Genomic DNA, 69,288 nt, shown 5'->3' on the forward strand with positions numbered 1-69,288 from the left:
CAGCTAATACAACAACTGCAGACCTTGTTTTGTCATCCAGCCTGAGATACCTTGATGCACACACATGGTCTATCACAGCAAAGTGCTGTTTTGCTTCCTTGAGTGATCTCTGCCCATTGCAACACCCAGAAGAACCACAGAATCTCAGCACAGTGGGGACTGGAAGGGACCTCTGGAAATCATCCAGTCCAACCCCCTGCTAAAGCAGGGCTCCCACAGCAGGTTGCAAAGAATCCATTCTACACAGAGATGCCAAGCTGTCCACACCATGTCCTGCACTCAGATGAAACACCTGATCATCAAAGACAAACAACTCTGCGTCAAAAAAAAAAAAAACAAACTTGTAATGAGGCCATCTGCCACATCCCTGTCCTGCTGAAAAAGGATTACATCCCATTTACCACACAAACTCTCATTTAGGGGTCCTTTGAAGAAAGGGTTTTGTGGGGTTTTTTTCCAGAGACTTAAACCACTTCACCAGAAATTTATCTCCACAACAGAGCCCAAGGCAGCTGTCTTCAGGGGAAGTTCAAAGTCCTCTCTTTTAACAGCATCTTTCTGAAAAGCTCAGTTAGGGAGAATTGTTCTCTGCCTGGGAGGGTTGGCAGCACCTCACAGCTGTTCCAAGAAAATAATTTTATTCTGCTTGTTTTGAAGTATGTAAAATTCTACAGTCTAGGAATAAGGAGTCCACTGTTCTACAGCCCAGCTTCTCAGAGCTTTGCATTTCATATTGTCAAATATTAAATATCAATGGTCTTCTCAATGCTGATCAATAGCTGAAGGACACATGTGAAGAGGATGGTGCCAAACTCTTTTCAGTGGTGCCCAGGGATGGGACAAGGAGCAATGGGCACAAACCAGAACCCACGAGGTTCCACCTGAACAGGAGGAAAAAAATCATTGCTGTTAGGGTGTTGGAGGCCTGGAGAAGGCTGCCCAGAGAGGTGGTGGAGTCTCCTTGTTTGGACAGCCTCCAACCCCACCTTGCCATTGTGATGCTGGGCAAGCTTCTTTAGCAGGGGGTTTGGATGATCTGCAGAGGTCCCTTCCAACCCCACCATGCTGGGATTCAACTTGTGGTGATTGGATGACTGCCCAGTGGTGATTGCTCTGTCATGCACTAGGAGCTGATGTTAAGAAGATATGCACTCCACTGCTTTTTTAAACACAGAAACCCAGCATGGTGGGGGATTCCCCTCCCAGGCTGCTCTTCTCCAGGCTGAGCAGCCCCAGGTCTATCAGCCTTTCCTCACACAATCACACAATCATTCTGGTTGAAAGAGACCTTTAAGATCATTGAGTCCAACCATTAACCCAGCCCTGCCAGGGCACCACCAAACCATGGCCCTCAGCACCACAGCTACACAGCTCTGAAATCCCTGCAGGGATGGGGACTCCACCACTGCCCTGGGCAGTCTTTCCTTGAAGAATTTTTTCCTCAAGTCCAGGCTGCACCTTCCCTGGCCAAGCCTGAGGTCATTTCCTCTTGTCTTATTGCTTGCTACTTGGGAGAAGAAACCAACCCTCACCTGACTGACACCTGCTGACTTGACTTCCTGGCTTCATCTTGGACTTCATCACTACACACCTGTCCAGGCATTTGGACTGTTAGACAACCTCAGTTAGTGTCAGCAAATTTGTGCTGCGCTGTTTCTTCAAGTACAGGGAGACTCTGGTCAGGGACGACAACAGACTTGTCAGTCCTGCTCTCACTTTTGGCTCCTGGCTCACCCTCTCTCCTGGGAGCAGCACACCCTTGCTGCTTCCTCCCACTGCACTACCATGATGATTATACACAAGGCCTGGGGAGACCTTCTTGTGACCTTTCAGTACTTGAAGGGGCCTAGAAGAAAGCCAGAGACAGACATTTTCTCAGGGCCTGTTGTGACAGGACAAGGGGTGATGGTTTGAAAGTAAAAGAGGGAGATGGAGTGGACAGAAGGAAGAAATGTTTGACACTGAGGGTGGTGAGAGCCTGTCCCAGGCTGCCCAGAGAGGTGGGAGATGTCCCATCCCTGGAACCATTCCAGGTGAGGTTGTCTGGGGCTGTGAGCAGCCTGCTCTAGTTGAAGATGTCCCTGGTGACTGCAGGGGGTCTGGACTAGGTGACCTTTGAAGTTCCTTCCATCCCAAACCATTCAATGGATAGGGTCTGTGATCTGGTGTCACACATCACAGCAGGGACACAAGACTCAATAGCTACCCTGCAGGAAACTGGAAATCAGAAAACTGCAAAGATGTTTGGCAAAAGCATAGAAACATCTCCCACAAAGGCTCTGAGAGACGTTGGGTTCCCAAACCCTTCACAAGGCTGCTCTGCAAGATGTATTTTCCCTTTGTGAACAGGAACACATTTGCCACAGCTCTGGAAAAGAGGCTTAGCCCGACAGGACATTCTCAGATACTAATGGAATCAGTGAAGACACAGATAAGGTGTGGATTAATCTCAATGTCTAGTAAGCCTGTCATGAGAGGGCCTTACACACAGCCCTGGACTGGGAGGGACATGGACATTACCAGCAGTCGAGCCTCTTCCTCCTTCAGCTTCCTCTCCTCCTCTCTGTGCAGGCTGAGCTCTGCCACCTGGGCACTGAGCGCACTCAGCACTTCCTGGCTCTCCTCTGCTGACTTCTGCAGCTCAGCTGCCTCGTGCCTCTCCTTAGCCAGCCTGTCCTCTTCCCAGAGCTCTGCAAACATCTGCTCCTCCTTCTTCTGCTGCTTTCTCAGCTCCTCCTTCAGAGCTAACTGTGCCAGCTGGTCTTCACACACCTCCTTCTGATGCTTCTTCATCAACTCTATGCGGAGCTCCTCGCACTGCTCTCTGAAAGGCCACATGAAAAGACCTCAAAAGGAGAAGCAGCCCTGGAAGGCTGTGAGGGATGGAGGCTTCCAGCTCAGAAGACACAAATACAACAAGAAAAAAATGTTCAGGTTGGAAAACACCTTGAAGATCATCATGTCCAACCTTTAACCCAGCACTGCCAAGTCCACCAGGGTGATGGATACTACACTACCTGCAGACTCTGCTTCTATTTGTGCAGACAAAGCACCAATGAGATCAATCCGTGCTGTCAAACCAATATACAGCTTGGGTAATACACAGGGATTTCAATTCTGCTCCTAAGCAGGAGGATACAAATTTTCATACTATCCAAATGTGAAACTAGCAGAAAATGCTGAAGATCTACAAGTGTTAAGGATCTATAAACTCTTAGAATGTGTGATAGAAACATATGAATGCTCTGAAGTACAAAAACCCCTCACCACCTCATGTGGAGTGAAAGCCTTTTCTACAGATGACAACAATCCCAGCATGGTGAGGGGTTGTGAGGGACCCCTGGAGATCATCCAGTCCAAGCTCCTGCTCTAGCAGGGCACCCACAGCAGCTTGCCCAGCAGCACAAGGACCAGGGGGGGTTGGAAGCTCTCCACACAAGGACACTCCACAACCTCTCTGGGCAGCCTGCTCCAGCCCTCCACCACCCTCACCACAAAGAATTTTCTCCTCCTGTTCAGGTGGAACCTCCTGGGTTTCACTTTGTGCCCACTGTCCTGTGTGCCCTAGGCACCACTGACATGAGTCTGGTCCCAGCCTCTTGCCCCTCACCCCTTAGCTCTTGTTGGGCATTGCTCAGATGCCCTCTGGGGCTGCTCTTCTCCAGGCTCAACAGCCCCAGGGGCTCTCAGCCTTTGCTCCTCACAGAGATGCTCCAGGACCCTCAGCATCTTCAGAGCCTTCTTGGACTCTGTCCAGCAGTTCTCTGTCTCTCTTCAAGCAGAGCACAGAACTGGACCCAGTACTCCAGGTGTGGCTCATGTAGGACAGAGTAGAGGGTGAGGGAAATCTCCCCTTGACCTGCTGGCCACACTGTTCTGAATGCACCCCAGGAGACCATTGGCCTTCTTGGCCACCAGACCACACTGCTGGCTCATGGTGACCTCATCCACAACAGCTGACATCTCAATACATCACTGATTGACTCTGGAAGCAGTGCATGACACCTGCTGTTCCTTGTAATTGGTCACACACTACCCCTTTAGACCATGTTTAGCTGACAATTCTGCAGGGCACAAACATTAATTATTCATCAGCTGTCTCACAGCACTGTCAGTCTCCACAGCACCAGAATTATTTACTTTTCATAACTACAGCCACGACATGATCCAGAGCAGGCTCCTCTGGGTGGCCCTGCTTTAGCAGGGGGATTGGACTAGATGATCTCCTGAGGTGCCTTCCAACCCCCATCATGCTGGGATCCTGTGAACCTGACCCTTGATCACCTCCTGCTAACAAACAGAGAATAAGCACCACTCCAGATGTCATTAACCTGTGGCTGAAGTAACTGCCAGCATGTAATCACTATTCCTTGGCTTTAGATCTTACAACAAGGATCTGGAGGTTCTGGAAGGTGTCCAGAGAAGGGCCATGAGGATGAGCAGAGGGCTGGAGCTGCTCTGCTCTGGAGACAAACTGAGAGAGTTGGGGTTGTGCAGGCTGGAGAGGAGAAGGCTCTGAGGAGACATTCTGGTGGCCTTCCAGGATCTGAAGGGAGCTACAGGAAAGCTGGGGAGGGACTTTGTAGGGTGTCAGGGAGTGATAGGAGTGGGGGGATGGAGCAAAACCAGAAGTGGGGAGATTGAGATTGGATGTGAGGAAGAAATTCTTCCCAGGAGGGTGGTGAGAGACTGGCAGAGGTTGCCCAGGGAGGTGGTGGAAGCCTCATCCCTGGAGGTTTTTGCAGCCAGGCTGGAGGTGGCTGTGAGCAACCTGCTGTAGTGTGAGGTGTCCCTGCCCATGGCAGGGGGGTTGGGACTGGATGATCCTTGAGGTCCCTTCCAACCCTGACAATTCTGTGATTCTATGATCTTCTGAAGCTTTCCCAATAAAGCTCCATGCTGATCCAGCCCAAAAAAATGTCTCAGGGCTTATAAACCACAAAGAGCCTTTCCCCAAACAGCCCTCCTCTGGGGAAGGAGCAGCTGAACAAGCTGCTGACAGACAGAAAAAGGGACAGTGCCAAAAGCCATCCTGACCATACTCTTAGTGTCACAGTGAGAACTCCACACTGACAGTGCAGCAGAGCAAAATTGCAGCTCTGATAGTGGAGGGGAAGCACTGAGACACCTTGGTCTTCCCCAGTGCTGCAGGAGTGAGGCACAGCCAGAGAACACAATGCTCCACCTCTAATTCCATGCAGACGCAGAGATCTCATGTTTTAAAGGGTCTAGAGCACAAATCCTGTGAGGAGTGGCTGAGGGACCTGGGGTTGTTCAGCCTGGAGAAAAGGAGGCTGAGAGACCTTCTGGCTTTCTGCAACTCACTGAAAGGAGGTTGGAGCCGGGTGGAGGTCAGTCTCTTCCCCTGGGGAACAAGTGACAAGACAAGAGGAATTGGCCTCAAGTTGCACTAGAGGAGGTTTAGACTGGACATGAGAAACAATTTCTTCCCCTAAAGTGCTGTCAAAGCCTGTCCCAGGCTGCCCAGGGCAGTGGTGGAGTCCCCATCCCTGCAGCACTTTCAAAGCTGTGTAGCTGTGGTGCTGAGGGACCTGGCTTGGTGGTGACCTGGCAGTGCTGGGGTAATGGTTGGACTCAGAGATCTTAAAGGGTCTCTTCCAACCTAAACAATTCTATAATTCTATGATTTTCTTCCTGTGAGCATTCACTGTCCCATGCTTCACATTTCAGCTCTATGCTCCTGGGGTGAGGTGAAACATGCTGAGCATTACACATGAGTCATAAAATGGAGAGCATTGCCATCCCATCAAAATTCTCATTTTGCTCAATTTGATTGATATCTAAAAGGCCTTTCTAACCTCTTACTTCTTCTCAGCCAGGAACAGTTAACTGTGAACTGTTGAATCCTCTTTCATCAATATCAAGTCTGGAATGCTGCCAGGGATGGGGCATCTACAACCATCTCTGGGCAGCCTGGGACAGGCTCTCACCACTCTCAGTCTCAAACATTTCTCCCTCCTCTCCACTCTCAATCTCCCTCTCTTAGTTTCAAACCATCACCCCTTGGCCTGTCACAACAGGACCTCAGAAAAACTCTGTCCCCAGCTTTCTTCCAGCCCCCTTGAAGCACTGCAAGGCCACCAGAAGGTCTCCATGGAGCCTTCTCTCCTCCAGGCTGCCCAAGCCCAACTCTCTCAGCCTGGAGCCTCCCAGCAGAGCCCTTCCAGCCCTGCCAGCATTGCTGTGGCCTCCTCTGGCCCTGCTCCAGCAGGTCCCTGTCTGTGCTGTGCTGAGCACTCCAGAGCTGCCCCAGCACTGCAGGGGGGGTCTCAGCAGAGCACAGCAGAGGGGCAGAATCCCCTCCCTGCCCCTGCTGCCTACACCAGCACAGCTGTTTTACTTCCTTGTATGCGAGGGGAACCTTCTGAGTACAGATTGTCCCCACAACAGCAGAAAGCAGCACAATGAGGCACATGCCTGGAGCCACAGCACTCTCCAGGAGGTGCCTCTGCCTTCAAGCAAGGTGAATAAAACACTAAACCGTTGCCAGCTTTCCTGCTCCCAACCCGTGGGCAGGAGAGAGTGGTGATTACACCCCCCTGTTACAGTTAGTGTTGATGAAGAACATATTCCTCAGCTGTTCTGAGGGAAACACATTGTTATTAAGCCTTGAAATCATCTACCATTACAAAGGTTACCTTAACACAATGGGCTCAAAGTTCTCTCAGCAGTGAAGGAATAAAGAATTCAGGCTTCTTTCCCACCATGATCAACTAATCTGAATTCCAACTCAACTGAATTCCCAGAGGGGAAGAGAAGGTGAATAAAAGTTGGGCAGGGTTAGAATTTTAATAGAAAAATCACTTTGTAATTGCTTGATTTCATCAAAATAATTCCTTCAAAGCAGATTTTACAGCAACCTATAAACATCTGCTCCCCCAGATGGCTGTTTTGCTTCCTCACTTTGCTCTCCTAAGCTTCTTAACATCAAAATTGTGTCTGGATGCTGCTACTTCCCAAAGACAAACTACATTTATCCCCCTTCCCCCATTTTTTTAAAAAATTCATTTTATGGCTGCAGTACAAAGTTGCTGTGATAACAACATCCTCTGTGTGGATGCTTCTGATGTTATCACTAGAAAGAGGATGTAATTTTGGCTTTATGCTGATTTTAAGGTGTTGCAATTTGCTTTAAAGATCCCAATGATGAACATGCCCTTGGGCTGAAACTGGCTGAGTATCTTTCCAGACAAGTTGTAGCCCTTCATGAGAATAAAATCCATCAGGACTCAGTGGTCCAAGGACACTGTAACAAAGGAATCTTCCTGGCTAACATCAGGACTGAGAAGGATTAAATCTAAATCCTCAGGCTACAAAGGAAGCCACATGGGTGCTGAAGGAGCTGCCTTTAGTGCTCTGGAGTAAGGCACAGCTTGGCACATGGCTTGTAAATGTACATCACAACTGGTGGAGTGACACCAACATCACTGGTGCTGGGGAAGTCCCAGGCTGGGCTCAGCAGCAGATGGGAACTAGGAGCTGGATTTGGGAAGTACATCCAGGAACACACAGTTTAGGATCAAAGACAGAAGGGACAGAGTTCTCCTCTGCACTTTCTGCAGCCCAGGGCAGGTTGGCACAGCCAGGGGCTGCTCCCAGCAGTGACCACACTGATGGGGAGAGCTCCTGCCAAGGGCTGGCTGCAGAAAGGCTCTGCCTGAGACTTGCTCCTGGGTGCACCAAGGGCACTGCCACAGCTTGTGCCACACTTTAGGGGGCAGGAAGTCAGAGGTTACAGGTGTGGGGAGAAGCAGACAGGAGAGGTGACCCTCAACTGCCCAAGAAGGGATTGCAGCCCATGGATGGCATCTTCAGGAGCAAGCTGAGGGATCCCCAGGGTCAAGCCTCTTCTTCAATTGCCAGAGGAGGACTCTGTCCCTTCTGCCCTCAATCCTCATCCATGTGTTCCTGAATCCACCTCCTGAATCTGCTTCCCACCTGCTGCTGAGTCCAGTCTGGGACTTCCCCAGTGCCTGCTCCCAGCATCAGTGGTGCCAATGATGCCACCACTGCCATCAGGGGTTGGGTTCCTTGTCAGTTTGTGTCTCTCTATCTCCATTCCATGGCATTATTCCTCTTTCCATCCCAGCTGGGTTAGTTTCTTTCCCATCCCATCAGTCTCTCTCCCATCTTCCTTTTCTCTTCCCTTTGGGAAGGCAGAAGGCTCCATGGAGAGTCTTTGGCACTCATTTAGTTTATTACTGTCACCTTCACAGCTCATCCTCCAAGCTCATCCAGTCCTACCTTCGACCCAGCACTGCAGGGCCAACACTAAACCATGTCCCTAAGCACCACCTCCACAGGCTGCTAAAACAGCTCCAGGGAAGGTGACTGCACCACTGCCCTGGGCAGACCATTCCAGTGTTTGAGAGCCCTTCAAGTGAAGAAGTATTTCCTAACATCCAGTATGAACCTCCCCTGGTGCAGCTTGGAACCATTTCCTCTGGTCCTGACCCTTGCAACCAAGGAACAGAGGCTGCCCCCTCCTTGCTCCAACCTCCCTTCAAGCAGCTGTAGAGAGCAATGAGGTCTCCCCTCAGCCTCCTCTTCTCCAGACTGAACACCCCCAGCTCTCTCAGCCCCTCCAGGTGCTCCAGGCCCTTCTCCAGCCTCGTCGCCCTTTTCTGGGCACACTCCAGCCCCTCAATGTCCTTCCTGGAGTGAGGGGCCCAGCACTGAACATAGCACTCAAGGTGTGGCCTCCCCAGTGCTGAGCACAGGGGGATGATCACCTCCCTGTCCCTGCTGCCCACCCTGTTTCTAATGCCAGCCAGGATGCCATTGGCTTTCTTGGCCACCTGGGCACACTGCTGGCTCATGTTCAGTTGACTATCAACCAACAGCCCTAGGACCCTCTCCAACTTGCAGCTTCCCAACCACACACCCTCAGGTCTGTAACTTGCCATGGGGTGGTTGTCACCTAAGTCACAAATTGCCTCTTTGTTTTTACTTGACCCAAATTCTCCTTGAGAAGATACCTGAATTGCTGGTCTCGTTTCTCAGCCACCAGTTCTTGCCTTTCTTTTTCTTTCTTCTCTCTCAGGAATTTTGCTCTCTCCCTCATCTTCACTTTTTTCTCCTCTACTGTTTCCTCAAGTGCCTCCATCTCAGCAAAGAACCTACTTTCCTCTGCCTCCAGCAGCTCACGAAGCCTGTAATGAAAACATTAAAATCAAAGCTAAAACAATCCTAGTGTTGGATGAAAAAGAACTATTCTATCTGTTAGGAAGACAAAATGGGCAGTGTGCTCCCTTCAACACTTCTTGCCAATGCTGCAGAATGGAGCATTAAGTTTAACTCAGGGATTGTTCCTGGATCCCTGCCCATGGAGGGATCACATGAAGGTGATCCTGGCATATGACAATTTAAGGTCTTCCAAATCCATTTCCAGTGCTGCCTTACAACTCCAGCCCCCTGTTAAACGAAGCCTTCTGATTTCCAGGTTGATATAAATTTGATCTCATACTACTGTGTCATTCAGCACAATCCCTCCCTGGTATTTACCACTCTTCTCTATACATACAGAAGTGTAACTTCATTGAAACTCAGGAACCCAGAAACTCATGATTCCATCCCAAATGTCACAGCAGCTTCTAGGAAATTACTCTCACTTTTATGCTATGGGGTGTCCCTGCTACTGTACAAACAACAGTACTATGGATCTACTCTGGCACTGCTGGTGGAAGTCACAGCAGCAAAGCCAAAGACTGACCAAATCAGGGAGCTGAATCTCACTGTCTTTACCATGAACCAAGAACATAAGCCAGGGCTACAAAGATGCTGAGGGGCCTGCAGCATTTCTGTGAGGAGCAAAGGCTGAGAGCCCTGGGGGTGTTGAGCTTGCAGAAGAGCAGCCCCAGAGGGGATCTGAGCAATTCTCAGCAAGAGATAAAGGCTGGGGAGCACGAGGATGAGGCCAGTGGTGCCCAGCAAGTGAGAGGCCATGAAGATGATTAAGGGACTGGACTACTTCTCCTGTAAAAAGAATTTCTCCTAAAGCACCCTCTCTCTTGAGAGAGCTGGGACTGTCCAGCCTGGAGAAGAGAAGGCTGAGGGGGATCTTACCAATGCATGTAGATATCTGCAGGGCATGAATACAGAAAAGGGAGATGTCTTCTCAGAAGTGCCAAGTGATACAAAGAGGCAATGGGCACAAGTTAAAAAACGTGAAATTCCATCTGAACACAAGAAAGTATTTTTGTCCTGTAAAGCATTACTTGTAGGACCTAAAATTAATGTAATTTGCTTCACACAATTATGGAATCCTGCAATACTTGAGCTTGGGAAGGGACCTTTAAAAGTCATCTAGCCCAACCCCTACCTCCACTGAGCAGGGTCCTCTGCATCTAGAGGAGGTCGTTCAGAGCTCTGAACAACCTCACCTGGAATGCTGCCAGGGATAGGGCATCTCCTACCTTTCCTGGCAGCCTGGGACAGGCTCTCACCACCCTCAGTCTCAAACACTTCTTCCTTCTTTCTACTCTCAATCTCCCTCTTCCAGTTCAAACCATCACCCCTTGGCCTGTCACAACAGGACCTGACAAAAACTCTGTCCCCAGCTTTCTTCTAGGTCCTTTCAAGCACTGCAAGGCCACCAGAAGGTCTCCCTGGAGCCTTCTCTTCTGCAGGCTGCCCAAGCCCAACTCTCTCAGCCTGGAGCCTCCCAGCAGAGCCCTTCCAGCCCTGCCAGCATTGCTGTGGCCTCCTCTGGCCCTGCTCCACCAGCTCCCTGTCTGTGCTGTGCTGAGCACTCCAGAGCTGCCCCAGCACTGCAGGGGGGGTCTCAGCAGAGCACAGCAGAGGGGCAGAATCCCCTCCCTGCCCCTGCTGCCCACACTGCTGGGGATCAGCCCAGCACAGGGCTGGCTCTGGGCTGGCAGTGCTTGGTGCCAGCTCATGCCTAGCTCTGCACCCACCATTCTTTCCGTTACAAATGAATGCACCACTCCACAAGGCACAATGTAACGTACAGAGCTGAGCTTTTCCCACAGCACACAGTTCAGTGGAACACAGCAGGGCAGACATTGGTGTCAGCCAGTGGTTTGCTACCTCTTTCGTCTCTCCTCAGTCTCTGCCTGGTACTCCTGCATTGTGGCCTCCACCTTCCTCTGCACAGCACAGTGCAGCCATTTCTGCTGGGTCCGCTGGTGCCACTCCTGCACACTGCGACACTGGTGGTACAGCTTTAGCAGCTTAGCCTGTTCAAGAAGTTCATTGTCTTTCTCTCTCTGGGCTAAGAAAATATCTTCATTTCTTTGTTCTTTCAGAGGCTTGGCTCTCTGTCAGAGAAAGCACAGGTCAGCAGTGAAAACATCACCTGTTATTCTGGGCTGGTTCTCAGTGGAAAAATATGTACTTAACACCAAATGATGGGATTTGAGGGCACTTAGGGGTAAATCCTTGCACTGAAGAGCTTACCAGCACTACAAGAATATGAATTACCTTCATCTGCCAGCACCTGTCTGTTGCCCAGACTACAGCTTAGATCTTACCTTACATATCCAAGGGGGTAGTTACAGTCTGCTTACAGTCTGCTTGACACCATCCCTGGAGGTGTTTAAAAGAGGCAGAGATGTGGTGCCGAGGGACATGGTTTAGCACCAGACTTGGTAGATTTAGAGAATGGTTGGACTCTATGATCTTAAAGGGCTTTTCCAACCAAAACAAATGTTCTCCCCACCGGTAACCTCCAGCCACCTCCATGTCTAGCACAGCTCCCTGGAGGTCCTGACATACAGCCTCACTCCGCTGCACACACGCAGGACCCACGGACCCCCAAAGGGGTGACTTTGCCCCCACGGCCACAGTTAAATCAGTTCCTCTAGAGAGAATTCCTCCTCAGCCCGTCTGGCACCAGCATCGCCAGGGAAGTGCACGCCCTACTCCTTTCAGAGGGCCCTGCCCCAACCACCACCCATTGAGGCGCCAGCTAAAGGACCCCGCACCATCCTCTCTGGAGAGTCCTCTCACCACTGCAAAGGAGTGCGGGTAAGGCCCAGGCACCTCCCAGAACACCCGCCGCTGAGCCGCCATGGCCGCGGCCTGTACCAACGGGCAGGGTCAGCTGGACGCGCCACGCGTTACTAAGGCAACGCCGAGTGGCGGAAGTGACCTCATGACGCCGTGTCCGCGGCCTGTACGGGAGGGCAGGGCCTGTTGGACGCACAATGCGTTGAAAAGGCAACGCCGAGTGGCGGAAGTGACCTCATGACGCCACTGACGCATGCTCAGACAGGAAGTGCGATGCCCAAGCCGCTCAGGGCAGGTTGAGGGAGCCAGTGGCGCCTGCGCCTCCGCCTCGGTTCTGTCACTGCTCTCAGCCCTGCAGCGGTGTGGGCGCTGAGCACTGAGGATGCTGGTCCTCTGAGCGTGGTACAGCGCACAGGGTTCCGGCCCTGTCACGCATAAGTAAGGGCCCTCGGTGTCCCCTCGGTAAGTGTAGTGTTACCGTGGTGTGAGGTGCTGCTGTGAGAAAATAAGGGAAGGTCGGCGACGAAGTTTGTAAACACGCTGGAGTGACTTGCAGCTCGGCAAAACCACAGATAATGTCCTTGTATATCCTGTGACTGACAGATGAGGCATTCGTGTTCAGCTGGCACTGGTCTGTTACAGATTCAGAGACACCTTATCAAACGCTTGAGATTGCTGCCCTGTTCTAGGGACAGCTATATAATCCTTTCTTTAACACGATTAAGCCCAACTGTTAGCACTGCTAGGTCACCACTAAACCACATCCCTGAGCACCACATTGACACAAGCTTTGAAACCCAGGGATAGGGACTCCCACGGGCAGGCTGGGACCGGGCTTAGATGATCTTTCAGTTAATATATTCATCAAATCCAACTTAAATGTCTCCTGGTGCAACTTGAGGCTGTTCCCTCAGTGATGTCGTATCATTCTTTCCTTGGGAGAAAAGACGAGCCCCCACCTGGCTTGAGCCTCCTTTCTGGGAGTTGAGAGATGGTAGGTCTCCCCTCAGCCTCTCTTTCCCCAGGCTAAACAAACCCAGGTCCCTCAGCTGCACCTCACCAGGCTTTCACTCTAGACCCTTCACAGCTTGGTTGCCCTTCTGTGGACATGCTCCAGCCCTTCAATGCCTTTCTTGGAGTGAGGGACTCAAAGTGGAACTGAGGATTCAAGGTGTGGCCTCATCAGTGCCAAGTGGAGGGGGACAATCCTTGCTCTACTCCTGATGGCTACTGTACTGCTGAACCAAGCCAGGATACTGGTGGCCTTTATGGCCTCCTGGGCACATGCTGGTTCAGCTCCACCTGGCTGTCAACCAACACCCTGAAGCCCCTTTCCATGTCACAGTGGAAAAGTACACATGCAACAATCCCTGTTCCACCCAGAAAAGCAACACATTTGAAACCTTTTTTGCTGTCCAGCAAGTACCAAGCCCCACAGTTCCAGCATCCCCACTTGTGTGCCTCCACCCTGATGCTGCTGAGGAGATCTCCAGTCTGTAATGTAAGGAGAAGACAGTTACTCTCCATTTCCTCTATGGTTTTGTGTTTTCCCTTGTGTCAGCTCATGCAGCTGATGACATCTAGTGGGAGCAGAAGCTGGCACATATGGATACAAGACAGCAAGAGCTTTGAGTTTTGCTGGGACAGAATCCTAGGCCAGCCATGGTTTACAGGCAGTTTGGTGTCAGCCAGGGCAGCTGGCCCAGTTAGGCTCCCAGACCATAAATGTTATGCTTAGTGTAAAGGGGAGGTTTGCTGAAGATGGAGGTTTCTCCTTCTCCTCTTCCTCCTCCTCCTGTTCCTCCTCCTCCTCCTCCTCCCGTTCCTTCTCCTTCTCCTTCTCCTTCTCCTTCTCCTTCTCCTTCTCCTTCTCCTTCTCCTTCTCCTTCTCCTTCTCCTTCTCCTTCTCCTTCTCCTTCTCCTTCTCCTTCTCCTTCTCCTTCTCCTTCTCCTTCTCCTTCTCCTTCTCCTTCTCCTTCTCCTTCTCCTTCTCCTTCTCCTTCTCCTTCTCCTTGCCTGCAGGTTGATGGTCACTGTGTAAACCCCACAGCATCAGGTCCCTGGTTGGTCAGGATTAACAGGACCCTGGTAAAGGCCTCCAGAGCTACCCAGGGTGAAGAACAATGGGAAATGAAACATTGGACGTGGAGCAGTGATTGCTCTGAGTTGATTTTCCAGAGATGTCACAGGAACAAAGCTGCTGCTGAAGCTTTGAAGCCCAGGAGCATGGATACTGCTAAGAACTTGGCTTCCTGCAGATAACTGGGACTTGTCTAATAACAAGTTAAACAAATTATCCAGATAAAGAAAGGTCAATGTTTAGAGTTGAGTCACAGGCAAAGGCTGAGAGACCTGGTGCTGCTTAGCCTGAAGACCCACAACCTGAGAGGGGGTCTTCACAGTGGGGTTGGAAGGGATCTGTCATCAATAGCTCATCAGTAGCTAAAGGGCAGGGGTCGAGAGGATGGGGACAGATTCTTTTCAATGGTTCCTTGTGGCAGGACAAGGGGCAGTGGGCACAAACTGGAACCCAGGAGGTTCCATCTCAACAGCAGGATAGACTTCTTTGGTGTGAGGGTGCTGGAGGCCTGGAGCAGGCTGCCCAGAGAGGCTGTGGAATCTCCTTCTCTGGAGAGCTTGCAACCTCCCCTGGTCCTTGTGCTGCTGGGTAAGCTGCTGTGGGTGCCCTGCTGGAGCAGGGGGGTTGGGCTGGATGATCTCCAGGAGTCCTTTCTAAGTTTTCCTGTGATGTTTGGAAGAGAGAAATGACTTCACAGCCAGGAGCTGTGGGTTTTCCCTCTGAGAACTTTCATATTTAAGTGTTGGGTGGGATGAATGTCTTGGTATATTATAGTCTTACCTAATATTTTATGGGATGTTTGATGAGAATTGTTGCCTTGTCTTAACATTTACACAAAACCTCCACCTTTGAAACCATCTGCTCCTGAAAAAGCTCATTTGAGTCCAAAGGCCTGACAAGTGGCTTCTGACTTTGAGCTTATTTCACAGATTCTGCTTAACTTATGTGACAAAGAGGATCCTGGTGACTGCAATGTTCTCTTCATTTGGGGATATATGTTAGAGGATATATGTAGTGTATGGTCTCTCTTGACTTGGATTCTCCTTCCTGAATCCTCTCTCTAAAGAACAACCAAGGGACTTTAAAGGGAAAAACATCCATTTGACACTTGAGTGTCAACAACTGCACAAAAATCAGAGCTTTAGGTGTGGGCTGAGGTTTCAACCCACTTTAAGAAGCTAGAGTCATGTCCCCTTTCTCTCCCCACTCTGATGGATCAACTCTTGTAGCTAAACCCTAACAGTGAGATAAGGAGACTCCACAGGCTCCACTCTGCCTGGGCTCAGCTGTAAGAATGGTAAAGGTCAGCATGAGGGAAGGGCTGGGAGTGAGTCAGGAACAGGACAGCACCATGTGATAAGCAAGAGCACCTCAGCAAATCTGTGGTGGGAAAATCCAGCAAGGACAGTGGGACCTTTGAGCTCTTTGAGGAAGTGCAAGAAGTTGATTGATAGCGACAGAAGAAACGTTTTCTTCTTGCAGAATAAAAATTAACTCCAGTTAAGGGAACTGAAGTCATCCCCACCCCTCATAAAAGTGAAGCCTTTGACTACAGTGGCCATTTCTTTTGTCTGGGTTTGTGGTGGCTCCATGAGCCAGCACTTGGCCATGCCAGGACCCTTCTTCCTACAGGATCAAACATGTTTCTCTCCCTCAGCAGATGCCCTGGGTTTCCCAGGCTGGGGCTCTGAGAAGTTGCCAGTTCCTGTCTGGTTCTGAGTTCCCCTGGGGTTTCCTCACCAGTCACGCTCCAGACTCTATCAGGTTCCTCCAGTCATGCTGCCTTCTAATCCTTCCTGCCAGCACCTTCAAGCAATCTTCAAAATTGCTTAGGGAAATCATGACTGGTGGAGTTTATGTCTCTTGAATACAGCTATAATTTTTTTAAAGGCTTTTCTGTTTGCTCAGATGCACATGACTGGCTGATACAGTGGAGAGCTGGAATCCCCCTCCCACACTGACAACAACCAGGCTAACTCAGCCTGGAAGCAAATGAAGCTATATTTACAAGCAAATCTACAATCTATGATGAAATGCAATGAATATGTACAAATAGACACTAGTCACAACATTTAACATTTACAAATATGTACAATCAACAGAAAAGCACAACCAAGCCCCTTGGCCCCCCCTGAGGGGCCTAGCTTCTTCCCACCTGCTCCTTCCCCCTCCCTTCCCAAAGCTGGCATGCAAAGAGAGAGAAAAAAAAAAAAAGCAGCAGCAAGGCTGTTAGACTTAGCTTGTCAAGGTCAAGCTTGGGGGTGTGTGTTATCTTCAGCCAGGAGAGAGAAGAAGCAGGCAGACAGACTGACAGAAAAACTGCCAGACTGTTCAACTATGAGTACTGACTCTTAAACAATTCTCTCTCTCCAATGAAAGTGTTTAGAATAATCATTATTTGCTTTCTTACACCCAATTGTGATTTATTTACATTCTTTCACTTTTCTGTTCGAACTTTGTGAGAAGAAATTAAAAACATAGTCTTAAAACTATCAGACTGGCTGAGTCAAGAATAGGGACAGAACCACACAAACGTGCCTCCAGTACCTTGAATCCTGGGCTCAGTTTTGGGCCCCTCACTCCAAGAAAGACATTCAGGGGCTAGAGTGTGTTCAGAGAAGGGCAGCAAAGCTGGGGAAGGGTCTATGGCACAGGTGTGGTGAGCAGCAGCTGAGGGATGAGGAGAAGCATGGAGAAGAGGAGGCTGAGGGGAGACCTTTTGGCTCTCTACAGCTCCCTGAAAGGAGGTTGGAGCCAGGTGGGGGTTGGTCTCTTCTCCCAAGTAACAAGAGACAGGACCAGAGAAAATGTTCCAGAGAAAATGCCCCAGGGTAGCTTAGGTTGGACATTATGGAAAATTTAATCTTAGTATCTTCCTAATATTGAACAGCTGAAAAGAGATCTCTGAACTTTCTGAGCAAATAAGGAAGTAGCTGATGGACTGATCTGTTTGGCCTTGGCTGGTGGTGCCATGGGTCATGCCTGGTCACTGTGGTTTAAATGTTGAGGTGCAAAGACCAGAGAGCCCTTCCCCATGCACATCTGATCCAGGTGCCATCAGAAAAATGCTCTTTTTTTCACCCCTGCCTTGCAGAGCATAGGTGAGTGGGAGAAAATGTCAGCTGCTCCCCTCTCTCCACACCCATGGGCTAGAAGATGTTCTTCTCTTTCTCTATCAGCCTTGAAAGAGCAAAGAGTAACTACAAAAAAAGGGAAGGAAGGGGTGAATAATCTCATCATGAGAAGATCACCACAAACATGGACAGTGTATCTTGGGGCTTCCCCACCAGCTGATTTGCACCCTGTGATGGACCCAGCACTTCTATCTAAAAAGCTGCCTGTTGTCCTCTACCTCCCTGCCACAAGAGCTGACCTGCCAATGCTCTCCTCAACAGAACTCTCCTGCAGGTTTCACTGGGAAGACTCTGTCCTGCCTGGGCTTGCCACTGCTCAGTGCTGCCAGTATGCCTGTCCCTCCTGATCTACTGGTTTCAGTCCTGAGCTGGACACAGCCCCAGACCCTCACCTGGCTTTTAGGTGTCAACCTTTCACACTGAGATCCAGGGACCAAAATATCTTTGAGTGGCTTGAGCTCTATGTTGTAACTGTAATGAAATATGACAGAGGAACTAAGCAGGCATGTCTCAGGGTTTCATCACCTGGCTGTCCTGGATCAGCAAGTGGGGTAAGACTGATGGTCTGGTCCAAATACCCCACCCAGCACATCAGGGTGGATGGAGTGGAGTGTGAGGATTGAAACTGATGCTGTCACAGGGTTGCTGCAGTTGTTATCTGTAGAACCTACTCAGCCGAGTATGGAGTAATGGTTTAAACCAAAAGGGGGAGATTCAGACTGGAGAGAAGGAAGAAATTAAACACTGTGAGGGTGTTGAGACACTGGCCAAGGTTCTCCAGAGAGGTGGGAGATGCCCCATCCCTTGAAGCATTCCAGGTGAGGTTGTCTGGGGCTGTGAGCAACCTGCTCGAGCTGCAGATGTCCCTGCTGACTGCAGGGGGTTGGACTAGGTGTTTTAAAAGTCCCTTCTCACCTAAACCACTCTGATTCTATGGCTGAAATCCAAATTCCATGTCTTGTGCTATGGCAAGATCTAAGCTGCACATGGATGAATAGAGCTGCTGTGGCAGGCTCTCTGCTGCTGTGGGATGCAGACCCATGCTGAGCCCTTGCCTTCCTAATTAAATTCCACATGGGAACAACTTCCCCAGCGGAAAAATGAGAAAATGTGAATATTTGTTGCTGGATGTTCAGGTTTAAGCTGGAGCAGAGCTAGCTCTGGTCAGTGCTGTGACTTCCCAGCTCAGTCTCTGCTCAGTGGGGCTCCTTCTGCAGCTCAGGGCAGGTTGGCACAGCCAGGGGCTGCTCCAGGGGAGAGCTCCTGCCAAGGGCTGGCTGCAGAAAGGCTCTGCCTGAGACTTGTTCCTGTGCACACCAAGGGCACTGCCACAGCTTGTGCCACCCCATGGCAGGCAGGAAGGCAGAGTTGGCATCTGCAGGGAGGAGCAGACAGGAGAGGTGACCCTCAACTGCCCAAGAAGGGATTGCAGCCTATGGATGGCATCTTCAGGAGAAAGCTGAGGCATCCCCAGGGTCAGGCCTCTTCTTCAATGGTCCAGGAGGACTCTGTGCTTCTGTCTTCGATTCTGATCCATGCGTTCCAGAATCCAGCTCCTGAATCCTGTTCTCCTCTGCTGCTGAGTCCAGTCTGGGACTTCCCCAGTGCCTGTCCCCAGCACGAGTGGTACCAGTGGTGCCACCACTGCCATCAGGGGTTGGGTTCCATATTGGTTTGTGTCTCTTTGTCTCTATTCCATGACATTACTCTTCTTTCCATCCCAGCTGGGTTAGTTTCTCTCCTGCCCCATCAGTCTCTCTCCCATCTTCCTTTTCTCTTCCCTTTGGGAAGGCAGAGAGATTTGTGGAGCTTCTGTCAGTTATCTGGTGGCCAGCCCAACCATGACCCTTGCTACTGGGAAACACATTTCTTCACAACTGGGAGAAATGAGTCACCAGCTGGAGTATTTAAAGAGGAATTGAAAGTATTTGAAGTTCAAGTTGGTTAAACTTCACTCTTTGCTAATTTTGTGGTCTCCATAAAAGATGATTTCAATGTTTCTTAACTAAAAAGCCCTTTCTGCTGACTGCTGTTTCCTTTCTGTCATTTTTACACAAGTCTTATCAGAAGACCCAACTGATTTTGAGAAATAAGATCATCTACTATGAAAGCTGCTTCTGTGTCACCCTCACATGCCAGCCACAGGAGACAGATTCTCCTTCTCCGCTGCACCACTGATCATCAAAACGTCTGGCACAGTTGGCAGCTGGCACAGGAGGAAAGAGGGATAAAGGATTAGAGCCAAATAGGATGATGAGGATAAGGAAGGTCATGCTGAGGTTTTATGAACTGGTGGCTCTCAAATGAACTTTGGGTGATGGAGTTTATCCTGGAGGACTTTCGAAGTGTTTCCAATCATTGCAGAGCTGTTTGCAGGTGGAGTTTAGGGAGGGAGGTGAGGTGCTGGCAGGCTGAGACAGGTGGAATATAGGCTCAGTTTTAAACTGGGAATCAGAAGCTGGTTAACTTCAGCCCTTGAAAAAAAAAAAATCAGAAAGACTGTGGACTATTTGTAAAATCAGTCATAAGCAACTCAGAATACAGAGATGAAGGCCAACCAGCAGAGGTCGGTCAGGGACAAATGGTTTCACTTTAACCTCATTTCCTTCTGTGATGCATCACAGAGCTAGTGGGAACAGAAGCAGTAAATGTCATGTGATGGAGGCCTTTAGCAGCTCCCTGCACCACATGGCAGCTTCATGCCCTCTGCCTGTCAGGAGTGATGACCAGCCTAGGGACAGTCACCCGATGTTTGCTGTCACCTGTGCTTCTGCATCCACTTCTGGGGTTTAATTTCAGGAATGTTGGGCAGAGAGGAACCTCATGAATTTCAACAAGGGCAAGTGTAGGGTCCTGCCTTTGGGGAGGAACAACCTCCTGCACCAGTGCAGGTGAGGAGCTGACCTGCTGTAAAGCAGCTCTGTGGAGAAGGACCACAGAGTGACAATGGGCAACAAGTTCACCAAGAGCCAGCAATGTGCCCTTGAGACCAAGAAGGAGAGTAGGAAATCCTCTTCCTAATGAGCAACTTAAAATCCCTATGAAGTGGAAAAGTCCCCGAGATTTTGTTATAGCAGCAGCAGCAGTAGCATTTACAGCTCTTGATTCTTTAAAGAAATGTCACAGTTTTTTCATCAAGAAATTAGTGAAAAAGCAACTTTGGAGCTGAAGGCAGTGCTCATGCAGTCAGAACTTTCACTTCAAAGTTTGAAAATCTGCACGTTTCTGAAGACAACAGCGTGCGAACAACGAAAAGAAAAGGAAAAAAAAAGAAAAAAGTGTCTTGTCCACTGCTGTTTGCTACCCTGCTTGTCTCTCCCCCCGCTTCCTTCTCCCTCCTTATCTCACTCCCTTGGTTTGCAGCTGTTGGTCTGCAGAAAGCTGTGTTTTGGTCTTAAAGTAACAGTGTTAAGTTTTGTTAAGAAAGGTATTTCACCATTTTATGAATGCAACTGATATCTATGTATTGTTTTTATCATTAATTCTGATTGTAAGGCATTTTGGAAGTTTATTATTTTAGTGTTTGTAATTGTTGTGTTTTTTATAATAAGTATGATAATTATTGACTACCCAAAAAACAAATTTGGTACTTGTGATAAGGTATATTGAGTGTTATAGAGAATGATGTTTGTTTATAAGCTTTTAGTGATTATGTTAAAGTATGTTTTTTAATCAACAAGCATAATATCGTATAAGTGTTATTGGTTTTATGAGTTTATAGGTTAAGGTTTCTCTTTTTTTCCTTTTTCTGGTTCGAACCTCTCTTTTTTTTTGCGTCTGCCGGCAAAATTTTAAAAAGAGCTCTATATGGTAAATAAGTTTTTATTTTGAAAAGCGCGCATTATCTTTTTTTGTGTGTGTGTTTTTTTGTATATTATATTGATGGTTTAACTTTTGTGTAGTTTTTTAAGTTTTTAGGATCTTTTTTTTTTTATATTAGTAGGACATAAGATTATTTTAGGAACGTTATAGAGTGTTCTATTGTTTTTGTGCTTATAAAGGTTTTAAGATAAGGTTATAAGACTATGAAAAGCGACACAAACAAACAAGCAAAAAAATTCTTTTCCTTTTTGATACAGAGGTTTACCCTAGGGAAAACTCAGGGCTTGGAAAGGGATTCATCTTTTCCCACCTAGAGGTTTTTCTGATGCCAGCATGGCAAGGCCCAGCGCAAGACTCAAAGGATAGGACAAACAGCAGTGCCCATGAAGCTGACAATCAGCTGACCACTGAGTCTGACCACAGTGCCTGTTTAACTGAGATCAGAAGCACCCATCTGAAGCTGACTGCACGAGTGTCCCCGGAGGAAACATTTCATTCGGGACTGAATGCCTCAATGCCTTAATGTCATGTAATTAGAGAATATGTTTATGTAGATTTATATGTTAACTCACCAGAATGTTATAGTTAAACAGTGGTTACCCAGGAATAGACAAATAGCCCAGCCTATGTATCTGGTAAAATTAATTCATTCTTGCAATTGTGGGGTATCGCTCATGTTCCCTGTATTTTTTATTCCCTCACACAGTATACTGAAGTGACTTTTGCAAAAACTAAGGGGAATGGTAGGGGCCTCTTCAGAGTCCTGGTTAAACATATGTCTTACATTTTAAAATTTAAATTTTTTACAGCTTCCTAATGATTCCCAGGAAACCCCAATGACACGTCATTTTAATTCTTTGACTACCACCAGTGCATTAATAACCTCGGGTGGAGGATATGCTTGTATCTAAACAGGTTTTGGACCATATTGGGTCCCAGTGCTTTCATCATCCTTTGGATGCTGACTGCAGCAGCAGCCTTGCAGATCCCAAAGCAACCACAGCAAAATGTGTGGGTCATGCTTGCCAAGGCCATAGGACGAGACATGCTGTGCCTCTCTGTATCAACACCTGCCAATCCCTTCAGCATCTGTCTGGTGGGCATATCAGTGAATGGGTAAAGGGACATCACTGAAAAAATTGACCCACTGAACTTGAAAAGATCATTCTACATGTGCTTCCTGGCACACTTAAAAGCTTTCATAGTTTTGGGTGTAAAGGATTTGAAAAGACAAATCTGACTAGCCTCAAGAGATAAGTATGTTAGGATTGGTAAGAATGGATTACTGTGTTGTGTTTAATTCTACATCAGACAAGGCCACAGATATTCAGGATGTTACTCTAGCAGGGAAGAGGTACAGAAATTATACTGCATGGTGCAATCAAGCTGAATTTATAGAAATGAAGAGGCATTCCCATCCTCATTGTCTGCCTGCAGGTGTTTTCCTTATTTGTGGAGATAGAGCCTGGCCAGCTCTGCCCTCATGAATCAGAGGAGGACTTTGCAGTCTCGGTCCTTTAACCATTTTTGGCTAGCTTCGTAGTCTTGCTAAAACAATCATTTATGCTTTTGCTGTTTTGCTTCTTTTATTACCTTTTTATCCTGCATATTGTAATGTCTATAAGGCTTAATCAATTGATTTCTTAAGAGAAATTAGCTTGCTGGTCAGTTAAACAAGCTAATGTTATTACTGAAATTTTGAACCAATTGCTTTTAGATCAAAATAGCTTAAGACATGCATATTTGTAGAATAGAGCTGCTGTTGATTTTTTGCTTTTAGCTCATGGTCACAGCTGTAAAGATTTTGAAGGCATGTGTTGTTTTAATTTGTCTGATCACAGTCAATCAAAAGATTGCTTGGTTGGAAAACCATACCAAATCAATTGTTAAAAATGTAAATCCTTTTGATCAATGGTTTCAATCTTGGTTTGGGAATATGTCTCCTTGGTTAGTGGGCCTACTCAAAGAAGGTTTACGTTGGATTGGTATTGGTTTGTTGATTTTGATGGTTCTGCGTATTACATATGGATGTATCATGCGAAGTGTCAATGAGGTCACATCCTGAGCTTTTCTCGTACAAAAGAAAAGTGGGGGAATTGTTGGAGAATGGCTCGAATCTAAGGGACATGGATCTATGGAACAACTGTTTGAGCAAAATGTGTAGGCCGTACTCCATCTTTTTGCTTATTGCTCACAGATAGCTTTTAGGCTGACATGTTGCAGCTGTGTTATCGAACTACAGGATGTGCCAAGGTTACTATGGCCTTGTGGTTGTCCTTGCAGCTGTGTTTAACAGGATGAAAATAAATACCTAATGAGAGAGAAGTTTGTGGAACTGCACGTAGAATTAATTGCAAGTAGGCGTGACATTATAATCGAGCTTTTTACCTTAAACCAATTAAATGATGACACTTGGTATATTCAATTAAGATGTACCAATAGAATTATGCCATTTGTGCATATTTAGCCAAAGATGCTATATAAGCTGTGCTTTTGAACAATAAAGTTGAGACTTGCTTATCAATCATATTGATTGTGCGGGTCTTCCCTCGCTGCCCTCGCCATGGGTTCTCCCTGACAAGTTCCTGACAAGCAAGTTCCCCAACACCTTTGGATCTGCAGCAGGAGATGATCAGAGGCTGGTGATGACAAGGTGGTTACAGATGACTGCTTGTTTCACAATCAGGCATCTTTAAGGATTAGTTTGTTGGAGTGTGGAATATCATACCAGGGCTGTCTGAGATGGCTGGGATATGTCCCCACAGGCACATCATCCTTGTTCTGGCAAGCTATTTGCCTGGCCACCTTAATAAGAAATCAGCCACTGCTGATTTTAATATCATTTTACTTTAAAAGAACCATCTTCACCCCAGTTTCTGTGTGGGGATTTCTGCTATGGTGGCAGCTGGGGAAGGTCCTTCTGCTGCTTCTCAAAGCAGCTGTGGCTGAACTTAATGGGCAGAGACTGTCCACAATCTCACTTCCCCTGATTTCCTGCTGGAAAGCTGCTTCAGCACAGTCCCCCCCAAATCCACATCCTCCAGAGGAAACCAGCTCACATTTATTTTTACTGGAAAAGGGTAAAGATGGGAAACTTGTCATTGTTGCATCCTGCAACTCATCAGAGAGCTGAGTTCAGCTCAGTTTGGGTTGCCAGAGTTTGCTTTGCTAAACAAACCCCTCAATTATGATCCAAAGACTTCGTGTGTGTTTGTAACAGCAAGAGACTGAGCTGATGGAAACAAAGCAACAGAGGCAGCCCTCTGCAGTCACCTGCAGCTGATAAGCCTTCCATTTCACTGACTGGGGCATACCATTGAATGGCTTGGAAGTGACCTTAAAAATCATGTAGTTCCCAACCCCTTGCCATGGGCAGGGTCATCTTCACCTAGAGCAGGTTGCTCACAGCCCCAGACAACCTCACCTGGAGTGGTTCCAGGCATGGAGCATCTCCCACCTCTGGGCAGCCTGGGTCAGGCTCTCACCACCCTCAGCCTAAAGCATTACTTCCTCTCTCCACTCTCAATCTCCCTCTCTTAGTTTCAAACCATCACCCCTTGTCCTGTCACAACAGGACCTGACAAAAACTCTGTCCCCAGCTTTTTTCTAGGCCTCTTGAAGCACTGAAAGGCCACCAGAAGGTCTCCCTGGAGCCTTCTCTTCTGCAGGCTGCCCAAGCCCAACTCTCTCAGCCTGGAGCCTCCCAGCAGAGCCCTTCCAGCCCTGCCAGCGTTGCTGTGGCCTCCTCTGGCCCTGCTCCAGCAGGTCCCTGTCTGTGCTGTGCTGAGCACTCCAGAGCTGCCCCAGCACTGCAGGGGGGGTCTCAGCAGAGCACAGCAGAGGGGCAGAATCCCCTCCCTGCCCCTGCTGCCCACACTGCTGGGGATCAGCCCAGCACAGGGCTGGCTCTGGACTTGCCGGCTCATGCCCGGAATTTGGAAGGCAGATTTGATGGAAACTTGTTAAGAGTGTTTCACAGGAGCTCCGTTTCTCTGACCCTGAAAGTTAAAAGTAAAGTTTAAAAAAAAAAAAACAAACACCAAAAACCGAAAACACCCAAAATCCCAACGCGTGAACTGAACAGATAATTTGCTTCGGCGTTTTGCCCTCGCCTTTCCCAACCCTTCCGCGTGCGAAACTTCCTTGTACGCCGGGAACCACCAACTTCCTGCCCCACGCTGCGAAGCGCCGGGGTGAGCCCCGGCTCTGGGGGCGGACCCCGGGGGCGGACCCCGGGGGCGGATCCCGGCAGGGCTCAAAGCCGCTGTGCGCTCAGTGGGTCCGGACCTGCTTGCTCTGATCCCCGACATGGACTGCGGCGTCATCACCTCCAAGACCGTGCTGCTGCTGCTCAGCCTCGCCTTCTGGGTACGGAGAGGGGCTTGATGGGACGGGGGATACCCAGCGGGACCCCTGGGGGTTGGGTGCGGTGAAGGGGGGACGGTGCTGCGTGACCTGGCTCTGCTCACCTGGGGTTGCCAGAGTTAATCGAGCATTTAATTTACTGTTAAGCAGCTCTATTACTCATTTCTATAGCTAACCCCATGTATATATACTTAAAAAAACCCAAGAAGTTGTTTTGTTTTTTTTTTAATGTTTCTGAGATAAAATATGGTGTTGGAGTCTGTCTTTTTTTTTTTTTTTTTTTTTTTTTCCCCAGGATGTTTTTAAGATAGTAGACTTTTTGGGTAGTAATTTTGAGATAGTAGCTGTTTCTTCGGGGTACTGTTTTGGAGATAGTAAGCAGCTTTTGGGGTGGTCTGTCTGACATAGTAACAGGTTTTTTCGGGGTGGTTTGACAGAGCAAGTAGCTTTTTCAGGGTGGTCTGTCTGACATAGCAAGCAGCTTTTTAGGGGTGGTTTGACATAGCAAGCAGCTTTTTAGGGGTGGTTTGACATAGTAAGCAGCTTTTTAGGGGTGGTTTGACATAGCAGCTTTTTTGGGGTGGTCTGTCTGACATAGCAAGCAGCTTTTTGGGGGTGGTTTGACATAGCAAGCAGCTTTTTGGGGGTGGTTTGACATAGCAAGCAGCTTTTTTGGGGGGTGGTCTGTCTGACATAGCAAGCAGCTTTTTTGGGGTGGTCTGTCTGACATAGCAAGCAGCTTTTTTGGGGGGTGGTCTGTCTGACACAGCAAGCAGCTTTTTTGGGGGGTGGTCTGTCTGACACAGCAAGCAGCTCTTTTGGGGGGTGGTCTGTCTGACACAGCAAGCAGCTCTTTTGGGGGGTGGTCTGTCTGACACAGCAAGCAGCTTTTTTGAGGGGTGGTCTGTCTGACATAGCAAGCAGCTTTTTTGGGGGGTGGTCTGTCTGACACACAGCAAGCAGCTTTTTTGGGGGGTGGTCTGTCTGACACCCAGCAAGCAGCTTTTTTGGGGGGTGGTCTGTCTGACACAGCAAGCAGCTTTTGGGGGGTGGTCTGTCTGACACAGCAAGCAGCTTTTTTGGGGTGGTCTGTCTGACATAGCAAGCAGCTTTTTTGGGGGGTGGTCTGTCTGACATAGCAAGCAGCTTTTTTGGGGGGTGGTCTGTCTGACATAGCAAGCAGCAAGCAGCTTTTTTGGGGGGTGGTCTGTCTGACACACAGCAAGCAGCTTTTTTGGGGGGTGGTCTGTCTGACACACAGCAAGCAGCTTTTTTGAGGGGTGGTCTGTCTGACACAGCAAGCAGCTTTTTTGGGGGGTGGTCTGTCTGACACAGAGCAAGCAGCTTTTTTGGGGGGTGGTCTGTCTGACACAGAGCAAGCAGCTTTTTTGGGGGGTGGTCTGTCTGACACAGAGCAAGCAGCTTTTTTGGGGGGTGGTCTGTCTGACACAGAGCAAGCAGCTTTTTTGGGGGGTGGTCTGTCTGACACAGAGCAAGCAGCTTTTTTGGGGGGTGGTCTGTCTGACACAGAGCAAGCAGCTTTTTTGGGGGGTGGTCTGTCTGACACAGAGCAAGCAGCTTTTTTGAGGGGTGGTCTGTCTGACACAGAGCAAGCAGCTTTTTTGGGGGGTGGTCTGTCTGACACAGAGCAAGCAGCTTTTTTGGGGGGTGGTCTGTCTGACACAGCAAGCAGCTTTTTCGGGGGGTGGTCTGTCTGACACAGCAAGCAGCTTTTTCGGGGGGTGGTCTGTCTGACACAGCAAGCAGCTTTTTCGAGGGGTGGTCTGTCTGACACAGCAAGCAGCTTTTTCGGGGGGTGGTCTGTCTGACACAGCAAGCAGCTTTTTCGGGGGGTGGTCTGTCTGACACAGCAAGCAGCTTTTTCGGGGGGTGGTCTGTCTGACACAGCAAGCAGCTTTTTCGGGGGGTGGTCTGTCTGACACAGAGCAAGCAGCTTTTTCGGGGGGTGGTCTGTCTGACACAGAGCAAGCAGCTTTTTTGGGGGGTGGTCTGTCTGACACAGAGCAAGCAGCTTTTTTGGGGGGTGGTCTGTCTGACACAGAGCAAGCAGCTTTTTTGGGGGGTGGTCTGTCTGACACAGAGCAAGCAGCTTTTTTGGGGGGTGGTCTGTCTGACACAGAGCAAGCAGCTTTTTTGGGGGGTGGTCTGTCTGACACAGAGCAAGCAGCTTTTTTGGGGGGTGGTCTGTCTGACACAGAGCAAGCAGCTTTTTTGGGGGGTGGTCTGTCTGACACAGAGCAAGCAGCTTTTTTGGGGGGTGGTCTGTCTGACACAGAGCAAGCAGCTTTTTTGGGGGGTGGTCTGTCTGACACAGAGCAAGCAGCTTTTTCGGGGGGTGGTCTGTCTGACACAGAGCAAGCAGCTTTTTCGGGGGGTGGTCTGTCTGACACAGAGCAAGCAGCTTTTTCGGGGGGTGGTCTGTCTGACACCCAGCAAGCAGCTTTTTCGGGGGGTGGTCTGTCTGACACCCAGCAAGCAGCTTTTTCGGGGGGTGGTCTGTCTGACATAGCAAGCAGCAAGCAGCTTTTTCGGGGGGTGGTCTGTCTGACATAGCAAGCAGCAAGCAGCTTTTTTGGGGGGTGGTCTGTCTGACATAGCAAGCAGCAAGCAGCTTTTTCGGGGGGTGGTCTGTCTGACATAGCAAGCAGCAAGCAGCTTTTTCGGGGGGTGGTCTGTCTGACATAGCAAGCAGCAAGCAGCTTTTTCGGGGGGTGGTCTGTCTGACATAGCAAGCAGCAAGCAGCTTTTTTGGGGGGTGGTCTGTCTGACATAGCAAGCAGCAAGCAGCTTTTTTGGGGGGTGGTCTGTCTGACATAGCAAGCAGCAAGCAGCTTTTTTGGGGGGTGGTCTGTCTGACATAGCAAGCAGCAAGCAGCTTTTTTGGGGGGTGGTCTGTCTGACATAGCAAGCAGCAAGCAGCTTTTTTGGGGGGTGGTCTGTCTGACATAGCAAGCAGCAAGCAGCTTTTTTGGGGGGTGGTCTGTCTGACATAGCAAGCAGCAAGCAGCTTTTTTGGGGGGTGGTCTGTCTGACATAGCAAGCAGCAAGCAGCTTTTTTGGGGGGTGGTCTGTCTGACATAGCAAGCAGCAAGCAGCTTTTTTGGGGGGTGGTCTGTCTGACATAGCAAGCAGCAAGCAGCTTTTTTGGGGGGTGGTCTGTCTGACACAGCAAGCAGCAAGCAGCTTTTTTGGGGGGTGGTCTGTCTGACACCCAGCAAGCAGCTTTTTTGGGGGCTGGTCTGTCTGACATAGCAAGCAGCAAGCAGCTTTTTTGGGGGGTGGTCTGTCTGACATAGCAAGCAGCAAGCAGCTCTTTTGGGGGGTGGTCTGTCTGACATAGCAAGCAGCAAGCAGCTCTTTTGGGGGGTGGTCTGTCTGACATAGCAAGCAGCTCTTTTGGGGGGTGGTCTGTCTGACACCCAGCAAGCAGCTTTTTCGGGGGGTGGTCTGTCTGACACCCAGCAAGCAGCTTTTTCGGGGGGTGGTCTGTCTGACACCCAGCAAGCAGCTTTTTCGGGGGGTGGTCTGTCTGACACGCAGCAAGCAGCTTTTTCGGGGGGTGGTCTGTCTGACACAGCAAGCAGCTTTTTCGGGGGGTGGTCTGTCTGACACGCAGCAAGCAGCTTTTTCGGGGGGTGGTCTGTCTGACACGCAGCAAGCAGCTTTTTCGGGGGGTGGTCTGTCTGACACGCAGCAAGCAGCTTTTTCGGGGGGTGGTCTGTCTGACACGCAGCAAGCAGCTTTTTCGGGGGGTGGTCTGTCTGACACGCAGCAAGCAGCTTTTTCGGGGGGTGGTCTGTCTGACACAGAGCAAGCAGCTTTTTCGGGGGGTGGTCTGTCTGACACAGAGCAAGCAGCTTTTTCGGGGGGTGGTCTGTCTGACACAGAGCAAGCAGCTTTTTCGGGGGGTGGTCTGTCTGACACAGAGCAAGCAGCTTTTTCGGGGGGTGGTCTGTCTGACACAGAGCAAGCAGCTTTTTCGGGGGGTGGTCTGTCTGACACAGAGCAAGCAGCTTTTTCGGGGGGTGGTCTGTCTGACACAGAGCAAGCAGCTTTTTCGGGGGGTGGTCTGTCTGACACAGAGCAAGCAGCTTTTTCGGGGGGTGGTCTGTCTGACACAGAGCAAGCAGCTTTTTCGGGGGGTGTTTTTTCAGGTAGCCTTTAAAAGACAGGCCACTAAAACAGCCCAGAAGCTCCTGCTGTGGCTGGGAACGTGGAGCTGTTTGGTTGCAGTGGGGTGAGGATGTTACGCAGATGCTGCCCTCCCAGTTCTTGGGTAGAAAACGTCAGAGAACTTTGCTCCAACGACGTTTTGCTACTCTGATGCTCTACCAAATTGCTTCCTCAATAAAGACTTGCCAGCAATCAGTAGGGGAAAAGAAAAAGGAAGGTGGGATTGTGGACTTCAGAGCCTGAGCACCTCTGTGGGGCGCTTAGCATTGACAGCAGGGCCTGGGGTGGGTGGCTGCTCGGGAGAGATTATTCTGGTAACCAGTTTGTGGCTTTCCTCCTGCGTGGGGAAGTTTGCATAACCACCCTGTCATCAGCCAAGAACTTGCTGCTGCTGCTCTGGGAGAAGGGCCCCAGTTAAACCTTCTGTGTGCTGGATATGTGGTTTGGGTGCTCATACCTTGAGGAGCTTGTCCCCTTCCAGTCCTGTGTGCCGTTTGTGGGGCTCAGCACCACTTCGTGCTGTGTTGTCTTCCAGGTTAACTCTGGAAAGTGGAAGGGTACGTCTGGAAAGCGTCACCACCCTTTACAGTGCTGGAGGTTGTGTTGGCATGATGGACCTTCAGTAATACGATCTCCCTGTGTTTTTGGTGAAGGTTTCTTGAAATACCTGGAGAGAAACACGAGGGGATCCTACTGTTTGTGTGTGGAGATGTCCTGAGCTGTGGTTCAAAGTAGCATCATTGCTTGACTTGTAAAAACACCTCATGTCCTCCTAGAAGCATCTCTGGTCCCTCTGTAGGGGAGCTCCCTGATCATGACTGAAGCTATTACAGAATTCCAGCATGGTGGGGGTTGGAAAGGGCCACTGGAGATCATCCAGTCCAACTCCCTGCTCAAGCAGGGCACCTACAGCAGCTTGCCCAACCATGGCTGGGAGGGTTGGAAGCTCTTCAGAGGAGACTCCACAACCTCTCTGGGAAGCCTGCTCCATGCCTCCAGTACCCTCGCACCAAAGAAGTTTCTTGTCCTGTTCAGGTGGAACCTTCTGGGTTCCAGTTTGTGCCCACTGCCCCTTGTCCTGTCCCTGGGCACCACTGACCAGAGTCTGGCCCTGGATCCACAGACCTTCAGTAATTATCCTTCTCCCTGCCTGTTGCCTCTGCATTTGGGGTGACCCAGACCAGCCCTGTGTTTTTAGCCTAGGTACTCCCTAAGCTTGTGGTGTTTAAACACTGCCACCACCATTACCTTTGGTAATTGCATTCCTGCAGCAGAACTGCAGAACCTGGAATTCAGGTTTTAGGAGGGTGGAGAACGTGGAACTGACTCTTTTTTTTTTTTTTTTTTTTTTTACACACTTTCAGAACATTTCTAACAGCTGTGACTCTGCGAGGCTCCAGTTCCTTATCAGAACACAATATTTGCAAAGAATATTAGAGCTTTTTTCTGAGGAGTAATTCTTGCTGGGGCATCATGTGCTGCAAATCTTCCTAGCTTGGAAATGTTTATGGAAAATAATTCACCACCTGGTGTGGCTCTGCTGCTTTGACAAAGGTTATTGCTTAGAAATGTCCTAAAAAGGTAAAAAAAAAAAAAAAAAAACAACTCTGTTGTGGATTGCTGATCCTTATCAGAGTGCAGGAGTGAGGACAGATTTTTGCTTTCTAAATGAAGTGGAAAAGCAACTTCTCTGGCACCTACAGGGCTCAGTATCATATCTAGGATGGATTGGAGTGGTGTAGGTGTAAGTGACCCCCCCCAAATGAGGCATTGATTGAGGCTGTTTTAACTACACAGTTACCAAGGGTGGTGCTTCCAGCTGTGGGAGACCTGCCCACCTCCTGTTTTGCTTTTTAGCACCTACTAATTGGGTCCAAGTGTGTGGTTACCTTGGTCGTTGGGGGCTGGCCTGCCGGAGGTGAAGACTAAGGGGTGCTGGTTTGATACTGATCACCTGGAAGAGGTGAGGGAGGGAAGACGCTCCAGTGTTCTTAGCAGTGTCTTTGGAGGAGTCTTGGCTGCATGGTGCTTCTTGAAGGAGACAGGTGAAGTGCCTGCTGGTTGAAGGGAAGAAACTGAGAATCTTAAACCAAGGTGGAAGTTTCATGCTCTTCCTGTGGGAGATGAAGCCAGGACTAGGATTTCCCCAGCTTGTCCCTGGCTCCTTTTGCATTCATGTACACTTGGGGTGCATTGGAGCCTGTCACAGGTCGTTCAGGAGCTTTATTGACTCTCCAGAAGGGTTCTTATGCTCTTTAGGAGAGCACTTCATCTGGGTTCTGCCCCTTTGCTAAAAAGCTGTGAACTACAGTTTCTGGGTGGGGATTTGGTTGCAAGAGTACCCTCTTGACTGGAGTATAGAGATGGGCTCTGCCTTTCCACCTGGTCCTTGGTGAGAACATCTTCAGCAGAGCAAAGCCGTCCCCCATCTCTCTTCTCCCCCCACCTCACCAGGTTTTTTTTTTTTTTTTTTTGCAAATATCTTTGGATTTGTGACCCAGGACTTTCCAAGGAGCATGAATTAAATGTGCATTGGGGTACTACTGTCATGTCTGCTTTGAGGAGAGACAGTCCAGATGTCTGTATGCTCTGTGTTCAGTCTTACATCCTTTGTCCTTGCTGCATCCAAGACCAAAACCTACTTGTTTTCAAACTGAGGGTGATGTGGTGAGTGATGTGAGAGTGATGTGAGAGGGTGTACTGGAAGCTCAAGCAATCACAATATTCTTGTGGCATCACTTTTTAATAATTATTAGTTATTAGGAGGCATAAATTTATCCATTAAAAAAAAGAGTTCCTGTATCTCTGATGGTTTGAAATCACTTGTGCTGATAATGGGTGTCTCTGAAGCCTGAGTCAGAGAGAAATCAGCTTAAATAATGATAATAAAAAAAATCCATCCCAGTGGAGAGGATAATTTTTTTTAATCCCTTAATGAGATTAAAATTGCAGTGAGGAGCAAAGGATGGAGATACTCTCCAAGGAGTGAGTAGATGTCTGGGCATCAGTAGCCCTGTGACCTGTTTCTCACCTTTCCTCTGTGTGTTCTTGGGCAAACCCTTAATCCTGCTTGTAGCTATGACAGTGAAGGACAGGCAGGTCTGCCAGGTTTTAATGCTGTGTTGTATACTTGACAGGAAAATGGGAGTGCTGTGGAAGGTCTCTTCCCAGCCCCAGGTCAGGGAAATGATGCTGGTGGGGCATGGGGTCAGTCTGACTCGTGGCGGTGGAAAAAGCTGCTTAATGAAGAGCTTTGCTTTATTTTTAGCACGCCCAGCAAGTAAAGCTCTGGTGGTTGTGCCCTTTTTTTTTTTTTTTTTTTTTTTTGGTGTGGTGTTGTTTGTTTGGGGGTTTTTGTTTGTTATTTGTTTTTTGTGTTGTTTTTTTTTCCACACCAAGCAGAATGTGGAATTTGCCCCAAGAGGGTAAATAACCACAGGTACTCAGAACTTGGAAGTTAAATGAAAATAATGTTTAAGAAAGTAGACTAAGTACAAAAGTAAACTAAATATAAAAGATAATAAACATATACATATAATCCAACAAAGCTCAGACCCCCTGTGCATCCCCCTGGACGAAGCTCAGAGGGCTACTGCCAGCTAACAAGTTCTCTCTCTTTCATCCCCACCACTGTGCTTACCATAACCCAAATAGAAGCAAGGAAGCCAGGTAAGCAAGGTCAGGAGAGGCACAGAGGGGAAAGCAGAAGACAGCAAGAACAAGCTGTGCTTCAGATTATATAGAAATTTTGCAGACCAATGGAAGGGGATAAAGGTGTCTCTTACGTTCTGTTCAGCCCCCTGGATTTTTTTGAATTTTCCAGAAAACTCTTACTTACAATTAAGACATTAGTCTTAAACCCATGACAGTTGTTTACCCAGTTCTGAAAGAGCTTGGGACAGGTTTTCCTCCAGACTCCTTGATTATACCCCGTTGGTGGAGTCATGGCATTGGTTGTGGCCCGCTGGGAAGAGCTATGGGATGTCTTGACCCAGTGTGAGGGGGTTTTGGTAGGAAGTGATGAGTTCAGTTCTAGCTCTGCTGTGAACTCATGGCGGTTTTTTTCCTTCCATCATTCAGCAACATGAGCTGGAGTGGGCACTGGATAGGAGTGATGCCAGGGCTTGGTACTGGAGCTGGGTGCTTTGGTGTGATCCACTTGAGTGTGGGATTGAGGGGGAAATTGTCTGCTCTGCTCTGGTGAGACCCCACCTGGAGCAGTGTGTCCAGTTCTGGAGCCTCTATTACAAGAAAAATCTGGAGGGGCTGGAAGGTGTCCAGAGAAGGGCCACGAGGATGAGCAGAGGGCTGGAGCTGCTCTGCTCTGGAGACAAACTGAGAGAGTTGGGGTTGTACAGGCTGGAGAGGAGAAGGCTCCCAGGAGACCTTCTTGTGGCCTTCCAGTGTCTGAAGGGGGCTACAGGAAAGCTGGGAAGGGACTTTTTAGGGTGTCAGGGAGTGATAGGACTGAGGGGAATGAAGTAAAACTAGAAATGGGGAGATTGAGATTGGATGTTAGGAAGAAATTCTTCCCCATGAGGGTGGTGAGAGACTGGCAGAGGTTGCCCAGGGAGGTGGTGGAAGCCTCATCCCTGGAGGTTTTTGCAGCCAGGCTGGAGGTGGCTGTGAGCAACCTGCTGTAGTGTGAGGTGTCCCTGCCCATGGCAGGGGAGTTGGGACTGGCTGAGCCTTGAGGTCCCTTCCAACCCCGACAGTTCTGTGATTCTAAAATTCCTCCTTACTGTGAGCTGTTCTGCCCAGAACCAGGAAGCAGAATTGAAGTGACTTCCAGGAAAATGTGCTTTGCTGTGTGTCAGGGGCCTCACAGGCTAAATGAAAGCCAAGATGTGGCTCTGCGTGGTCAGGAAAAGGGAAGTGTTCAGCTGGTGATGCAGCTGTGTGTGAGAAGTTTTACCCTTCCCTGCACACCTCTTGAGAAACAAGCCTAGCCTTGGCTGTCTCCAGCAGTTACTGAGGCTGTGAGAAGACCAACAGGGTGGACAGGTTATGGGTCTGGCTTGTAATTCTTGTTGGTCTCATCACAAGTCTTACAGTTTGCATATCTCTGAAGCCAGAGGTGTGATGTAGAATTGCCTCTGGTAATTACAGCTGCTTGAGTATTTCCCATTTTGTTACCCCTCTGTGAGAAGGTCAGAGCTGGAGGACTCTTCATCCAGGGACAGTGGAGACTGGTTTGTTCCTGTTATGAACTAGGCATTTCCTCCATTTTCCACCAAAGCATGGCACCACCAAGCTGTGTTTGCTTTACCATGGAACTGGAAGGGTCCTTTTGTGGCTGGAGAACCTCAACCTGTGCTTTTCCTTGCTGCAAGAGGCACACAACCATGTGGCCTCCCTGCCCATATCCCTCCCCGTTCAGCTGGGTAACAAGCTGGGTAGATTAAGAGGTGCTTGCTTTGTCCCCACCTCCCAGGAGCTCTCCCCAGGCTTTGTTATTCACTCTGCTGCGTCTGAAGTTTCATGTAGTCAGGTGGCTGAGCCAGGAACAGCTTCTGAAGAAATGAGGGGGTGTTTCTGAAGGCAGATACTGAACTAAATGGATCCCGTGTCAGAACTAGCTGTTCAGACCCAAAACAGTGTGGCAGCAGCTGATTAAATCCATTTGTGCAGAGCTGAAGTTGTGCTCACAGGAAGCTCTTGGCCTGCAGTCTGTTTTTGAGAAGGGTGAAGAGAGGGTGGTGCTGCTTTCTCCTCATCGTGGTCCTGGTGTGTGTGTGATGCTCCATGATTTTGATGAGCAGCAGCACACTGACCCCAGGGGAGAGGTTTAAGCATTAGGAGTCGGAGGATTTGGGGCAGGATTCCTTGTTTTCACTGATATGTGGTGTCAGCATGGGGACATCCCACCAGAGGATGCATGCTGGCTATTAGGGATGGAAAATAACTATGGAGTTAGGCTTGGGGAACAGAAGGAAGACATATTCTGGTTGGAAGATCATTGAGGCTAACTATTAGCCCAGCACTGCCAGGTCACCACTGAGCCATGGCCCTCAGCACCACAGCTACACAGCTCTGAAACCCCTCCAGGGATGGGCACTCCACCACTGCCCTGGGCAGCCTGGGACAGGCCTGGACAATCCTTTTGGGAAAGAAACTTTCTGATGTCCCTCCTACACTTTCCCTGGCACAACTTGAGGCTGTTTTCTCTTGGGAAGGACAAGTCAGCCCCCACCTGGCTTCAGCCTCCTTTCAGGGAGTTGCAGAGAGCTAGAAGGTCTCCCATCAACCTCCTTTTGTCCAGACTAAACACCAGCAGGTCCCTCAGCTGCCTCTGACAAGACTTGTGCGTTGCCCTTCTCTGGATGCACTGCAGCACGTCAATGTCCTTCTTGGAGTGAGAGGCCCAAAACTGAACCCAGGATGCAAGGTGCAGCCTCAGCAATGCCCTGTACAGGGGAATACATGTTCGGGCAACTCTGAGGAGAAGTTTATTTAACATAACTTTGAAACAAACCCACTACAACCAGAATCCTTTGCTGGTTTGAGGCCAGCCAGAACATCTCTTGCCCCGAAAGGGACAAAAGAATGACACACGCAAACGGATTGGAGAGTGATGGAAAAGTTTAAATGGAAAAGCAATTGGTGAAACTACAGAAAACTAGAAACTACAAAGCATAGTGGAAAAGAACATCCTAAGGCATACAGAACCCCCTCACAGAATTCCCAAAAGCTTCCCAATCCTCCCTTCCTCCCACCTGAGGGTCTACCCAATCCCTCAGTGCTCTTCCTTCCCCCCCTCCCACTGCTAGGCAAGTCTCAGGCTGGCCAGGTCTGAGACTGCCCCCCCCCCCCCATTCTCCTCCTGGCATTAGGCCTAGACAGGCCTAAGAGGCCTGAGATACCCCCCGGCATGACCCGGTAAGAGAGGACATCTCCCATGGGAGCAGAGAGGGAAGAAAGAGGAAGAGGATGACTCTGCAGATGGCTTTATAGGGCGCAGGATTTATGGGTAGAAATACGCCGTTTCCTGTATCCACTCCTATTGGGTAGGCACCCAGGACACCAGAGGTGTATCTCATGCAGCAGTGGCAGGGGGCACCCAGCCCAAACTGCCACAAATCCCCTGCTGAGCATGTGGGTTTGCAGCATGTTAAGACTGCAAGTAGATGTTGTTTTAGGTATTTACTACCACCCCCACCTGCTGAAAGACAGCCACAGGTTTTCAGAGCCTTTTGGCTGCTGCTGCTTGTTTTGATTTGAGAAAGAAAAGGAAAAATCAAACTCTTCCCACTGTACCTGCTGAGTAGCTTTGTGGTGTGTTGAAGGCAAGATGGAACATGCCCTGTAGCTGTACATGGTGGCTGAATGTTGAGAGATAAGCTGCTTTGCAGGCTCAGTACAGCTCTCTCAGTTAGGTCCCACCTCTGTACCTCACAGGAGGAGGCTGTGGTTCAAAGGTTTGTAAGCTGTGGCTGATGACCATCATGAGATCAGTGGGCAATCTCTCCTAGGGCTGCTGGAGCTGCTGGCAATGGAGGACGGTATGGTGGGAGTTTGGATGCTTGATGCTCCAATCCAAAGCCAACTGTAGCCCTGAGTTATTTCTCAGTGTTTTTGCAGATCAGTGTTTTCACAACTCGAGTCTGAGGGAATACAGAAAGTGTGGTTAGGTGGTGGGTTTTTTTTAATTGCCTTTTTTTTCTTCCACTAGAAAAAAGTGGGGAAAGACTTAGAGAATCATAAAGGTCTCCTCCAACCAAAGGAACTGTAAGGTCATCGAGTCCAATAGTTAACCCAGCACAGCCAGGTGAGACTTGAAGCTGTGGGCTTCCAAGGCCTCAGAAGCTGAAGAAGCTGTAGGACAGTGAGGAGCATTGCTGTGCATTTCCTAGAAAGCTGCTCAGCAGTGAACACTCTGGATGGGGCCCTGCTGGGCACCAAACTGACCATGAGGCAGCAACATGCCCTTGCTGCAAGAAGCTGGTGGGTTCTCCTGGGCAGCATCAGGAGAAGTGTTGCTATCAGATGGAGGAAGGGTGGTCCTTCTGCTCAGCAATGGTGAGGCTGTGTCTGGAAGGCTGGATCCAGTGCTGGGCTCCCATGAGAAGAGACTGACATACTGGAGAGAAGGCAACAAAGGGGATGAAGGGACGGGAGCATCTTGAAAGGATGGTTTCAGACAGAAAGAGGGAAGGTATGAGGTATTAGGAAGAAATTATTCACTGGGGGGGTGGGAGTGAGACACTGGAACAGGCTGCCCAGAGAGATTGTGGATGCCCCCTCCTCCTCAGAAGTGTTCAAGACTGGGTTGGATGGAGCTTTGAGGAACTTGAACCATCTGCAGATGTCCCTGCTCACTGCAGAGGTGTTGGACTAGGTGAGGTCCTTTACAACCCACACTGTTCTGTGATCTCTCCTGTGAGGAAAGGCTGAGACAGTTTATCCTGGAGAAGGCTCAGGGAGGTCTTATTTATGTACCTAAATAGCTGAAGGGAAGGTGCTAAGAGGATGGAAGCAGGCTTCTCTCAGTGGTGCCCAGTGACAACACCAGAGGGCGTAGGCACAAACTGAAACACTCTACAGCGTCCTGAAAGGAGGCTGGAGCCGTGTGTGGGTGAGAGTCTTCTCCCAAGGAACAAGCAATAGGACAAAAGGAAATGGCCTCAAGTTGCACCAAGGGAGGCTTAGGTTGGGCATTAGGAACAATTTCTTTCCTATGAGGGTTATCGATCAATATCAATTAATTATCCCTATGAGGGTCCAGGCTGCCCAGGGCAGTAGTGAAGTTCCTGTCCCTGGAGGGGTCTGGAAGACATGGTGATGTGGTGCTGAGGGCCATGGTTTGGTGGGACCTGGCAGTGCTGGGTTAATAGGTCAATGAATCTTATAGACATTTAGGTTGGAATAGACTTTTGTGATTCTTCTCAGTGGTGCCCAGCAATAGGGCAAGAGGCAGCATGCACAGACTGAAGCACAAGAGGTTCCCTCTGAACTTCAGGGAACAGCTTTTGACTGTGAGGGTGATGGGGCACTGGCACAGGCTGCCCAGAAGAGTGTTGAAATCTCCATCCTTGGAGGTATTCCAAAGCTATCTGGATATGTTCCTGGACAGGCAGCTGTAGATGGCTTTTCTTGAGTTGGACAGATGAGTTGTAGAGGTTCCTTCCCACCCCAACCCTTCTGTGAACTCATTCTTTGCATGTGGCTGGACTGTTCCAGTGGTGGCCATGAAGCAGCAGCACTTGGTGGGTACGTTCCCAATGTAACAGCTCTTGCTTGTGTGGCTGTCTGGTGGGCATGCTGGAGGCTGTCTGCATCTCTGTGCCACTGCTGGAAGGTCCCAGGTTGTCCTGGATGAAGCCAGATGAGGGAAATGAGTCCATAACTGATTTGTTGTTCAGAGAAATGAACACTGTCAGCAAGGTAGGAAGCAGCAGCCAAAGCCAGGAGGTTCATCCCAGCTGGCTGAGACAGGAAAAGGGAGAGGAACCTGTGCAAGTGGGATGGGAGGTGGTGATTCATGGGTGACCTTATCGCTGGGAGGAAAAAACAGCTCTGCCTCGGGCCAAGGGAGACTGTCAGGGCCGAGGGTGATCTGTGTAGGCAGAGAGGAGTTGTAAATGGGAGTTGTCAAGTCGTTAAAGGCAGCACTGAATGAAGGCAGCTCTCTGGGAAGTGCAGAGAGCCTTGATTTCCCCCTGAAGACACTAGAAACCACCTTGACTCCATGGAATTGGTAGGGAGAACCTGGAAATCTGGTGGTGAATGGGAAGAATGAAACTTAGGGGATCATAGAATAGTTTAGGTTGGAAGGGACCTTTAAAACTCTTCCAGTCCAACTCCCTGCCCTCAGCAGGGACATCCCCAACCAGAGCAGGTTGCTCACAGCCCCTAACAACCTCACCTGGGATGATGCCAGGGATGGGACATCTCCCACCTCTGGGCAGCCTGGGACAGGCTCTCACCATCCTCAGTGTCAAACATTTCTTCCTTCTCTCCACTCTCAATCTCCCTCTTTCAGTTCACCCCTTGGCCTGTCACAACAGGACTTCAGAAAAACCATCCCCAGCTTTCTTGGGCCCACTGAAGCACTGCAAGGCCACCAGAAGGTCTCCCTGGAGCCTTCTCTTCTGCAGGCTGCCCAAGCCCAACTCTCTCAGCCTGGAGCCTCCCAGCAGAGCCCTTCCAGCCCTGCCAGCATTGCTGTGGCCTCCTCTGGCCCTGCTCCAACTTGTAGCACCATAAAGCAGCGAGGGTACCAGAAGGAGCAATTCCCCTTGTCATGAATGCTGGCTGCTGGGCAATAAAATACATTATTTATGGAGGAAATCTTGTGCAAACCCTTTTGAGCAGAAGATTTACCTGTGGAGGTACAAGGAAAGCCCTGCAAATACATTAGGTGTTGTGTTGTGTTGGAGGTGCTATGACTTAAATCATCACTGTGCAGGGATACTGGTGTGGAGGGGGAAAGAGTGTTGGTGTTTTCTTTTTTTCTTCCTCAGGTCTTAAAAATGAACCAAAACACCTCTGTGAGCTGATGGTCATGTGAAGACCTTGAAGGGAATAGTTCAGCAAGCCTTTGTGTAAATATTCAGTGTTCTTCCAGTGTGTATTTGTAGTAGTTCAGTGCAGGAAAACAACTGCGGTTAGCCTTCAGAGATAAATATTCTTTATCTTTCTTTGCCCATAAGAAGTCAGTGCTCTGGGGCAAAGTCAAACTGAGTCTAAGTTTTGTGCTGTGGTGGATATTCGTGCTGGCCTTGGACAAGTCCTCTCTTGATGTGTCCAAAAAATGTCCTTTTTAAAGCTTTGTTATCTCAATTATTTTTCACCATGGAGAGGCTACGTCTTGCTGAACATTTGTTGGGTGAATTTGCCATTTTCCCTGTTCTTAAAGCTTTTTTATTTATTTATTTTTAATGCTCTAACTTTGTTACTCTGTTTACTGGCCTGTCTTTACAGTCCTACAATGCTCCATGTTAGCAGACCAGATGTTCAAATCCACACTGAAATGGGTGGATGCTGGGAGAGAGCTTCCCAAAAAACACTCCCACCCCAAAATACCCCAAAATACCTCAAAATACTGCCTCTTCATTTCACAGCCAGTAGCCTGGCTCCTTTACTGTGCTTTGTTTAGGTTTGGACAGCTTGGCCTCCTCATAGTCCTGTCCCCTTGCATACTGGTTGCTCAGGAGTGAGTATTTGTGGTGCTGTGAGTGCAGTATGTTGGCTGGAGACAGCTCCAGTTTGTTCTGTAAGTTCCTGCAGCACAGCACCAGTCTGTACTGGCCCCCCTGGCTCAGCCTCTTGGAGCAAGTCCAGTCCAGAGGAGGCCACAGCAATGCTGGCAGGGCTGGAAGGGCTCTGCTGGGAGGCTCCAGGCTGAGAGAGTTGGGCTTGGGCAGCCTGCAGAAGAGAAGGTTCCAGGGAGACCTTCTGGTGGCCTTGCAGTGCTTCAAGGGGCCTAGAAGAAAGCTGGGGACAGAGTTTTTCTGAGGTCCTGTTGTGAAAGGACAAAGGGTGATGAAACTAAGAGAGGGAGATTGAGAGTGGAGAGAAGGAAGAAATGCTTTAGGCTGAGGGTGGTGAGAGCCTGTCCCAGGCTGCCCAGAGAGGTGGGAGATGTCCCATCCCTGGCAGCATTCCAGGTGAGGTTGTTTGGGGCTGTGAGCAACCTGCTGTGGTTTGGGGATGTCCCTGCTGACTGCAGAGGGGTTGAAGTGGATGAGCTTTAAAAGTCCCTTCTGACCCAAACCATTTGATAATTCTAGGAAGTCAACTTGATCAGTAACCCAGCCCAGGTGCTGCCTGGACACCAGTTTAGGGAAACCAGGTTGTTACAGCTTTGCTTTTTTCTCACCTGGCCCCAGCAAGGAGGTCGTTGTTCACACTCAAACAACTGAAGACCTCTGCTCTCAGTTGGGGGGGCTTTAGCAGGGGAGTTGGACTTGATCACTGGAGGTCCCTTCCAACTCCCACCATTCTGTGAGCAACCTGATCTAGTGTGAGGTGTCCCTGCCTATGGCAAGGGGGTTGAGACTAGATGATCCTTGAGGTCCCTTCCAACCCTAACAATTCTATGATTCTATATGAAAAAGCAAGTAATTCTGGTGTTGGATCCCTGAAGGATGTGAGCTGTGGTGGTTGGGACAGCAGGGACAGGGACAGCTTTATCATACAGCTGCAAACAGGGGCTTTCCTGCAAAATTTCCATTTGCCTTATCTCTCCATTTTTTGTCTTGCAGTGTTGTAAGCAAACACCAGCAGCACTTCCTGAAGCCCCGATGAGTCAGTCGGGGATGTTTGGGGCAGAAGTGTCAAGGTTAGGAAGTTCTTCTTGCCATCCCTGGTGGGCCCAGCAATGGGCAGGCAGTGGTAGAGCCCCACAGACCGGGTGGACTGCTTCTTCTCTCTACCAACCTTGTGCCACCCCTTGGCTGCCTGTGCTGGGGTTTGTGCCAGCTGCACTGGGCCAAGCCTTTTCCCTGCATTGCTTGATCCTGTTCTGCTTTAAGCTCTTCCGAAAGAGGCTTCCAAGCAGGAGACAAAAGTCAGTAAATATTTCTAGTGTGAATTTCTTGGAATAATCCTGGCAACCTTGTATATAATCTTAGATGCGTTGGAGATTGTTTTAGGAGGTTAAGAGGATGGGGCTGGACTCTTTTCAGTAGTGCTCAGGGACAGGCCAAGGGGCAAGGGGCACAAACTGGAACCGAGAAGGTTCCATCTGAACAGGAGGAGAAAGTTGTTTGTTGTGAGGGTGGTGGAGGCCTGGAGCAGGCTGCCCAGAGAGGGTGTGGAGTGTCCTTGTGTGGAGAGCTTGCAACCCCCCCGACCATTGTGCTGCTGGGCAAGCTGCTGTGTGTGGCACAGGTTTAGCAGAGGGGTTGGACTGGATGATCTCCCAGAGGTCCTTTCCAACACTCACCAGTCTGTGATTCTATGTGCTAATGTCTCTAAGGGTTAGTTTGGTCCTGGTTTCATCTCTTGGTGCAGCTCATCCTGGTAATTTCAAAATACAAGCAGTGTCTAGGAATGTGAGAGCTGTCTGAAAGATGTCCCCTCTGCTTGGTGGTAATTGAAGGGCAGGAACCAGACTAGGCTGGAGGGGAAGAAGCCAAACAAGGTGAAGGAATTAGCAAGTCCTAGCTCCAGTGTGAGGAGTGTGTGATTTAATTAAAACGTACAGCACTGAGGGAAGCAATGAACTGCTCCTGAGCTGCATGATGAAATCCAGCTGTGGCCTCTGGAGAACAAACAGCCTGTTGTCCCTCCAGTTTCCAGAACATGTGTGGTGGGTTGAAAATTCCTCTCCAACGTTAATTTAGCCAGACCAGCTCAGTGGAAGTCAATGAAAGCTGTATTTACAAGCCAAACTACAATCTACAACGGAATGCAATGGATATGTGCGAAATATACACTATTTACAGTGCTTTACAGGAATTTACAATTAATAAACAGCACAAGGACCCCCTGGCCAAAACACCAGGGGAGCTGCAACAGCTTTTCTGTCCCTGCCTCCTCCCTACTCCCCTGTACAAAAGGAACAAGAGGGAGAAGCAGAGATAATAGACTTAGCCAAAATAAAAGTGATGCAGCCAAGGTCAGGCAGAAGCACACAGTTAATATCTCCCCAGCAAAGAAGTGAGAAGGGAGAGAAATTGGTTTGGGAAACAAATCTTGTGGAAAATCTCTCTCCTTCACCACCCAATCCCCAACAGGGATTTATTCACACTTTTACTACTTTCTGCTCAAGATCTGTGAAAAACTTTAAAGGCATAGCCTAAAACTACCATAACATGGTTATGGATCATATTTCCATTTTACAGATGTCATCTTGTGCTGCAGGATTGCAGAGCACAGATGAGATTTTGCAACTCTTCAGGGACCTTTTCCAAGCCATTGATGAGGCCCTGGCTGGGCATTGCTGAGTCTTATCAGTGTTATTTCCAGGGCAGTTGTTGCTGGTGCACTCTGTTGGCCTCAACCTGCAAAACTTCCTTTTGGAGAAGAGTTTGAAAGGGCAGAGAAAGCTGTTTCCTGCAGGAAAAGGAGAGGCTATGTTCCTGAGATCCAGAACATTTGTGCCTTAGTGATTAAAGCTGCTGCCAGAGTCAAATGGATGAGTCTTTTTTTTTTTTTTTTTTTTCTCTCTCCTCAAACCCAGAAGCAGCCCCAAAACCCACAATTCATCCCTGTGGTGTCCATCTTAAGAGATGATTTGTTCGAGTGCAGTGTTTGGGTCAAGTGTAGGTGGTCTTGGGTGTGGGTAGGCTGTGGCTGATGCATGACAGGAGAGTCCCATGTTTCACCTTGGTGGACTTCTTAGGATGTCAGGGAGTGATAGAACTGGGGGGAATGGAGCAAAAATAGAAATGGGAAGATTCAGATTGGATGTGAGGAAGAAGTCTTTCACCATGAGGGTGGTGAGAGACTGGCAGAGGTTGCCCACGGAGGTGGTGGAAGCCTCATCCCTGGAGGTGTTTGCAGCCAGGCTGGAGGTGGCTGTGAGCAACCTGCTGTAGTGTGAGGTGTCCCTGCCCATGGCAGGGGGGTTGGGACTGGCTGAGCCTTGAGGTCCCTTCCAGCCCTGACAATTCTGTGATTCTATGAATAGAGGAGTGATTCACAGGAGGTGAATTTTGCCTTCTCTGGGTTAAAGCTTGAGTGTCTGTGTGCTCTGGTCATTACTTCTACAGTTGAAATGTTGACTGCTCTGTTCCAGGGTGGTACATGGGTACTTTCCTGGGCAGGTGCTTAATAAATACAGTATAGTAACTTCCTTTTATTGCATTTCAGGCAGCAGCAGCTGGTCTTGGCTATGTGGGGGGATATGTCATCAACACCTACAAGAGCTATGACAACTTTCTGCAGGACAAGTATGCTCTGTTGCCAGCTGTGATCATTCTTTGTGTGGCTGTGGTGATGTTCATCATTGGGTTCATTGGCTGCTGTGCCACCTTCCGGGAGTCTCGAGTTGGCCTAGGTCTGGTGAGTGTTGCCTGTTTTTGCATGTCCTCTTCTTCACCACCTTCTTCATTCTCCTCTTTTGATGGTTGGACTTGATCTTAGAGGTCTTTTCCAAACAAAACAGTGCTGTGATTGTATTCTGTGACCCTGTTGGATGGTATGGGAGGTGCTCCTCTAGACCTTCTGAGGGTGCACAGAACAGAAAGTAGAAGATATTCCATGCTGAAGCACTGCTCCTTCAAGGGAGTTACATGCAAGGCACTTGCTTGATGGTGAGCAAGGCACAGGCTAAAGGATGAGTTGTGCCTTGTAGAAACAAGACATGGGCAACTTCATGGCTCTGCCTTGGCTACCTTGCTGGAGATGAGTGTGGAGAGCAGTCACTTTAGAGAAGAAGGCTGTTGGTGAGGGGACAGATGTGAATTTCCAAAGCAAGCAAAACAGAATTGCAGAATGGTAGAGGCTGGAGCTCACCCAGTCCAACCCCCTTGTTCAAGCAGGGCACCCACAGCAGCTTGCCCAGCAGCACAATGGCCAGGGGGTGTGGGAAGCTCTCTACACAAGGACACTCCACAACCTCTCTGGGCAGCCTGCTCCAGCCCTTCACCACCCTCACACCAAAAAAGTTTCTCCTCTTATTTAGGTGGAATTTCCTGGGTTCCAGTTTATGCCCATTGCCCCTTGGCCTGTCCCTCGGTACCACTGCCAAGAATCTGGCCCCAGCCTCTTGCCCCTGAGACTATCTCTTGCTGAGCATTGCTCAGATGCCCTCTGGGGCTGCTCTTCTCCAGGCTCAACAGCCCCAGGGGCTCTCAGCCTTTGCTCCTCATAGAGATGCTCCAGGCCCTCAGAATGTTTAGCCTCCAGTGGACTCTCTCCAGTCACTGCTTCTCTTTGCTGAACTGAGGAGCCCAGAAGTGGAGACAGTTCTCCAGTTGTGGCCTCACTAGGGCAGAGTAGAGAGGGAGGAGAACCTCCCTCAACCTGCTGGCCACACTACTTCTCCCCCTAGAGACCATTGGCCCTTTTTGGCCCCAAGGGCACATTGCTGGCTCATGGTGAACTTGTCCACCAGCACTCCTAGGTCCTTCACAGAGGGCTGCTTTCCAGCTTTTTTCAGCTGACTTCAGTTCTCATATTCCTGAAAGTATGATTGGCAGCCACCTTGTGAAGTGTTTCACAGGCTCTTTGTGCAGCTTTCGGGAGGCTGCCTGCATTGGGCCCAGATTCTGGGGAGCTTTGGTCCCTGCCATGCACAGTGATCTCCTAAATAATTTTCTGGAAACTATTCTGATGGTAAAGACAAGAACATATAAGGATAACTTTGCGTGATCAATTAATGTGCAATTGGATTCAAAAGCTGTGGAGTTCTTCCTTAGAGTCTCTCTCCCTTCTAATTTCAGTTCTTGGCCATTATCCTGGTTATTTTTGTTGCTGAAGTATCTGCTTTTGTCCTGGGATTTGTTTACAGGGAAAAGGTGAGTGAAGAATCAGCTTCTCTGTGTTAACTTAAAAGGAAAAAGAGATCTTGTGCTGTCAGAGTTGAATACATCCAGTGCTCTTGTACTCCATCCATCCTGCAGTCTGCAGGACAAGTGGGAGTGGGGATGTCACCATCCAGCACATGGGTCAGTCTTTGTGGGAATGGAATACATTAAGAACCTGGCAACAGTCTCTAAGCTGGATTAAACAGTTCCTGATGCTCACAAAAGAAGGCTTTTGCATCAGAGGAGGCAAACTCTGATCCAGGGATGTGATTCTTGTTAAGTGTTACCTGAAGTTTACCTGAATCATCATTTCTTTTTAATTTTGTTTTTCCCTGACTTGGTGGGGACACAAACCTTTGCAGTTTCCACTAGATAAAATAAATGGAACTGTACAATCATTTAGGTTGTAAATGTTAGGAATAAGTACTTTGGGAATGTAATAATTTTGAAAGAAAATGTTCCTAATGAACAAACTACACTTTCCCTGGTACAGCTTGAGACCTTTTCCTCTTGTCCTATCACTTGTTCCTTGGGAGAAGAGACCAACCCCCACCTGCCTCCAACCTCCTTTCATGGAGTTGTACACAGCCAGAAGGTCTCCCCCTCAGCCTCCTTTTCTCCAGGCTGAACAGCCCCAGTCCCTTCAGCTGTTTCTCACATGACTTGTGCTTCACATCCTTCACCAGTTTTGTTGCCCTTATCTGGACTTGCACCAGCACCAAAATGTCCTTCTTGGAGTGAGGGGCCAAAACTGAACCCACACACACAGTGTGGCTTCACCAGTGCCTGCCCTCGTCCTGTTTGCAACACCAGTGCTGATCTAGGCCAGGATGCTGGTGACCATCTTGGCCACTTGGGCACCCCCTGGCTCATCTTCAAACAGCTGCTGACCAACACCCTGAGGTCCTTTTCCACTGGGCATTTTCCAGCCACTCCGCTCCAAGCCTTGGAGCGTTCATGAGGTTGTTGTGACCCAAGCGAAGGGCATGGCACTTAGCCTTGTTGAACCTCATGCCATTGACCTTGGCCTGATCCAGCATACTATGTTTAAAGAGACAGACACTTCACCTAAGCCAATATGTTTGTTTTTTTTTTTTTCTATCTGAGTAGGTAAAAACTGATGTACAAGGCACAATGCGCTCAGTCTTTGAGAGATACGATGGGAAAAATCCTGAGTCTACCATTGTGGATTACTTGCAAGAACAGGTAAGAAAATGTTTTGATTGACCTGAGAATTATTTAGAAAAAACCTGGACAAGGAATTTGACTGGCAAAGGAGGGGAAGTAGATCTTTGTGGTTGTATCTTGGAGCTTGGCCCTGCAGCAGTTCAGCTTGTCCAAGGCAGTGGAGGGTGCTCCCCATTTTGCAGATTTGGCCTTTGTGGGCTCCTGCTGTGAAGTTGATGTAGATGAATGGCCTTGTTGACACTATCAGTTGGATCAACCCAAATGAGTTCACATGAATGACTGCTGCTGACAATCCTGTACTGTAAAATAGAAGAGAAGACTCCATCCCACAGCCTGTCACTTTTATATTAGAACTTCCACAAAGAATAGACCAATGAGGAGGTGTTCTGGTTTAAGCTTTCCTGGAGTCCAAAAGCCCAGACGGAATAGATTTAGATTGCCTCCCCTCTCTCTTTTTTCCTGGTAGGGGAAAAGCAAATTAGGCAGGAGAAAAGAGAGGTAAAACTACAAAAGAAACAGTCTGGAATTGGTTTGGAAGTAAAAAGGTAAGTTTAACAAAATATAAAAAGCATTTGAGTAAAAGGAACGTTAAAAAGGTATAAGGAAAAAGGATAAATAAAAGTGTATACAAAACGAGGCATAGCTGGCAAAGGATTCTCTGAATGTTCTTAGGAGTCTGGAGCAGCCTGGAACAGGTCCCACCATGTGGTTACAGCAACAGCAGTAGCAGCATGGAGCAGCATCTTCTGCAGGGGAGGGCACGGGCAAGAGAGAGAGACAGGAAATGGATCCCCTTAAATACACTTGGTAGACAGGAAATGGGATTGGAATAGACTTTGACCTGGGCACCCCTCCCCCTGGGAGGGAGGACCAAGTCTCCCTGCCCACCTGGGTCAGGTTTCATTGTCTACCAGGGCGTTAAGTTCTTTTCAGCCTACCCCTTCCTGGGCTGGGTGTAACCTGGCACAGGAGGTAATAATGTGTGGAAGGAGATGGATCTTGCCCTCCTAAGAGGGGTCTAACTCAACTTTAGCATCCATGTTTGTGTGTCTTCATACATCCCTGTGACTGTGCTGTGTTTGGCAGCTTCGTTGTTGTGGGGTGAAGAACTACAGCGACTGGACAACCACACAGTGGTTCAATTCCACTGGTAACAACAGCGTCCCTCTGAGCTGCTGCAGGCAGGAGCTGAAGAACTGCACAGGGCGTCTGGACCAGCCTCAGGAGCTCAATACTCGGGTGAGGATGAAGGGGCACAGGTTCACAGTGGAGCCATGTCGTGGTTTGAGACTGTGGGTGCCTTTAAGAAACCATAGAGAGGGCCTCCAGGAGGTGGACCGGAAAGTGTAATTTTTATTTCATTCCCGGAATGCCTGCATCTAGCCTTTATAAGGGGAGAGTACAAGCTGTTCCTTCTCCCTTTTCCCTTTTTTTCCCCTTTTCCTCTCTTTCTTCCTTCCTGTCTGGCTCCCTTGTCCTTGCTAACACATGGGAGCTGGGTCTGGAGCAGGCTCAGCAGGGGCCTGAAGCTGGCGAGCCGAATTTTAGCTGTGTCACAAAGGTTCAGTAATGGGGGTGCAGAGAGGCTAAGTAGGGGTGGGGGGCATTTGAGGCCTAAATTTTTAGCCTGGTTTGGTGGAGGCTGGGAGAGCTTTGGCTTAATGGGCTTCTGTGTTAAGTCCAGACTATACATTTTGTGTATTTTGTATGCTTTTGCACTGTAGCATGTAGTGCATGAATAGCACTTCCATTTAATGCTCCCATATATTCTGTGTTTCTATCCAATCCTGTGTGGAGTTCTCTTTATTTTCTTAGAGAAGAATTAAGGAGCCTGTCTTCTGCACTCCTTAAATGCAGGCCATGGTCATGCTCTGCCATGGTCAGACAGAACCAGTGAGGGAAGTGCTTCAGGCAGGGTTTAAGGATAATTAGAAGCATAGAATCATACTGGTTGGAAGAGACCTTTAAGGTCATCAAGTCCAGCTGTTCACCCAGCACTGCCAGGTCACCACTAAGCCATGTCCCTCGGCACCACAGCTACATATCTCTATCGCTTTTCAGCCCTACCAGGGATTGGGGACTCCACCACTTCCCTGATGGGGGAGGGGAAGAAATTGTTCCTCAAGTCCAACTTAAACCTCCCCTGGTGCAACTTGAGGCCATTTCATCCAGTCCTGTCACTTGTTCATTGGGAGGGGAGACCATCCCCCACCTGGCCCCAACCTCCTTTCAGGGAGTTGTAGAGAGCCAGAAGGTCTCCTCTCAGCCTCCTTTTCTCCAGACTAAATAACCTCAGGTCCTTCAGCTGCTCTTCACCAGACCTGTTCTCCCAACCCTTTTCCAACTTTGTTGTCCTTCTCTGGACCTTCTCCAGCCCCTCAATGTCCTTCTTTCAGTGAGGAGCCCAGGTTTGAAGACATAGCCTCACCAGTGCCCAGTGCAAGGGGATGATCTGACTGACCACATTATTGCTGATGCCTCCTCACTCTCTACAACTCTGTATCCCCTCAATCTCCTTTTCTCCAGATTAAACAACCCCAGTTCCCTGTGGTGCTACTCAAGATTTGTGCTCTAGGCCCTTCACCAGCTTTGTTTCCCTTCTCTGCACATGCTTCGTCCAGCACCTCAATGTCCTTCATGGAGTGAGGGGATCAAACCTGAACCCTGTGTGTGAGCATTGATCAATGCTGAGTACAGAGAGAGAATTGCTTCCCTAGTCCTGCTGGAACTTATCTAACCCTAGGTCTCCCAAACCCTTTTCTCTCCATACTTTTCCTCTAGCTAATGTCCTTCTCAGAATTCTGTAAGAGCTCCTACACAATGTTAGGGGCCCAGCCTGATGTTTGGTTTTGTCTGTCTGATGGTAACTCCTCCATTTCATGTTGCCACAGAAGCACCATGATAAGGCCAGAGCACTAGCTGTGGGCATCTACTTCAAATAGATACGGGGGAGGGGAAGAGACTCTTCTAGGATAGAATGTGATTGTAGAACTGTGTGCCAGGTTCTTCACTCTGAGATACTTGCCCTTAAGTTGGCTTCTAGAGATACCATTTCTGGTCTTCTTGGCTCTGAGTTTTGGGCACTTCTGTAAGTGAGCTGAGCTAGATAAGATTGAGAGGCAGCAAATGTCAGTGAATTAGTTTGTGAGAGCCTTTCCTTAAGCAAGAGAACAAGAAGACATCAGGTCTGGAAGACAAGCATTGGAAGCCCTTACGTCTGCAAGTTTTAGAAGGTACTTCTTTCTTTAAAGTGTCAGGGAGGAAGAAAGAAAAAAGAACCCAGGCAGATCAATGTTTTTTAACTTGTTTTCACCTCTTTTTCCTGGCAGGGCTGTGCAGAGGAGCTGGAGAATGGCCTGCAGAATGTTTTCAGCTATGCTATGCTTGTAATCCTGGGGTTTGCCATTGTGAAGGTAAATGTGTATGTCTCTTCCCTGATGGAAAAGAACATTGTTTGCCCTTTGATCTGGGGGCTCTTCTCTCATGTCCTGTTAGCCTACAACCTTTTTCTGTCTCTGAAGTAGACTCAGTCCTCTGTTCCCCACTTACTTTCTTCCAGCTTTCTCCATTTCTGTCTGATAATAAGGGGAGGGATCCAAAATGCTAGTTGGGGTTTTTGGGGTGGAAAGTCAACAGAGAATCCATTTTGGTCAATTGGTAAGAATTACAATAAGCTGGGTGTGTTAAAAGGCCTAGATCCAGATTTTTTTTTTTTTTTTTAAGAACCAGCTTCTGCTGTATTTAAATGGGATTTTATAAAAAAGCCTCATTGAAGTTTTACACAGAACCCAGTGAACAGTCCGGGGCTTGGAGACCTGGAATCAAAATGGACTAGGAACATGAGTAGGCGTGAAACAAGCAGGGCTCTTCAGAGACTAATGAGATGGAATTATATAGAGTGTGGCAGCAGATCATCTTAGAATCATAGAATTGTCATGGGTGGAAGGGACCCTAAAGATCATCCAGTCCCAACCCCCTGCCATGGCCAGGGACACCTCACACTACAGCAGGTTGCTCACAGCCACCTCCAGCCTGGCTGCAAAAACCTCCAGGGATGAGGCTTCCACCACCTCCCTGGGCAACCTCTGCCAGTCTCTCACCACCCTCAGGGGGAAGAATTTCTTCCTCACATCCAATCTAAATCTCCCCATTTCTAGTTTGCTCCATTCCCCTCAGTCCTATCACTCCCTGACACCCTACAAAGTCCCTCCCCAGCTTTCCTGTAGCCCCCTTCAGATCCTGGAAGGCCACAAGAAGGTCTCTGTGGAGCCTTCTCTTCTCCAGACTAACAACCCCAACTCTCTCCATCTGTACTCATAGCAGAGAAGCTTCAGCCTTCTGCGCATCCTTGTAGCCCTTCTCTGGACATGCTCCAGCATGTCCAAGGGCAAAGAATGCCCCTGCTATGACATGCTTGAGCATGTCCAGATCCTTCCTGTAGTAGGGATCCAGGACTGGGTGCAGTACTCCTGGTGGGGTCTCACCAGAGCAGAGAGGGAGAATCACCTCCCTCACCAAACTCATCACAGGTGACATCTCCAAGAAATACCAGCACAGCTTGGTGAAGATTTGACCCATCAATTTCAGCCTGATGGTTTGTCCTTGTTCCTTGTTCTCCCAGATTAACAACCTGTTCCTTGCTGACACAGATTTGAACCATTTAATAACAGCAAAGCAGTTTGTCTTTGTCTGCTCTCTATGTAAGAGCAGCTGTAAGCTGAACCTGGGCAGAACACTGTACAGCTTAACATCCTGCTCCTGAACTCAATGCAGAAGCCAGTCTGTCCAGATATGTCATCCCCATGGCTTAATTAAACTTCCCTTTTCTTTGTTTTGGCCCTAGTGGGGAGGTGATTGATCTCATGGCCTTTAAATTGCTCATTTCTCTTCCCTCTCTGGAAGTGGTGAGTTCTGCACTCCCCTTACATGTCCCATTACTATTCATGATGAACCCTTACATCAGGGCCTTCCCTGTGATCATTGCTACATTTCCCCACAGTAAGATACCTCTGGAATTAATGTGAATGTCTAAATTAATAGGAGGGAAAAAATCCAGCTGCAGCTATTATTGTAATGCAAAAAGTCACTTTCTTTAGATGTATTTCCTAAGTGTGTTTTAGTATGCAAAGAATGCCCCTCCTATGATGAAAAGGTCTAATGAACATAGAGGTGTTGGGTCTGATGACTGAAAGAAAATCATAGAATCAGTCAGGGTTGGAAGGGAACACAAGGATCATCTAATTCCAACCCCCCTGCCATGGCCAGGGACACCTCACACTGGATCAGGCTGGCCAGAGCCTCATCCAGCCTGGCCTTAAACACCTCCAGGGATGGGGCTCCAACCACCTCCCTGGACAACCCATTCCAGGCTCTCACCACTCATGGGGAAGAACTTCTTCCTCACATCCAGTCTGAATCTCCCCATTTCCAGCTTTATTCCATTCCCCCTGGTCCTATCACTACCTGAGATCCTAAAAAGTCCCTCCCCAGCTTTCCTGTAGCCCCCTTCAGATACTGGAAGGCCACAAGAAGGTCACCTCGGAGCCTTCTCTTCTCCAGACTGAACAGCCCCAACTCTCTCAGTCTCTCCTCACAGCAGAGCAGCTCCAGCCCTCTGCTCATCCTCATGGCCCTTCTCTGGACACCTTCCAGCATGTCCAGATCCCTCTTGTAATAGAGGCTCCAGAACTGGATGCAGTACTCCAGGTGGGGTCTCACCAGAGCTGAGCAGAGGGGGAGAATCCCCTCCCTGGCCCTGCTGGCCACACTTCTCCTGATGCAGCCCAGGCTCTGGTTGGCTTTCTGGGCTGCAAGTGCACATTGACAGCTCCTGTTGAGCTTCTCATCCACCCACCCCCAAGTCCCTCTCCTCAGGGCTGCTTTCCAGCCAGTCCCTGCCCAGCCTGGATTTGTGCTTGGGATTGCCTCGACCCAGCTGCAGGACCCTGCACTTGGTCTTGTTGAATCTCATGAGGTTGGCTTGTGCCCACCTCTCCAGCCTGTCCAGGTCCCTCTGGATGGATCCCTTCCTTCCAGCCTGTCTGCTGCACCACACAGCTTGGTGTCATCAGGAACTTGCTGAGGGCACACTCAATGCCTCCGTCCATGGCACTGACAAAGATGTTGAACAAGACTGGTCCCAGGACTGATCCCTGAGGGACTCTGTTTGTCCCTAGCCTGCACTGGGACATGGAGCCATTGACAGCCACTCTTTGGGTGCACCATCAAGCCAGTTCTTTATCCACCTTGTGGTCCACCCATCAAACCCATGTGTCACCAGTTTGGAGACCAGGATGTGGTGTGGGACAGTGTGGAAGGCTTTGCTCAGGTCCAGGTAAATGCAGCAGAACTAAATAAATGCCTGTCTGTCTCTTTCTCTTTTCCAGTTCTTTGGCATGCTGAGTGTCTGTGTGCTTACTTGCAAGAGAGAAGACACTGGATATCAGCCTCTTTACTCAGGGATGTTTACTTAATCAAGAAAAGTTACCTTTGCATTTTTGCTTCCCTGATGACGAGATTGACTTGCAAAGATGAACGCTAAATGGACAATGTATGACCTTCTGGCCAAATATTTTATGTACCTGGAACAGAGAACATTGTGTATTGATCTATGGGGTTGGGGGGAAGTTCCTTGCAGTTGACATGAAATAGCAGTTCAGTGCCCTGCAGCAACATGCTCTGATTTTTGCATACAGCAAGTCTGGGGATTTTTTTGTTGTTTGTTTTCGGTGAGGTTGTTGACTTGAATGTGTGACTTCAGATAGCACCATGAGAAATGTTATTTTTAATCACTAAACAGACTTTGAGGCCTCAGGAGGGGTTCCGGTTGTCTGAACAAAGATCACACCGTTCCCATAATGTGGTTAAGCAGGAAAAACCAAACTTCTGAATGCCACAAGTGTGAGGAGTTAAAATACTTTTTTTTTTTTTTTTTTTTATCTTTATGTATCTAGTGGTGTGGCTTTTTCCCTTTATGGTCCTATGTTGCAATTTAGTTTACTGCAGAGGTTCTTAGTGCAAGACAACCCTGAGTTAAAAGTCTAGAACAGACATCTGAGTTGTTATATTTAGGCAGTTAGCAAATGTGAACAATCTCAGGTGAGGAGGGGGATATGTGTTTCAAGCTTTAGTGCTTGGAACAACTCTGGCTTGTTGGGTTGTGGTTTTCTTTCTCTTGATTATTACCTTCTATCAAACATTGCTTATGAAGCAGGGGTTTGAAATGCTGTTATTCTTTTACTGATGTGTTTATGGTTTGTCTGAAAGATGTTTAATGTGGAAGTTGAGAAGCTACTGAGGCAAATGCCAGCTAAAAGGTGGGAGTCATGAGACGCATTGGCTGAAGATGGTTGTGTAGACAGGACTGCTGGAAGGATTGGTGCAGCCACTTCTGTATCATTCATGCCCTGACTGCTTTTCACCACGAAAAATATGGCAATTGCTCCAGTAATGAGGAGTTTCAATGACCTATATTGTCCAGCAGCATCATGTGACTCCTGGTTTGATTTAAATTTTTTTTTCTCTCTTAAAGTTCTGCTGGCCAGAGTCAGGCCTTGGGTTGCATTACTGCTTTAAAAATGCTCTTTTAGCCCATGTGTATTGGTTTAGTTCTCAGTTATTTAGGGGCTTGGGGATTTGTTTTAGAGTTGAGGAAGGGAGGAAACTGCAACTTTTCTTCACTAGGAAATTGCGGAACAGCAACAGCTCTTTGCTCAAAGTCAAAAAAAAAAAACCCAACTTTTTTTTTTCAGGAAATCAGAAAAGCAATTTATTTTTTCCCCCTACAGACAAAAACAAAAAGGCAATGTATGATGTTGATGTTCTGTATTGGACATACCAAGTACCTGTATGTCTTAAAAAGTGACTTAAGTTTTATTGAGAGCTTTTGTCTTCTGTTAAACACCTAAATAAACTGAATTTATATAACCAGTTAACAAATACTGTGGTGGGCTCTTCTGCTGGTGGGGAGAAGTGCTCTAGGATGGAAAAGGATGAAGAGGGCTGAAAAGCACTCTGGGAGGGAAAGGGAAAAAATCACAGAACCATAAAATTGGTTTGGCTGGAAAAGGTCTTTAAGATCGAGTTCAACCATTGACTTACGACCACCCTGGCCATTAAACCATGTCTCATTGTGCCATCCCTGTCCACACATCTCTTCACAACACGTCCAGGGATGGGGACTCCACCACCTCCTTGGGCAGCCTGTTCCAATCCCTGACCACTCCTGCAGCAAAGAAATTTTTCATCATCTCCAACCTACCCCTCCCCTGGCCCAATCTCAGGCCATTTCTTCTCATCCTCTCACCTGATATTGGGAAGAGGGTCCCGACCCCCATCTCCCTCCCACCCTCCTTTCAGGGAGTTCTAGGTCACAGAATCGCAGAATGTCAGGGACGGGAAGGGACCTCGGGAGATGATCTAGTCCAATCCCCCTGCCAAAGCAGAATCCCCTACACCAACTCGCACAGGAACTCCTCCAGACGGCTCTCGAGTATCTACCCTCAGCATTCTCCTTTCCAAGCCCAGGTCCCCCAGCGGCTCCTCCGCAGCGCTGTTCTGCAGGCAGCCTCGTACCCTCCTCGCAGGGAGGTGTCCAATCCGCGCGCCGCTCTCGCCTCGACTCCGCCCGGCCCCGCCTAGCTCCCGTCCTGCCCTCTCAGCGCTTCCCGCTCTCCCCGCGCACTCCGACGGCTGTCTGAACGCGGCCTGTTCAAACCGGCGCCGCTACCGGCCCTTTCGCTGCACTCCCGCTTGTTTCCCGCCGCCCTAAGCGAGCTGGGCCAGCCAGCACCTTCGCTGGGCAGTCTCCTTCCTCTTCACCGCTCCAGCCGGACGGGCTGCGGTCATCGCGGCGGTGAGAGCTGGGCGCTGGGGTGTGGGGTCGGGGTGGGGGCTGCGGCGGCTTCCAGCGGCTCCAGCTGAGGCCGGGAAGAGGTGGAAATGGGCAAGTCTCTAACGACTGCCTTCGGTTATTAGCTAGTTTGTGGTGTTTTGAAAGTAAAACGAAATCAGAGCTTCGTTTATCAGGCGGGGCAGCCGCAAGAGGGCGCTGCCGCAGCGCTGCCTGCGGTACTGTGGCAATGGGAGGTTTGCGGCTCTGCGCCCGGGGAAGAGCATTTCGGCAGGGTTTAGTTTTTTTATCAATTATTTCCTGTCGCAGGGCTAATACTCTCCTGTAAGTATCGCTAACTGTTATCTAATGATGCTTTGTGTGCTCCCCCCCCGCTTGCTCGGCTAGCAAGCAAGTGGAGGTTTTCTTGTGTTTAATTACTTAATGACGCCTCTTTAAATACTGATCAGCTTTTGAAATCTCCCTGAGAGAGCCTTTCATAACTGCTTTATGTAAACCAGACATTTCTTGTTTATTGCAGTAAATTACCCACTCCTCTAGTAGTGAACGACTTAATAATAAGCAATGGGCATAATATCCTCAGGCAGTGCTGATGGTGCAGCACTGGGAGCAGTGGCTGGCAGCCCTCAGGCTGTGCTGCCAGTCAGTGAGACCTGGGCAGGCTGAGAGTGGGAGAGAGGAACCTCATGGAGTTCAAGCAGGGCAAGGGCAGGGTCCTGCAATGGGGAGGAACAACCCCATGGGTCAGTACATCCTGGGGGCTGGCCTGTTGGAGAGCAGCTCTGGGGAAAAGGACCTGGGAGTGCTGGTGCGTGACACGGTGAGTATGAGCCAGCAATGTGCCTTCATGGCCGATAGGGCCAGTGGCATCCGGGGTGCATCGAAGAGAGTGCAGCCAGCAGGTCGAGGGAGGTTCTTCTCCCCATCTGCTGCGACTTGGTGAGGCCACATAGGACCATACAATTGTTAGGGTTGGAAGGGACCTCGAGGATCATCTAGTTCCAAGCCTCTGCCATGGGCAGGGACACCTCACACTAGATCAGGTTGCTCAGAGCCCCATCCACACTTGGAGTCCTGTGCCCAGTCCCAGGCTCCCCAGTTCAAGAGAGACAGGGAACTGCTGGAGAGGGTACAGCAAAGGGATACAAAGATGTTGAGAGGCCTGGACCATCTCTGTGATGAGGAAAGGCTGAGAGAATTGTGGCTTTTGAATCTGGAGAAGAGCAGCCTGAGGGGGATCTCATTAATACTCCAAGGGTGGGTGTCAGGAGAATGGGACCAGGCTTTGTTCAGAGGTGCCCAGGGACAGGACAAGGTGCAATGGGCACAAACTGGAACCCAGGAGCTTCCATCTGAACAGGAGGAGAAACTTCTTTGGTGTGAGGGTGCCGGAGGCCTGGAGCAGGCTGCCCATAGAGGTTATGGCATCTCCTTCTGTGGAGACATTCAAAACCCACCTGGACATCTTGTGTGACCTTCTTTAGGTGAACCTGCCTTGGCAGGGGGCTCTGGATGATCTCTAGAGATCCCTTCCAACCCCTCCCATTCTGTGGTTCTGTGAAGCCAGCACAGGATATCTAAGATTTAGCTGGACAGGGTGCTGGTCACCATGTCTAGACTGTGCTTTTGCCAAGAAAAGTTAGACACAATAATCCTGGAGGTCCCTTCCAACCCTAACAATTGTATGGTTCTATGTGGCCTGATTATACACCAGAGTTTAGAGGAATTGTTTTGTCTTGCCTAAAGCCAGTCTCTTTGTGCTTTCACTCCTCCTTTGAGTTTAGTAAGATAAAAGGTAGTTACTACATTTACTTTATCATTTAAGTTCACTTTGCTGACCAGGGTCCTTTACAAAATTCTACTTCTATGCTTAGTGTTTGCAGCTTGGGTCTTTTTCAAACTATTTCCTTCTTATTTCTCCTCAGTACAAGAACAGAAGACATGGCATCCTCAGACCTGGACAGCTTGTACTTTCACATCAACACAAAGATTTCAACTGTTAAAAAGGCCCTTCAGTTAAGAAGGATAGGTAAAAGAAATTAAGAGTGGCTTTGGGTTTGCACCTCCTTGCAGGCGGTGGGAATACTCTCATTAGACAAGGAGTGTAACACGAGGCAGGGATCACCTAGGCTAATCTCCTGTTGGAAGAGGAACCTAAACAGAGGAAGGTCATGAAGGACAAGAGGATGCTGCAGCCAAGCAATTGTGAAAGCCAGGCTGCAGCTGAGACCCACATCCTCCAGCTGCAGCCTGCAGTGGTAGTGGGTACAGCTCAGTGCTTTATGGAGTATGGTATTGACTGTTTGACCAGTGAATGTTTCTGCTTCTCCTGGGAAGCTCTGGCGGTTGGGGAGCATAGAGTTAGTAGATAATTGCTACTTGCGGAGAGGAGGGAAATGGGATTTGGGGTTTGTGTTGGAGATTTTTTTTTGCTTTCAGATTTAATGTTCTGTCTTTTACAGGTGAAGAGCCCTCCCTCAAATCTATGCTCTGTAAAATAGGCAAGGAGGTGGTTGCCTCGCATGGTCTCCTGGATAAAATGGAAATGGAAGTTCAACGGCAGGAAAAACTGAGGGATATGCTAAAAGTAATTATTTTTCCTGTCATTAAAAACCTAAGTAAAAGGGATCTTTGATAAGCCTGTAAGCTGTTCTTTTCTAAATCCTCAGTAATATGCTTGGAATGTGTGGGGCTGCTTACAAGTAGAACTGGGAAGTAAAATGATCAGGAGAGAGCAACTTGATGAGCTCTTCTTGATTTAACTGGATTAACACTTCCTAATCAAGCTAAAAATTCTTCTAGTGTCGCCCTAATAATTTTACTTGCTTGGCATTCAGTAGTACCAGAATTCTGACAAGTCTTAATGTTAATTGCAGGCACTCCAGAAGTCTGCTGAGGAAAATCTGCTTCAAGCACAGCACCTCTGTGAAAGCATTCCCCAACTGCTTAAACCATTTAAGATATGGTACGTGGTATCTGGACATGGAGCTGTGAGGCTGCTTCTGACAGTGTCCAGTTGCAGCACTCTGCAGCTCTGTTTCTACTGTATCTTGACTGTGACCTTTAGAGAGACAAGGTGTTTTTATCTATTGATACTAGAGTTTGCTCTCCACTGGCCTGTATCAGCAATAGTGTGGTCAGCAGGACCAGGGTAGGGATCATCCCCTTGCACTGGACACTGGTGAGGCTACGTCTTCAAACCTGGGCCCCTCACTGAAGGAAGGACATTGAGGGCTGGAGCAGGTCCAGAGAAGGGCAACAAAACTCCCAAAGGAGCTGGGAGAACAGGTCTGGTGAGGAGCAGCTGAAGGACCTGAGGTTGTTTAGTCTGGAGAAAAGGAGGCTGAGGGGAGACCTTTACAACTCCCTGAAAGGAAGTTGGAGCCAGGTGGGGGTTGGGCTCTTCTGCCAAGGAGCAAAGGGATAGGGCAGGAGGAAATGGCCTCAAGTTGTGCCACGGGTAGTTTAGGTTGGGTATGAGCAACAATTTCTCCATGGAAAGGGTTGTCAAGGCCTGGAGCAGGTTCCCCAGGAAAATGGTGGAGTCACTATTCCTGCAGGGGTTGCATAGCTGTGGTGCTGAGGGATGTGATTTGGTGGTGACTGGCATGCTGGGTTAATGGTTGGACTCGATGATCCTGAAGGTCTTTTCCAACCCAAATGATTGATTCTGTGTTTACTGCCAGGTTGGTGCCAGCACTTTCACAAACCCCTCAGGTAAAACCAAGTTATTCAGGTTGTAGCTTTGAGGGGTAGATGTGACTATGCAATAGAAAGTCAGCTCTTTGATAAATCTGAGCATTTTTTGCTTTAGAATGGCAAAGACACCAACTTGAGAGCTGCAGTGTTTGAGGAGTGAAAGGTGAGTTGGTGACCTCAGAGCTGGGTCACTAGAACTGAAGTTTGACTATGTCCTTCCATGTATCATTTAAAAGAAAATTAAATTCTGTAACTCAGTCATCTTTCTGTGGGGATTTGGAATATCCCAGAATCTCAGCATAATGGAGTTTGGAAGGGGCCTCTGGAGACCATCTAGTCCAACCTCCTGCTCAATCAGGGCACCCACAGCAGCTTGCCCAGCAGCACAATGCCCACGGGGGGGTTAGAAGCTCTCCACAGAAGGAGACTCCACAACCTCTCTGGGCAGCCTGCTCCAGGCCTCCAGCACCCTCATAGCAAATAAGTTTCTCTTCGCAGTCAGATGGAACCTCCTGGGTTCCAGTTTGTGCCCCTTGCCCCTTGTTGTGTTCCTGGGCACCACTGACAAGAGTCTGGCCCCAGCCTCTTGATCCCCTCCTCTATCTGTCAGCTTTAGCTAGTCTTGCTCCTAGTGCCAGACTGGCTTCAGGCTGCAGGCATTCCAGGATGTGTTCCAGCAAAACAGAAGGCTAAGGATGTGGGAATAGAGTTACAGAAGTGAAAGTGAACTCTGTGTAGCACAAGTCTCATGTCTGTAGGTGCTGGCCTAGTGCTTAGGCTACTCTCAGCTGGTAAAGAGATGACTTTGACAGAAGCTTTCCTCTTAATGCTACAGATGTCTGAAGTGGAAGAACAGGTTCAGACATGGACCCTCAGTTTACCAAACAGCCTCCTAAAATGTGTCTGGTGGTGTCTTGTTTGTTTCAGCTTCCTGTTCAGTTTAGATCCTGCATTGTTGTTTGTGTGTGAAAGAACAGAAGTTCTTTAGAAATTACCACTGGGGTTCTGCCTTCCTTCTGTAACTTGGAGCAGGGCTAGAGGAGGCCACAGCAATGCTGGCAAGGCTGGAAGGGCTCTGCTGGGAGAGCTGAGAGAGTTGGGCTTGGGCAGCCTGCAGAAGAGAAGGCTCCAGGGAGACCTCCTATGGTCTTTCAGTGCTTCAAGAGACCTAGAAGAAAGCTGGGGACAGAGTTTTACTCAGGGCTTGTTGTGACAGGCCAAGGGGTGATGGTTTGAACTGCAAGAGGGAGCTTGAGAGTGGAGAGAAGGAAGAAATGTTTGAGAGTGAGGGTGGTGAGAGCCTGTTGCAGGTTGTCCAGAGAGGTGGGAGATGCTCCATATCTGGCACCATTCCAGGTGAGGTTGTCTGGGGCTGTGAGCAACCTGCTGTGGTTGGGGATGTCTCTGCTGACTGCAGGGGGGTAGATGACCTTTTAAAGGTGCCTTCCAGTCCCAACCATTCTGTAACTTACCTTCTCAACATGGAAGAACTTTGCTTACATTTGTTAGCTCCTGGGATGGACCTTGCTGGGTGATTATGCCACCTCTGGCAATAAAGAAAGGTTCTTTAGGATGTTGGTTTCCCTTCTAATCTTGTCAGTGCCAGGTTTTGCTGCTGGGTTTTCCTGAGGAATAAATCTTTCCATGTTAATGCCCATTCTCAAAGCACCCTTTGTCCTCGTGTTGTCACTTTGTGGTGGTCACTCTGGTGTGGAGTGGGCAATCAAGCAAGGGCAGGACAAGGCCATAAATGGTCAGAACCCACCTCTAGAGCGAGTGCTTGAACGGTGCTGGTGTCTCAGAAGGATCAAAAGTGTCCACACAGACAAATCAAACACTTCTTGGCTTCAGCTGTTTCACTTTTGTGTCCTTGATTTTCTTGTTTACCTCCCTGCAGTGAAACTAAGTCCAATGTCTTGAATGCTTTGGATTCCAAGTGTTTACTGAGAGCAGTTTGTCTGCTCCACAGACAGATTTAAAATCAAGCTTTGGTTCTTTCATGAGCCAGGCCAGCAAGCAGAACAACAGGGAGAGGAGGTTGGGTGGAACCCCCAAAACAGAAATAGCCCAGGATGGGGTGTTATCCTCACTTTCTTGAAGTGAGGAGCATGTTTTAAAATGCAAACATCACCTCCCTTGCTCCTTGTGTGTATCCCTCTCCCCCACACCACCACAACTCTCCACCCTTCCTTGCTCGTGTTCCCTGTGACTAGTGCCAAGGTTCGTCACGTGCAGGGCCTCATTTTTGTCTTTCCTCACAGTTTAACTGTGGTTGTCCAGGACTTCAGAAGGGCTCCATAGCAGCTTCCCCTGTCCCTGTGTCACAGAGCAGTTGGAGAGCCCAGCAGGTGGCACTGGCTGTCCTCCACATCCCTGGAAAATGGGACACGGGGAGGGGTGGATTAGTGGTGTCATAGCTAGTGGCACATCAAACTGTGTTGCCCTCAGGGCAGCAGATGGGGCACTGATGACTGCAGGGCCCCCCTCAAACCAAGATGTCTTCTTGTGGGAAGGTGAGATCCAAGTAGGGGATCAGTTCCTTGTAGACAGGTACTGCTTTAGTTATTTCTGTTGTCCCTCTCAGCCCAGCCATGCCCCTGTGGTCAGAGAACAGTGAATTGGGCCAAATGCATCTTCCTTGCTGTCCTACAGATGATTAGGAGGTGGGTGGCTGGCAAATTCTGGGGTGCATTCAGAAGACCGTGGCCAGCAGGTTGAGGGAAGTTGTTTTCCTCCTACTCTACTGTGCCACAGTGAGGCCACATCTGCAGTACTGTCTCCAGTTCTGGAATGCCCACTTCCAGAGAGATGGATAGCTCCTGAAGAGAGTCCATCAGATGCTACAAAGATGCTGAAGGGCCTGGAGCATCTCTGTGAGGAGCCCTGGGGCTGTTGAGCTTGGAGAAGAGCAGCCCCAGAGGGGATCTGAGCAATGCTCAGCAGGAGAGAAAGGCTGGGGAGGGGCAAGAGGCTGGGGCCAGACTCTGCTCAGTGGTGCCCAGGGACAGGCCAAGGGGCAAAGGGCACAAAGTGGAACCCAGGAGGTTCTACCTGAACAGGAGGAGAAAGTTGTTTGTTGTGAGGGTGGTGGAGGGCTGGAGCAGGCTGCCCAGAGAGGTTGTGGAGTGTCCTTGTGTGGAGAGCTTGCAATTCCCCTGTGGCATTGTGGTGCTGGGCAAGCTGCTGTGGGTGCCCTGCTGGAGCAGGGGGGGTTGGACTGGGTGAGCTCGAAAGGTCTATTCCAACCCCACCATGCTGAGATTCTGTGAAGTAACTCAATGTTTGAGGTTCTCAAGTGAGGGCATTGAAGGAAGAAGTTATAAGTAATGCTCAAAACAGGAAATTCCTCAGCTTTTGGGATCTTGCGTAAAAAAAAAAAAAGTGTCTGTTAAAACTCCCAGGCTGCTGGATGCTGTTGAATTTCTTTACCTCAGAACCTGAATGGATGAGTCAGGCTTCACAAGATTTGAACTTGGGAAATGTTTCAGATCTGTCTGTTGGGCTGCAGCTCTGCGCTGTGGTTCATCTGATAAGATACAAGACCTCATGTTCTGTGAGATGTCATAGCATGGTGAATTCTGAACCATGCTGTAGCTGGACTGCTTTCTGTTCACCTGCTCGCAGAGAGGTGAATTCAGCTCCAGTATGGAATTTGAAAGAGAGCAGGGAAGATCAGGAATTGTGTTCATCCAGCCTCACAGATGGGCTGGACCTTCAGCCTGTGAGTAAGCAGAGCTGCTAATCTAATGGTGGTTTTTCTTACTACTCATTTGCTGTTTACACACTTAATATTCATTCATTTTACAGCGTTGCTATTCCACTTGTGAAAAAGAAAGAGCAAAGAAAAGCTATAGAGCCTGAACATCCGAAGAAACCATCAAGAGAGAAGATAATCACTAAAAAAGTGAGCTTAATAACAGTAGAAGAATTCAAAGATGTCCCTGCGTAAGTACCATGACTGTTCTTAGACCCTGCCATGCCACTTTGGGTGGCAAATGTCCGTTTCAGACAGTGAGCCCTTGCCCCTGACAGAGGTGTTTTGATATTTTAAATGTTCCACAGGATGACAGCAGCTTCACAAAGTTCGTTTGTGATACTGAATGACCTGAAGTTGCACCAAGAGAGGTTTAGCTTGAACGTGGAAGCTGATGAGAGAGTTTTTAGGGTGTCAGGTAGTGACAGGACTGGGGGGAATGGAGCAAAACTAGAAGTGGATAGATTCAGATTGGATGATAGGAAGAAGTTCTTCAGCATTAGGGTGGTGAGACACTGGCAGAGGTTGCCCAGGGAGGTGGTGGAAGCCTCATCCCTGGAGGTTTTTGCAGCCAGGCTGGAGGTGGCTGTGAGCAACCTGCTGTAGTGTGAGGTGTCCCTGCCCATGGCAGGGGGGTTGGAGCTGGGAGATCCTTGAGGTCCCTTCCAACCCTGACAGTTCTATGATTCTATGAGAAGAAACTTCTTCACTGAAAGGGTTCTCAAACATTGGAACAGCCTCCCCAGGGAGGTGGTTGAAACACCATTTCTGAAGGGGTTTGAAAGACACAGAGCTGTGATGTTGAAGGACATGGCACTGGACTTGGCAGAGTTGGACTCAATGATCTTAAGGGCCTTTTCCTACCAAAACAATTTTATGGTTCTATTGAAAATTAAATTAATTGACCTAATGATGTTCTTATTTAGGTATATCATACAACTGGTTTGGTTAAGAGAACTTTAAGGTTGTCGAGTCCAGCACTGCCAAGTCCACCACTCAGCCATGTCCCTCAGCACCACATCTCACAGCTTTTCAGTCCCGCCAGGGGTGGGGACTCCTGCCCTAGGCAGCCTGGTGCAGGCCTTGATAACCTTTTGCATGTATAAATTGTTCCTAAACTTCCCCTGTGTATCAGTGTGAGAGCTGAAATCCGCTTCCCACACTGACAATAACCAGGCTGGCTCAGTCTGGAAAGCAAATGAAAGCTGTATTTACAAGTAAATCTACAATCTATGATGAAATGCAATGAATATGTACAAAATTCACAACATTTACAAATACATACATTCCACAGAGAAGCACAACCAAGCTCCCTTTGCTTCCCCGCAAAGGGGACCTCCCAAGGGGACTCTTCCCCCCCCACACCAGAAGAAATCCCTCCAGACCCCCCTGGCAGAAGGCAGAGAGTTAAGGAGCAGAGAAGCTGTTAAAGTTAGCTGGGCAAGGTCAGTGTGTTATCTTCAGCCAGAAGAGAGGAAGAAGCAGCCAGACAGCCCAGCAAGTTGCGAACTGCAGACTTCGACTGCCCCAACTTTCTTTTGAGTAGTGGTTCTTAAATGTTATAAATGGGCTCACAAGAAAATCTCTTTTAAAATGTTATTGGGAATAAAAGCAAGCAAAGAGCGTGCTGGGCTGGGGGAGCAAATCAAAATGCTCGACCTCACAGCAGCAGCTACAATAGCTTCTTCTGTCTTATATAGCTACAGGCTCTACCTAAACAGGCTTGTGCTAAATAGAAGGTAGGCATATGATAATGAGTTCATGGAATGGGTGGGATTTCCTTACTCATGTAGATCCTGCTTGGTGGGGGTCTTCTTGGGGATCTATAGATGAAGTAAGGAGGTCTTCCTCACAGTGTCTGCTGAACAACCCCACTCTTAAGCATGCTCTGTTCCTCAGGTTTCTTATCTGGAGACAGTACGTTTTACACTTTCCTGGATAGAACTGGTTGCAGAGCATTTGCCTGTAGTCCAGCTCCTTTTGGGCTTTTGATTTGTCTGCTTAGAAGTGCCCACAGCTCTTTGTTCGAGTTTTTCAAATACACAGTCTCTTGCCGTTTTCCACTTATCCTCAAAACAAGCTCCCTTGAACTTCACTCCTAGCTCACCCTTTAACACAAGTCATTATTATATCCATCACATTAAACATTTCTGTCTATCCAATGGAAGTGTTTAGAACAATCATTATTTTGCTTTCTTACACCCAATAGTGACTTATTTACATTCCTTCACTTTTCTCTGCTTGAACTGTGAGAAGAAAAAAATTAAAAAGACAGTTTTAAACCATCACACCCTGATGAAACTTCAGGCCATTTCCTCTGTTCTCCACCTGGCTCCAACCTTTCAGAGAGTTGTAGAGAGCCAGAGGGTCTCTACTCAGCCTCCTTTTCTGCAGGCTAAGCAAGCCCAGTCCTCTCAGCTGCTTCTCACCAGACTTGTGCTCTAGACCCTTCACCATCTTTGTTGCACTTCTCTGGAGGCAGAGGATCCATTAGACCTCTCAAAAGCTGCTTAAATGCAGAAGTATATTGGCTAACGTCTGGATCCTCTTCTTGCTTTGAGACCTGACATTTAAAAAAAAGAGAGCCATTGCCTCATAAGATGAAAGTTGTGGTTCAACTTAGAAGGAAAGATAATGATAAATGCTGGTTTTCTTTGACCCAGTTATTGGTTCAAAAAACTTCGAGCAATCTGCTTTAAAACAGGGGAAGCAAAAAAGGCTAACACCCCATTAAAAGATAAACCCCCCTCCCACTGAAACATCACTGGTTTCTGGCATAAAAACCTGTGGGTCTTTTTTCCCTGCCGTCAGGGCCTGATTCATAAAACTCCTTGTCTCAGGCCTGTCATGTAAGGATAACTTTTCTTAAATGACATTTTGGGGACAAGGACAAAATGTTCTGCAAAAGGGAGAAAAATCTCTTGGTGCCGAAGGCAAAATTTTTACCTAGAGTCTAGGTTCAACGTGTTCTCTGACAACGCTCCAAGCTGAAGCAACAGGAATTTTTGGTCTTTATCTCTGCTAAGAGAAGCAGCCAGAAACCATTCCAGTGAAATGGAAGCTTTATTTTCCAGTTAAAGCTTTGATCCTTGCTGGTAGGTCCTTAAAGTGTTCCATTTTCCTTGAAAGATGAAGGTTTTAGACCCTGGATCCAGCTGTACCTGTGCGTTGCTGGTTTATAGAACGCTTGTGTCTTGGAGCTGCAAGAATGTTTTTCTTGAGGAAGGAAAGGCATGTTCATTCTGTGGAGGAAGAGTTAGATGAATTTAAATAGATCTATTAATGGCCAGGATTTTTTCCCTGTTGCCTGGCAGTGTTGTAATACAAGATGGGGCGAGTCTGCTATGATTGTGATTTCACACACATTATTTAATCACAGAGTCGTTTTGGTTGGAAGAAACCTTCAGGATCATCAAGTTCAAAACCATTAACCCAGCACTGCCAGGTTACCACTAAACCATGTCCCTCAGAGCCACAGCTACACAGCTCTGAAATGCATCCAGGGGTGGGGACTCCACCACTGCCCTCTGCAGCCTAAGCCAGGCCTTGACAGTCCTTTCAGGGAAGACATTTTTCCTAATATCCAACCCAAAGCTTCCCTGGTACACCTTGAGGCTATTTCCTCTCATCCTATCACTTGGTGCCCAGTGACAGGACAAGAGGTAATGGGTACAAAATTGAACACAGGAAGTTCCATCTAAACATGAGGAGGAGCTTCATTGTATTGAGGGAGGTGGAGCACTGCAACAGTCTGACCAGAGAGCTGATGGAGTCTCCACCTCTGGAGACATTCAAAGCCCACCTTGACTCTTGTCCTGTGCAGCCTGGTGTAGTTGAACCTGCTCTGGTGGGAAGCTGGACTAGATGATCTCCGGAGGTCCCTTCCAACCTCTCTCTTTCTTTAATTCTGTGTGATTCTGTTCCTTGGGAGAAGAGCCCAACACCCACCTGGCTCCAAAGTCCTTTCAGGGAGCTGTAGAGAACCAGAAGGTCTTCCCTCAACCTCCTTTTCTCCAGGCTGAACAACCCCAGGTCCCTCAGTTGCTCCTCCCCAGCCCTGTTCTCCAGACCCTTTCCCAGCTTTGTTGCCCTTCTGTGGACACACTCCAGCCCCTGAATTTCCTTCTTGGAGTAAGGGGCCTGAAACTGAACCCAGAATTTGAAGTGCAGCCTCACCAGTACCAGGGACACAATCACACAGAGACACAATCAGGTCTATGCAGCAAATATTTGTGACCCATATATTCTCCCACCTAACATACTCTCTTAGGAGAATGAGGGTAAGGTTCCTACCCCAGTTGTCCATGTCAGCACAGGTTCTGCTGTAGGATTTCTACTGGCAGTAGTGACATGGACATGACTGCTTTCTGCTGCAGCTCCTGGAGCCATGTGGCTGTGCTCACACAGAACCATGCCTCCCATATGTGTCTGAATCCCTCACCAGCTGGGCCTCACTGGATTTCCATCTTAGTCCCATTCCACTCTCCCTTCCTACCACAGCTGTGACAGGCTGTAACTGGAAAATTCTGGGTGTTTTCACTCATTCTGTGCAGCTGAATATGCAGGAGAATCTCTGCTTAACATCAGTAGGGCTCCGAGAGGCCAGCCTGCAGCGACTTCAGTTTCAGAACTCTGCAGCAGGTACTTAATGAAGGTACGTGCTGCACTGAGGTGTGGATGTGGAGGCCTTGATCAAACAGAACATTCCTGCACAGTAAGAAACCTGCACATTATCTTTGGCCTTCAAATCTGATGCAGGAAGACACTTTTTGGAGGAAGAGAAAGGAAACGGCACACTAAATGTCTGAGTTAACTTTGAATTCAAGGCAAAGGAGACCACTCACTTTATTTTGTCCTTGACATTCTCACCACTTGGGATCTGCAGATTCAACAAAGCTGGGGAAGGCTCTGGAGAACAGGGCTGGGGAGAAGTAGCTGAGGGACCTGGGGGTGTTGAGGCTGAGGGGAGACCTTCTGGCTCTCTACAAGGCCCTGAAAGGAGGCTGGAGCTAGGTAGGGGTTGGTCTCTTCTTCCAATGAACACGTGATAGGAGAGGAAATGGCCTCAAGTTGCCCCAGGGGAGGCTTAGGTTGGACATGAGGAACAATTTCTTTTCTCAGGAGTTGTCAAGGTTTTGACTAGGCTGCCCAGGGCAGTGGTGGAATCCCCATCCCTGGAGGGGCTGCAAAGCTGTGTAGCTGTGGTGCTGAGGGCTATGCTGGCAGTGCTGGGTTCATGTTTGGACTCAACAATCTTAGAGGTGTATTCCAACCAAAATGATTCTATGATTCAGTGGTTCCAACTCTAAAGTCTCAGAAGATGGTGACTTGGGGGAACACAGGTTTCTTTTATGTGTTTTTGAGGAAGCAGCATTTGGCATTAAGAGGCTTATCTCTTCTGCAGACCTATATATGTGATATACTGATGTTATTTCTTTGAAGCACAGAGCCCTGCACTTCGCTTTTCATACCTATGGAAAAGGAAAAAAAAAGGGCTATTTTGAACGGGGCTTCTGTGGAAGGAAAATGGGTCACTTGTTTTTAAACTAAAAGGTAGTTCTGAATGTTCTGCTTTTGGTGCAGTGAAGCTGGTTTTTACCTTTATTTTAAATCCAAACAAGTGCATTTGGAACTTCTCAGCTTTATTTTTATGTCTATGGGCTGAAGTTAAAAGTCAGCATTCATGGGTTTGCTGGCCTTTGCTAGATAGAAAGATGAGGAGACAGGAACACCTGTAGCTTTTGTGATCCTTAGTTATAAACAGAATTAAAAATTCCAGTTGTTTTAGACAG

General features: G+C 48.7%; 3 protein-coding genes across 4 annotated transcripts in view; 2 read left to right on the plus strand and 1 right to left on the minus strand.

The window, feature by feature from the left end:
- Window positions 1-2,381: 2,381 nt before the first annotated feature.
- CFAP53 (cilia and flagella associated protein 53) lies at window positions 2,382-12,054 on the minus strand. The gene is made up of 5 exons (XM_054387584.1): window positions 11,992-12,054; window positions 11,071-11,192; window positions 9,000-9,173; window positions 2,604-2,824; window positions 2,382-2,407 (listed from the first exon to the last, which is right to left on the minus strand). Exons 1-5 carry the CDS (start codon window positions 12,052-12,054, stop codon window positions 2,382-2,384), a joined length of 606 nt encoding a protein of 201 aa, XP_054243559.1.
- Window positions 12,055-25,302: 13,248 nt separating this feature from the next.
- Window positions 25,303-55,090, plus strand: LOC128971655 (tetraspanin-36-like). Of its 2 annotated transcripts, XR_008489244.1 has the most exons (8): window positions 25,303-25,395; window positions 44,347-44,538; window positions 45,921-45,995; window positions 47,115-47,210; window positions 48,279-48,431; window positions 50,522-50,605; window positions 53,579-53,742; window positions 54,459-55,090. XR_008489244.1 is itself a non-coding variant. In XM_054387268.1 (7 exons), the coding sequence occupies exons 1-7, from the start codon at window positions 25,336-25,338 to the stop codon at window positions 53,663-53,665; spliced, it is 747 nt and encodes a 248-aa protein (XP_054243243.1). In that variant the 5' UTR covers window positions 25,303-25,335; the 3' UTR covers window positions 53,666-54,094. The 2 variants fall into 2 exon arrangements, 1 of the variants encoding a protein (XP_054243243.1); XM_054387268.1 differs by lacking the exon at window positions 54,459-55,090 and having other exon boundaries at window positions 53,579-54,094.
- Window positions 55,091-56,035: 945 nt separating this feature from the next.
- Window positions 56,036-69,288, plus strand: part of SKA1 (spindle and kinetochore associated complex subunit 1) — a 20,690-nt gene continuing 7,437 nt past the window's right edge. Inside the window, exons 1-5 of the mRNA XM_054387395.1 lie at window positions 56,036-56,046; window positions 57,969-58,072; window positions 58,506-58,630; window positions 58,920-59,008; window positions 63,550-63,687. Of these exons, the coding sequence (XP_054243370.1) occupies window positions 57,985-58,072; window positions 58,506-58,630; window positions 58,920-59,008; window positions 63,550-63,687 (440 nt within the window). The 5' untranslated portion in view covers window positions 56,036-56,046; window positions 57,969-57,984. The remainder of the gene's footprint in view (window positions 56,047-57,968; window positions 58,073-58,505; window positions 58,631-58,919; window positions 59,009-63,549; window positions 63,688-69,288) is intronic.

Source organism: Indicator indicator, chromosome 15 (genome assembly GCF_027791375.1).
Source record: "Indicator indicator isolate 239-I01 chromosome 15, UM_Iind_1.1, whole genome shotgun sequence".
Lineage (NCBI taxonomy): Eukaryota > Metazoa > Chordata > Aves > Piciformes > Indicatoridae > Indicator > Indicator indicator.

Coding starts and splice junctions, on each gene's coding strand:
- CFAP53 (XM_054387584.1), bottom strand. CDS start 12,054: ATGGCGGCTCAGCGGCGGGTGTTCTGGGAGGTGCCTGGGCCTTACCCG. Junction 2,825..8,999: donor AAACGAGACCAGCAATTCAG/GTATCTTCTCAA, acceptor GTGGCCTTTCAG/AGAGCAGTGCGAGGAGCTCC. Junction 2,408..2,603: donor GGAGAGCCAGGAAGTGCTGA/GTGCGCTCAGTG, acceptor TGATTCCATTAG/TATCTGAGAATGTCCTGTCG.
- LOC128971655 (XM_054387268.1), top strand. CDS start 25,336: ATGGACTGCGGCGTCATCACCTCCAAGACCGTGCTGCTGCTGCTCAGC. Junction 44,539..45,920: donor CTCGAGTTGGCCTAGGTCTG/GTGAGTGTTGCC, acceptor TTCTAATTTCAG/TTCTTGGCCATTATCCTGGT. Junction 45,996..47,114: donor GATTTGTTTACAGGGAAAAG/GTGAGTGAAGAA, acceptor CTATCTGAGTAG/GTAAAAACTGATGTACAAGG.